General features: G+C 51.2%; 2 protein-coding genes across 8 annotated transcripts in view; one reads left to right on the top strand and one right to left on the bottom strand.

Annotated features, from left to right (window-relative positions):
• Window positions 1-3,260, bottom strand: part of LOC102170996 (olfactory receptor 2AT4-like) — a 10,038-nt gene extending 6,778 nt beyond the window's left edge. Inside the window, 1 exon segment of the mRNA XM_013969745.2 lies at window positions 2,287-3,260. Coding sequence (XP_013825199.2) covers window positions 2,287-3,260 — 974 coding nt within the window.
• Window positions 17,493-69,998, top strand: SLCO2B1 (solute carrier organic anion transporter family member 2B1). Of its 7 annotated transcripts, none has more exons than XM_013969759.2 (14): window positions 17,493-17,953; window positions 30,659-30,789; window positions 31,828-31,965; window positions 34,347-34,509; window positions 37,816-38,049; window positions 38,283-38,381; window positions 41,058-41,248; window positions 53,626-53,728; window positions 57,872-58,229; window positions 60,439-60,604; window positions 65,325-65,488; window positions 66,636-66,700; window positions 67,046-67,166; window positions 68,177-68,357. In XM_013969759.2, the coding sequence occupies exons 1-14, from the start codon at window positions 17,938-17,940 to the stop codon at window positions 68,355-68,357; spliced, it is 2,130 nt and encodes a 709-aa protein (XP_013825213.2). In that variant the 5' UTR covers window positions 17,493-17,937. The 7 variants fall into 7 exon arrangements, with proteins under 7 accessions (XP_013825213.2, XP_013825214.2, XP_013825210.2 ...); XM_013969760.2 differs by having other exon boundaries at window positions 17,619-17,953; window positions 37,819-38,049; window positions 68,177-69,993; XM_013969756.2 differs by lacking the exon at window positions 17,493-17,953 and adding an exon at window positions 18,919-19,011 and having other exon boundaries at window positions 68,177-69,998.

Here is a 70,346-nt window from a genome sequence, read left to right as displayed (position 1 = left end):
TGCCATCGGAGCTTAGACTGCTTAGTACCCAGTAGTTGGTTTGTTCTACTTATAAAGTTACTCTCTTATTCCCTTTCCCCCAAAAAGGAAAGCAATGAGGGTCAGGTTCAGCACGCCTCTATCTTAGGGTATATGTGTGTGAGTTGTTAGCAGCCAGCACTCAGCTCCAAGAGGACAGACCACTGTCTACTCCAGTCTATCCCTTGAACCTCTCAGATTCATTCACTTTTTAAAAAGTTTTTCTAACATGGACCATTTTAAAAGTCTTTATTGAGTTAGTTATAATATTGTTTCTTTTTTCTATGTTTTGGTTTTTTGCCTGTGAGCCATGTGGGATTTTAGGCTCCCCCACCAGGGATTGGAGAAGGAAATGGCCACCCACTCCAGTACTCTTGCCTGGAAAATCCCATGGACAGAGGAGCCTGGCAAGCTACAGTCCACGGGGCCGCAAAGAGTTGGACACGACTGAGCGACTTCACTTCACCAGCAATTGAACCCACATCCCCTGCACCTGAAGGCAAAGTCTTAGCAACTGGACCACCAGGAAAGTCCTAGATCCATTCACTTTTCAGAAGTTCACTCCATTTGGACATAGGGTTTCCAGAATTCTGACTGGTCGCATTTTCGAGGGAAATTTCCAAGAAAAAGATCAGTTGAATTGACGACTGCCCCTGCTGCTGCAGTCAGTCCCAAGGCTGCAAGCAGTCCTGCCTTCTGCCTCCTCTCTCGCCCATTCTAGTTCCCCTTCCCCTTTTCCTTCACACTCAATCTTTTCAGTGGCTCTAGATGGAGTCCCTTCTAGCATGATCCAGAGCCTCGTCCATGTCAGTTCTGAACTCCTGGTTGCTATGCTTCATCATGCTATGGTTGTTTTCATGGCCCGCCAAGAGTTAGAGTTGGCAGAAATAAGAAATGCTCACTTGCCTGAGTGCCGACCTCCCAGTCCTCATTATGGAAGAGCAGTTATCCTTCCTCCTGAAGATCATGGTAAATTGCCCTTGTTAGCATGGTAACTCTTTTTTTGTGACTGCTGGTCTACTCTCACAGTGAGCTTAAAATGACCAGGCAGAAGTTGTAGCTTTAAATTTAGTGAGATTTATTGTGTCTCCAGTTGAATCAGGACTGCTTAATCCACAGAGGCCAGAGTCATCAGGACTGGAGACACATATTTCCCCAGCTGGGTCACTGAGGGTAATGATGAGTGGAGCCACTCTAACTTCCACCCGCCAGTTCTTGGCAGGAAGCATCACTTTTTAATAGACAGCCAAGCTGAAAATGGATCCATTCCACTGGACAAGAACATGGACCCTGTTACTGCTCCCTGACTGGAGAGGCTAATGGTTTTCTTATGCAATCTTTTCAAGCCTCTCCCCCAACTGTATTGCTGATTCATGAATATTTGCTAACAAACAAGTGATATCAATGCCAAAAATAGAAGAACTTACAGGAAAATTTTCACATTGAATCAAATGCTAACTTCTTGGCTCCTTCAGCCCCTGTTGCTTCTCTCGGTCATATTGCCTTATAGTATTTCTTTGGGTCTAACTCTGCAGTTAAACTATAAATACCACGGGAGCAGCAAATAGGTCTGGTTTATTTCTGTGCAGATCAAGTAAAGATTTTTAATATGAATCACTGAATGATCAAATTTTATTCATCATGTTAATGACTGGGGGAAATTGTGAAAATCAATTATTCTGTAGCACCAGTGGGAAGACTTCTTGATCTGTTATTTGAGGACTAGGTTTTAGATGTCTGATCTAAAGTGAAGTCAATTTGGATTGCTATAATTCATTTAAAAATGTTTATTATGTTTATTCTGTACTGCATACTGTCATTTGTATCCAGGGAGCTGAATTAGTTGTAACTATGGTTGTGAGAGTTGGGCTGTGAAGAAAGCTGAGTGCTGAAGAATTGATGCTTTTGAACTGTGGTGTTGGAGAAGACTCTTGAGAGTCCCTTGGACTGCAAAGAGATCCAACCAGTCTGTTCTAAAGGAGATCAGTCCTGGGTATTCTTTGGAAGGAATGATGCTAAAGCTGAAACTCCAGTACTCTGGGCACCTCATGCGAAGAGTTGACTCATTAGAAGTTGACTCTGATGCTGGGAGGAATTAGGGGTAGGAGGAGAAGGTGACGACAGAGGATAAGATGGCTGGATGGCATCACAGACTCAACGGACGTGAGTCTGAGTGAACTCCGGGAGTTGGTGATGGACAGGGAGGCCTGGCATGCTGCAAATCATGGGGTTGCAAAGATTGGACATGACTGAGCGACTGAACTGAACTGAATTGAAGGATCAAGGGCCCTGGAATTCCCTAGGTTCTGGGGACATGCCATTTTGGTGATGGGTGCTTTCACATCCTTATTCCTCAGTGTGTAGATGAGAGGGTTGAAGACAGGTGTGAGAAGAGCATACACCACGTTGCCCATGATGTGGAAGTCGAGGGGCAGGTCAGCCCTGTAGGCCACATAGGCTATGGCAATGGATGAGTAGTAGGTGCCAACCACAAGGAGGTGGGAGCTGCAGGTGGAGAAGGCTTTGGAGCGTCCTTGTCAGGAGCTGATGTGAAGCACTGAGGCCAGGATGTGGGCATAGGAGAGAAGCACCAGGAGAAGGGGCAGGAAGGACACCACCATGGCGATGCAGAAGCCCATGAAGGTCTGGGGGCTGGTGTCAGAGCAGGAGGCCTGGACCACAGCTAAGTGGTCACAGAAGCAGTGATAGATGTGAGCGGTGTTTTCAAAAGCCATGTGGGAGGTCTGCACCACCGCCGGGATGGGCAGAAGGAGGGCGGTGGGCCAGGCACTGGCTGCCAGGGCAGCACTGGTCTGCGGAGTCATGAGCGCAGGGTAATGCAGTGGGCGGCAGATGGCCACATAGCGGTCATAGGCCATGACCACCAGGATGAAGGCTTCAGAGCAGGAGAAGCTGTGGAAGAGGCACATCTGCAGGAAGCAGGCAGGGGAGCTGAGGCAGCGGTCCCCACGCAAGAATAAGGACAGCATCTTGGGGACAGTGGTTGTGGTGAAGAGGATGTCCAGGGCTGAGAGTTTGATCAGGAAGAAATACATGGGCTTGTGAAGGCTGGGCTCTATCACCACGGCCACCAGGATCAGGGCGTTTCCCACCAGGATGAGCAGGTAGATTAAGAGGAAAATGACAAAGACAAGGAGGAAGAGGGATTCGGGCAGAGAGGGGATGCCCACCAAGTAGAAGACAGGTGAGGAGCCCTTTGATCCATTGCAGATGGCTTCCATTGTGAGTCAGTGCTGGATATCAGCAGACAGACTGGAAATATTAGTACATTTCTGTAAACTGGAACAAGCATGAAAATGTCAACTGAAACATGTATATTTTTCTTTCCAATCATGGATTTCAATCCTAACAGTTTCTTTGTGCCTAGAATTTCATTGCACAACTAAGATGCCCAGGATGGTGAGTTGTCTAAGGAGCATTGGTTGCAAAGCTGGTCCTGTCTGGTGGGGAAGAGAAATGGACATAAACCTCTAAAGGGCTGTCAAAGGACAGGTAGAACACACACCAAGAACTGGGGCCAGTGTGAGCAGCTCCAGGGATGCAGGGAGTCCCACATGTGAAATAAGTTTCTTACAATCAGCATTATCCCATGTGGCAAAAGACTGGCTTGAAAATGAGCAAATTTCATATAACTGCTGCTGCTACTGCTGCTAAGTCACTTCAGTCGTGTCTGACTCTGTGCAACCCCATAGACGGCAGCCCACCAGGCTCCCCTGTTCCTGGGATTCTCCAGGCAAGAACACTGGAGTGGGTTGCCATTTCCTTCCCCAATGCATGAAAGTGAAAAGTGAAAGTGAAGTCGCTCAGTTGTCTCCTACTCTTAGCAATCCCAAGGACTGCAGCCTACCAGGTTCCTCCATCCATGGGATTTTCCAGGCAAGAGTACTGGAGTGGGGTGCCGTTGCCTTCTCTGTTTCATATAACTAGAGGTATGCAAAGCTGAGGTCTTTTTGGCTAAAATGGTGCAGAGGAAGTTTAATGTTTAGATAGGAACTAGATTAAAAATCTTTAAGCAACCATCTGACCCTAGATCCATTGTTCTTTTTAAAAAGTAATATAACTGAGTGACATTAATCAGAATGTGGAGGATTCCCTTTCTATGATGTCTTATTGATAGAGACAGCTGCTTTCCTCAAGGGCCACTACAAAATGCCATCTGCTTCAGCTGAGAACAGCTCCTCTTTCCATGCAGCTGCTGCTGGGGCTCTGTCCCAATCTAGCATGAATGCCCTGGGGCCTGTCCTTGCATCCTGTCTCTTTGTCATGTCCAGGGACCAACCATCCTGTTCTGCTCAGATCTGCCTGGTTTTAGCACTGCTAGTGCCACATCCCAGGAAATCACTTAGTCCCTGGAGAACTGAGATGTTAGTCGCCCTACTAGGGTAGGAGCATTTTATATGCTGTTGGTAAAAGGAGTCATTTTCCCCAGTGAATCCAAGTGGAACATGGATTCTCCACATATTGGGAAAAAAAAGAAACAACGAGACTCCCAGGCACTTCCTGGACCACTCCATGGTCTTCCCCATGCCCGGCTGCTGTAGCTCAGCAGGTATCACTGTTTAGCCACTTCATGCCCACTGCCTGGGCCCCAGTCCAGAGTGCACCACGGGGAACTAAAACATCTCAGAAGCAGTGTCAGGAGAGACAACCAAGCCCTCTGCAGAGAGTAACTCCACTCCTGAGAGACCACTGAAGAAAGCTCCTGAGGATGCGTGGCAGCCCAAGACCCCCAGAGTGAGACTTTCCAACCCTCAGAACTGAGCCAATGGCAGTGTTGACTCACCCTTCACCTTGACTGAGAGATCCAGGGCCAGGTTACGTTGACGTTCACTGCCTCTCTGCCCCAGGAACACCTGGAGCCGGTCCACTTTATTTTCCAGAACCATCTCCAGCTTCTCTCCCTCTTCTAACAAAACCTTCTTGTGTCAAAGATTATGTAAGCATGAAAATTGCTTGCAGACAGTTGAGTCCCTAACTCTTTCTTTCACAGATGAATCTTCAGGCTGGGGTGGGAATGGCGAGCAGCCTCAGGTAAACAGCTGGTCTGTACCAGCCTCGGTCCTGGAATCTAGGCCTCTAGATCTGGTCTTATACTCTTTCCACCAAGAAAGGCCACCTGGAGAATTCAGAAGCTCTGGTTTGTACCTGGGGGAAAAAAAGGCCAAAATTTTCCTTTTCCTCTCTCTGGTTCTTAGACTGCTGTCAAAGACAGTTATGAATTTCTCTTTTGTTCTGAGGGTGTTTTCAAACAGTTTCAAGTGGACTGGTTACTAAACAGAGGCTCTGCATGGCTAGAAAAAAAAAATGCTATCCTCAAGAAGTGACTTAAGGGGACTTCCTTGGTGGTCCAGTGGTTGAGAAACTGCCTTGCAATGCAGGGGACCCAGGTTTGATCCCTGGTGGGGGAACTAGGACCCCTCATGCTTCAGGGGAACTAAGTCTGAGAGTCACAGCTACTGAGCCTGTGAGCTACAATTCGAGAGTCTGCAACTCAAGGAAGGAAAGATCCCACATTCTGTAACTAAGACCTGACGCACCCAAATAAATTTTTTAAAAAAGAAAGAAATGACTTAAAGAAGAGGTGGACTGGATGCTTCTGCATCCAAAAAAGTCATGGCAGTCAAAGCACCCATCCTGAGTAAAGCTGTTGTACACTTTGTGCCTGGTGGAACCTAGCTCATAATAAACCCTCAACAAATACTTTTTAAGTAAATGAATTAATGAATGAGACAGTTAACCCGAGTTCAGCTTAACTTTTTCCCATCATGGACTAATCAGCAGGGATTTTTACCTTCTTTTGTTTTAGCATCTAAATTAATACAAACCATATTTCCAGGGAAGTTGATACAATTCTGAGATGCTGTTCTCTCCCCACTGACTGAGCCCATGTAAGTGAGTTGTGTGAGGTTTGTGCAAGGTTTGCAGGGCTGCCACAGAATATCAGAGCCAGAAGGATCCTTAAAAGCAAGCAATGTAGCCCAGTTCCCATGGCCCTCCCCTCATTTATCCAATAAAGTTACTCAGAGAAGGGAGCGACTTGCTCAGTCAAGGTCACACAAAGAGATGAAAGTCAGATCCCCGACTCCCTGCCCAGGGCTCCCAAGAGTCCACCATGGAAGAGGCACTGAAGCGCCCCTGTCTGACAGCCAGGATCATTCACGTTTCCCTCACCAGCCTGCGGCTTTCTTGGGGCTGGAGAGTGAGCCAGCTCCTCTCCTGTAAACCCAGCATCTCTGTGGGGCCCAGCACCTCGTTTCTCAGTGTTTCCACAGAGTTGTCCTGACCACCCCCCCAGGGCTTTCCCTCCAGCATCCTGTGGAATAGACCCTTGATTCTGTGAAAGCTTCTGGCCCTGCTCTCTTACTGTTACTAAGAGGGAGGAGGAGCCTAGAGAGGGGCTGTGCCTGGCCATAGTTATACAGTCAGTGAGTCAGCAGCCAGCCTGCATGCCCAGTAGCTTCAGCCATGTCCTATTCTTTGCAACCCCATGGACTGTATGTAGCCCACCAGGCTCCTCTGTTAATGGGATTCTCCAGGCAAGAGTACTGGAGCAGGTTGCCATGCCCTCCTCCAGGGGATCTTTCCAACTCAGGGATCGAACCCACGTCTCTTACATCTCCTGCATTAGCAGGCAGGTTCTTTACCACTAGCACCAACTGGGAAGTCAGCCTGCAATGCTATAAATTGAGGCAGAAAGAGTTTAGCCCATTTCCCTTCTCTTGGAGCCCCTCTCATTGTGGGGTGAAGGTGCTTGACTGTCTGCCCCCTTAAACCATATCCTTCCAGAGCCTTGTCCCTCCTTGGGCTCTGACAGACTCTGGGCACTTCCTTGTAGCCTCCAAGTCTACATGAGGGGGGCTCAGCTCACCTGTAGCTCAGGCCACTCCAGCTGCCCCTTCCTCTCCCCAGGCCAGCATCACCTCAGTAGGGAGGACCAGGCTGGGTCTGAAACTGGATTCATTAGACCCCTAAGCCCTCATCCCTAGCCCGTTGGGGTCCTGTCCCCTGAGGCCTCCTTCTAGGAGGGCCCTGTGTATTGCTTTTCTGGGGACTCCCAAGTGGCTGGTTAGCAGATACTGCTGGGCTTTGCTGATATGAGAACAACAATATTAATAGTCCTCACTGGGGCACAGAACTCTGTGGTCTATGGAGGTTTCCCACCAACTGAACAACAATTCAGAGCCCCACGTGACAGGCGAGGAAACTGAGTGTAGAGGTGAGAGGAATTGCCCAGTTCACACAGGACAAGGCAGGATCGAGATCTCAGGTTTGCTAATTCTTAGTCTAGCCTCTGAGCCAACGAACCACACAGAGGAGAAAAAGTTTGTGAAAAAATCTCCATGTAATTGTAAACTGTGCTATTGGCCAGAGGATGGGGTGTGGGGAACTTTTGAGGGTTTTGAATGGATGGGGAAACAGTGGAAACAGTGTCAGACTTTATTTTGGGGGGCTCCAAAATCACTGCAGATAGTGATTGCAGCCATGAAATTAAAACATGCTTACTCCTTGGAAGGAAAGTTATGACCAACCTAGACATATTAAAAAGCAGAGACATTACTTTCCCAACAAAGGTCCGTCTAGTCAAGGCTATGGTTTTTCCAGTGGTCATGTATGGATGTGAGAATTGGACTATAAAGAAAACTGAGCGCCGAAGAACTGATGCTTTTGAACTGTGGTGTTGGAAAAGACTCTTGAGAGTCCCTTAGACTGCAAGAAGATCCAACCAGTCCATCCTAAAGATTAGTCCTGGGTGTTCATTGGAAGGACTGATGCTGAAGCTGAAACTCCAATACTTTGGCCACCTCATGCGAAGAGTTGACTCATTGGAAAAGACTCTGATGCTGGGAAGGATTGGGGGCAGGAGGAGAAGGGGATGACAGAAGATGGCTGGATGGCATCATGAGTTTGAGTAAACTCCAGGAGTTGGTGATGGACAGGGAGGCCTGGTGTGCTGTGATTCATGGGGTCGCAAAGAGTCGGACACGACTGAGCGACTGAACTGAACTTAATCTAGAGGAACAGGTGTTACTGAGCAGAGAGCTACTCAGTTTCCCAAATGTTCACTCTCTCTCCTTGGCTTCTCTTACTCTGTCTTTCTTAGATGGAGTATGTTCTCCCTCGAATGAGTCTGGGAGGCCATAGAGTGGATATGTGCTCAGGCCCTGGTGGCAGACCACTTTGGGTTCAAGCCTGGCTTGGAGCTCTCTGAGGTTCTATTTCCTCTTCTGTTGAACAGGAGTCTGTTCTGTGCAAGCTCTGTACTGGTGAGGTGCAGGGTGAGAAGAGGCGAAGGGGGCCAGCAGTTGTCAGAAGCATCTCCCACCCAGGTTACATGACCTTGTCTCTCCCGGGACTGTGGGAAGGCCCGTAACATTCCCAGTCCAGGTCTCGTCCATCTGAGAAAGTGGATGGGGTGGTCCAGAAATGTCTCCAGGAGGAGTCCATGTATCTCAGCAACATTTTTAAAAATTTATAGGTTCCTTTACTTTTTATTAAAAAATTATTTTATTTGTTTCTGTGGCCACACTGTGTGGCATATAAGATCTCATTTCCCTTACCAAGGACTGAACCTGTGCTCCCTACAGTAGAAGGGTGGAGTCTTAACCACTGGGCCACCAAGGATGTCCTATCTCAGGAATATTTTTGAGCTCCGAACAGAAGACAGGCTGGCCCTCTAAATTCCTCCCCACCCTGCTCCCACACCCAGTGGAGGCCAGCTGCTTAAGCCACTCTGCCCTGGAAAGTCGTCAGTGACGCTCATGTGTCTCCATCTCGCCCCTACTGCTCCTCACCTTCCCTGGCGTCAGGCTTCGACAGATCCAAGAGGCTGGAAAAAGAAGGTGCCAAGGGGGAAAGGGAAGTTATAAATACATTGGGGGAGAGACTGGGCTGCCTCCTGGTGTGGGCAGGAGGCTCCTGGAGTGCTGGGGAGGAGAGTCCAGAATCCAGGGCCATTACTGGGGCCTCCAGCACACTCATCACTGTCACCATCGTTTCTTCCACCAGGAGGCAGTGTGCCATTGGCTTTGGGGGCCACACACTTGAGTTCAAATCCCAGCTCCTCCATTTGGGCAGTGATGTCACTTCCCTCTTTGTCTCCCCCTCATGAACAGTAGGTAACAGCGGCTATACTGGCTGGAGTGAAGGTTTAGTGAGACACTCTAGGCGAGAGTTCTTTGCAAGCTGTGAAGTGCTGTGAAGAAGTTTTCTATATTATCACCACCACAGTCACTGAGAGGCCACCCCCTAGATGTCTTCCCCTCTGCAGGGGGACAGCTTCCTCTGGTGAAGCGGCTTGTGCTGTTGGCCACAAGTGAGGTACAAGTACTGTGACAGCTGGTCATGCAAGGGGATATGTGCCTGGTGGTCAGGTCTTAGGTAGAAGTGCATCACTGTCACTGTCTCCTCAGGTAACGGGACCTGTGGTGACCAGTCACCCCTGAGGTACCCTAGAACTGCTGTGACAGCCTCCACCGGTGAGGAGGGGGTGGTATCAGCCACGTCTGCTGTGACAGCCTCCACCGGTGAGGAGGGGGTGGTATCAGCCACGTCTGCTGTGACAGCCTCCACCGGTGAGGAGGGGGTGGTATCAGCCACGTCTGCTGTGACAGCCTCCACTGGTGAGCAGGGGGGTGGTATCAGCCACGTCTGCTGTGACAGCCTCTATTGGTGAGGAGGGGGTGGTATCAGCCACGTCTGCTGTGACAGCCTCTATTGGTGAGGAGGGGGTGGTATCAGCCACGTCTGCTGTGACAGCCTCCACTGGTGAGCAGGGGGTGGTATCAGCCACGTCTGCTGTGACAGCCTCCACTGGTGAGCAGGGGGTGGTATCAGCCACGTCTGCTGTGACAGCCTCCACTGGTGAGCAGGGGGTGGTATCAGCCACGTCTGAGGGGCACATGCACTGCTGTCACAGTCCCCTCAGGTAGAGAATTTACGGTTAGTGGTCATGTCAGGGGCACCCCTGCACCGCTCTCACAGCCTCCTCAGGTGAGGGGGCTCTGGTATCTGTCACATCAGAAGTAAGTGTGAAATGCTGTGAAAGCCTCCTCAGGTGAGGGGAAGTGTGGTGAAGGTTCATGTCTCACCACACGCTCCTGGCCTGTGGGACTGGGACATCACTTGCACGTGTCCCTCAAATCTCATTGCACAACACTAACCTGTATAAGGTAGGACATGTAGCATTATCCCTGGTTAACCAATGTTAACGGGAACCAATGTTCCCAACCAACCAATGGTATTCCTGTCTCTTTAAGGATTTTCCACAGTTTGCTGTGACCAAACACAGTCAGAGGTTTTGATGTAGTCAATAAAGCAGAAGTAGATGTTTTTCTGAAATTCTCTTGCTTTTTTGATGATCCAACGGATGTTGGTAATTTGATCTCAGGTTCCTCCTCTGCCTTCTCTAAATCCAGTTTGAACATCTGGAAGTTCATGGTTCACATACTGTTGAAGCCTCACTTAGACAATTTTGAGCATTACTTTGCTACTACTGTGACTGCTAAGTTGCTTCAGTTGTGTCCGACTCTGTGCGACCCCATAGACAGCAGCCCACCAGGCTCTCCCATCCCTGGGATTCTCCAGGCATGAACATTGGAGTGGGTTGCCATTTCCTTCTCCAATGCATGAAAGTGAAAAGTGAAAGTGAAGTCGCTCAGTCGTGTCCGACTCAGCGACATCATGGACTGCAGCCTACCAGGCTCCTCTGTCCATGGGATATTACTTTGCTAGATGAGTGCAATTGTGCAGTAGTTTAAACATTTTTTGTCATTGCCTTTCTTTGGGATTGAAAGGAAAACTGACCTTTTCCAGCCCTGTGGCCACTGCTGAGTTTTCCAAATTTGCTGGCTTATTGAGTGCAGCACTTTCACAGCATCATCTTTTAGGATTTGAAATAACTCAACTGGAATTCCATCACCACCGCTAGCTTTGTTTGCAGTGATGCTTCCTAAGGCCCACTTGACTTCACGTTCCAGGATGTCTGGCTCTAGGTGAATGATCACACAATCGTGATTATCTGGATCATGAAGATCTTTTTTGTATAGTTCTTCTGTGTATTCTTGCCACCTCTTCTTAATATCTTCTGCTTCTGTTAGGTCCATACCATTTCTGTCCTTTATTGTGCCCACATTTGCATGAAATGTTCCCTTGTTATCTCTAATTTTCTTGAAGAGATCTGTAGTCTTTCCCATTCTATTGTTTTCCTCTTTTTCTTTGCATTGATCAGTGAGGAAGGCTTTCTTATCTCTCCTTGCTTTTCTTTGGAACTCTGCATTCAAATGGGTAGAACTTTCCTTTTCTCCTTTACCTTTAGCTTCTGTTTTTCAGCTATTTGTAAGGCCTTGTTAGACACCGTTTTGCCTTTTTGCATTTCTTTTTCTTGGGGATGGTCTTGATCACCGCCTCCTGTATGATGTCACGAATCTCCATCCATAGTTCTTCAGGTAATCTGTCTATCAGATCTAATCCCTTGAATCTATTTGTCACTTCCACTGTATAATCGTAAGGGATTTGATTTAGGTCATAGTGACTTTCCCTACTTTCTTCAATTTAAATCTGAATTTTGCAAGAAGGAGTTCATGATCTGAGCCATAGTCAGTCTTATTTTCACTGACTGTATAGAGCTTTTCCATCTTTCGCTGCAAAGAATATAATCAATCTGATTTTGATATTGACCATCTGGTGATGTCCATGTGTAGAGTCCTCTCTTGTGTTGTTGGAAGAGGGTTGAAGAAGTTCTGGAGATGGATGGTGGTGGTTCTACCACAATGCAACTGTACTTAATGTCACTGAACCACTTAAAATGTTTAATATAGTAAATTTAATGTTTTAGATATGTAACCACACACACCGAAGGCTATTCTTTTTCCAGTTAGTCACATATGGATGTGAGAGTTGGACCAAGCGGCAAAGAATTGATGCTTTCGAATTGTGGTATTGGAGAAGACCCTTGAGAGTCCCTTGGACTGCAAGGAGATCAACCAGTCAATCCTAAAGGAAATCAACCCTGAATATTCATTGGAAAGACTGGTGCTGAAGCTGAAGTTCCAATACTTTGGCCACCTTATGCAAAGAACTGACTCGTTGGAAAAGACCCTGATCCTGGGAAAGATTGAAGGCAGGAGGAGAAGGGGACAACAGAGGAGAGGGGACAAGCGATGGTTTGTTGGCATCACCGACTCAATGGACATGAGTTTGACCAAGCTCTGGGAGATGGTGAAGGACAGGGAAGCCTGGCATGCTGCAAAAGAGTCAGACATGACTGAGCGACTGAAAACAACAACCACACCCCTCCCCCGCAAAAAAATTAAGTGACACAGCTACCAAGTGGAAAAAACCAGTACTCCTGCCCTAGAGCCTTGTTCTTGTCCACCCACAATTTCTTCTCATTACAAGTGGAACTTCTGATCTGGCAGAAGACAGAGAAGGAGTAAGCATCCACATCAGGCTCAGAGAGAGGTTGATCCTGAGGGCCCCAGGGTGTGGGCCAGGGCAGAGTTTGAAGCAGGGAGAGGCATGGTCAGATTTAAGGGCTGGAAAGTTCCCTCTGGCTCACAGCAAGATGGAGACTGGAGACAGGGAAGAGGCTGGGACACTGCCCAGGCCGGAGCTGCTAGTGGCCGGCACCAGGGCAGTGACAGCAGAATGGGAAGAAGTAGGCTGGTTTGAGAGACGAGTGTGGAGGAGAGGGAGAGAGGGGAACAGGTAGTGACTGCACACACTGGGCTCCCCTGGCCTGTCCACTTCAGCCTCCTCTGACAGTCTCCTTTCCAGCCCCCTCCTCCCCACACCCCGCACCCCCCGACTGGAGTCTTAAAGGAAGAGCCAGGGGCGCAGATCTCCTCTCTGGCCTCCAGGGGGCAGTGTTACAAAGTCTGCAGGGCACTGGGGCGCTTGCAGCCAGGGGCAATGGCTTGCTCCCCTCCGTCTCCGCTGCACCCCCACACTTGTGTCCTCTCTCCCGGAAGTCAAATTATTAATAACTGTAATCTCTCATGTCCCACACTTGACACCTTACAAAAGCAGTGGTACATTGATTAGCTCACATGTTCCTTCCCCAAAGACGGGGCAGAGCAGGAAGAGACCCAGGACTACCAGTTTATAATAAGGAAACCTAGAGCCAGGCAGGAAATAGGACCTAACCAAATCCAGGGTGTTAGTTAGAGCCAGGGTTGGGAGCAACAAGCCAGCCAGTGCCCAGTCTGGACCCTGTGCACCCACAGAACAACAGGCCACCCCACCGGCCTGGGAGCCCCAAATTCGCCCTTGAACTCCCTCCCACCTCAGAGGTAACTGAGTCCCATGGGGTTGTCGGTGAGGTCGGACTGCCCTGGCACGCACCTGATTTACTTCTTCCTCATCCTCCGCCTCCAGAATTACAAGAGTCATTGCCATTACCATCATCACCATATTAATAATGGCTTGTGTCTGCTCAGCTCTCAGACTTAGTGAGCACTAATCCATCAACTCATCTGAGCCCTTGGACAGCCCTGGGAAGGTATTTCACAGACAAGGGCACCGAGAATCAGAGACGGCAAGAGACCAACCTCAGATCACCCAGCTAGGTCTCTGGAGAGTTCAGTTTCCTGGGAGAGCTGCGCACATAGAGTTGAAGACAGTGAGATGGTTGGGTTTAGTGCAGCCCTGCTGGTAGGTTTCCCATCATCTCTACAGATGAGGAAGCAGCCTCAGAGATCTTACTGGGTCAGGATGAAACCATCTGTTGCCACACACATGCTCTGTCTGGGCACAGCGCATGCAGAGTTTCTAGCAGAGTGCATATTCTCTCCAGGCTGGAGGGAGAGGCTGGTGAGAGGTAGCAGCAGTTGGCCACAGGGGAAGGCTGCTGTTAGGGTAAATGGGCTTCTCCAGGAAGAAACTCCAGGCCAGGTTTAAGCTGCAGAAAGCACAGTCAGGGCTGGGCTGCACAGGGCTGGGTGGGCTGGAGGAGCTAGTGGCTGTGCTCAGCCAAGGTGGGTAGGGCTAAGTGGCCAGGCTGGACGCTTACCTGCCTGCAGACCTGTCTTCTCACCCAGCTGGGAAATTTGCTATGTTCAGATCCAGGAGCCATGCCAACAAAGGTGGGAAAGTCCTGAACCCTTGGCAGGAGGGGTTTCTGTTTCTCTTCTACCAGAGGGAGATACCAAAGCCCAGGGAGAGACTGTGACTTCCCCGTGGTCACAACGCAGCAGAACCTGCTGGTCTCCTGGCCTCAGTCTCCCAGTCTGAAAAAGTGAGGGATTGAATTAAATGAGCTCCAAGTTCCTGCTGGGCTCTCACCTTCTGAGTACCATCCTTGCTGTCCTTGGCTCAGACCCCAGCCTGAACGTATCCTCAACATGTAGCCCTGGGCAAGCCACATGGCCTCTCTGAGTGTCAGAGTCCTCGTGGCTGAAGTCAGTATGATACTGCCTCCCTTGGGCAGATCTAATAAGCTATGCAAGGTATCATGTGGACACATCTTGGGCTCTGACTCCCGCACAGCATCTGGGGGTAAGGATGACTGAGGCTTTGACAGAGGCCATTGCTCGTCTGCCTGGCCAAGGGCTCATTTATAGACATCCGCTCCCTGGCTGCCAGGCCAGAGGGAAGTGGGAACAGCAGTGCTGATGTGGCAGTTTAGGGCCTTTTTTAGGAAGGAGCCTCTGTCACTCTTCCCCTTCCCCCAGTGCCCTGCCCTGACCTCCATCTTCTGGACACTTTCCCAGTGATCCTCAGAACAGTCCTGAGGTTGGGCCATTTGATATCAGCATCTCCATTTAACAGATGAGAAGACTGAGGCCCAGGGAAGAGAAAGGGCTTGCTCCAAGTCCCACAGCAATGTTGTTACAGAGCTGGGACCAGAGGTCTTAAGGCTGAAGCCTGGGGCTCTCCCCTTGTCTCCAAATTCAGATAGTTCTACAAAATGAAGAGTCCCCTATCTTGCCTGGTTTGCAAAAGAGCTTGGGTTCTGCAAATGGCTTGGAGTTTCACAAGCAGCATCAGACTCTATACAAGATGCAGGACTGTGCAAACATCATGGGGCCCTGGAAGCTGCAGAGTTCTGTAAACTGTGCCAGGCTTTGCCACCAACATGGGACTCTAGAAGGGCATCAAGCTTTGCAAACTGTGTGTATCCACAGATGGTGTTGCAATCCACACACATCCTAGGGCCCTGTGAAATGTACAGGGCTTAGTAAACACCACGATAGTAAGTGGCAATGGTGGGGTGCAAACCAGGTTGGTTGAACCTTAAGCCTGGGCCACCCAAAATGGAAACCTCACTGCTGGATTAGTCCAAGAGTTATCTGAAGGCCTGTTAGCCTATCTCCCAGAAGGTCCTAGAGATTGGACTCATCCTCTAATTCCACAGCTGAATTCAGGAATATTCTTGGACCTAGGTCAGCCTGGGGAGGCTGAAGTGATAAATGAAGGCTGCTCATGCCTGAGGTTACTGTATATTCTGTGCCCTGTGGGGTGCTGTGAATGCTTAGACTCAGAGATTGGTGAAATGAACTTAGCCAGCCAAGCCAGTCCCAACATCATTCCATGTGCAGAGCTTCCGCAGCCTCTGGAGCCACTGTGGGGGTAGTGAGCTTCCAGAAAGTTAAAAGGGACCTTTCCTCTCTCAACCACGTGCCTGCAATTTGGAGTCTGGGAGGCTGCACCTCTGCCAATCTCTGTGAGGACTCACAGTGCCTGTCTGAAGGATTTAGAGAGGGAAAGCCAGTTCGGCTTTCTCAAACAGAATTGGGGTCTGGTTTCAAGAATTGGTGCTTTTGAACTGTGGTGTTGGAGAAGACTCTTGAGAGTCCCTTGGACTGCAAGGAGATCCAACCAGTCCATTCTAAATGAGATCAGCCCTGGGTGTTCTTTGGAAGGAATGATGCTAAAGCTGAAACTCCAGTACTTTGGCCACCTCATGTGAAGAGTTGAATCATTGGAAAAGACTCTGATGCTGGGAGGGATTAGGGGCGGGAGGAGAAGGGGATGACAGAGGATGAGATGGCTGGATGGCATCAAAGACTCGATGGATGTGAGTTTGAGTAAACTCTGGGAGTTGGTGATGGACAGGGAGGCCTGACGTGCTGCGATTCATGGGGTCGCAAAGAGTCAGACACGACTGAGCGACTGAACTGAACTGAACTTCCTATCAACTGTGCCAGTTGTTGACCTCTCCCTGGGTGGTGGTCCTGCATTCCCATTTCTGATCTCTCAGAGACTCACTCACACTACGAGTATCTGTCAAGGGTCTACTGTGTGCCAGGCTGCTGTGATTGTTTCAGATACTCCCCACTTCCTTCTAGCATCCCTTATGCCACTAGGAACCAAGTGGGGCTCATGTGCATCTCTCTGTTGTTGCACTCCAAAAGCTGGACTCCAATCCACATCCTTGTAACATGCAAAGACTCTATTCTTGGAACTGGGTCGGGTTCACTTCTGTATCTTGTATTTGGGGGTCTCACAGAGTCAGACACGACTGAAGCAACTTAGCAGCAGCAGCAGCAGCAGCAGCAGCAGCAGCAGCAGCCGCAGCAGAGGTCTTTCTCAGAAAATGCAGCTTGGACGGAGGAAAAAGCCTGGTTCCTAGTATCAGAGGTTCAAGGCAAGACCCCACCACCTCCTAGCCAGGTGACCTCTGGGTGGTTACTGAGACTCAATGCCTCATCTGTAAAATGGGGGAATATGTTCCTGGCCCGAAAGGTCATTAGGAGGGGCCGGGGGGCCTCACATGTGAAAGTGCTGAGCAAGGCAGGAGAGGCCAACCAGGTTCACTTTCCCTTTCCCTGCCCTGTTCTGAGTCCCGCCTCTGCCACTCCCTTCTCTGAGCTCCGGGCCTCAGGCTTCGGTTCTTTCCTGCACTGACTTTGCACAGTGGCCCTGTGAGTGAGGACTATCAGTCCCTCTTTATAGAGGAGGCAGCTGACTCTCAGAGAGGTGCAGGGACTTGCCTAGAGTCACTTGACCGTGGAATGACAAAGCTGAGATAGGACTCAGTCTGTCTGGCTCCAAGGCCTCCATCTTCAGTCTTCAATGCAAAAAACTCTGGGGATCTCTTATGTGCTCTTCTGCTCTCCAACCCCACCCTCCACTGAGAGGGCCATACTTTATGGAGCTGCTGCCATGATTCCCCATCTCCCAAGGGCTGGCCACTGTGATTCCCAGTGGATGGGGTTCCTCCTTGCTCTGGATCTGTGGAGCTCAGAGAAGAGATAGGGGTTCAGTGAGAGGGGAAGAGAGCTTGAGGGAGACAGTTCAGTGAAGGAGGACGGTGGGAGAAACGGGCTTATATGGGGCTCGCGAAGGGTGAAAAAAGTTCTGTAACTGAGACAAGAGTTTGATGAGGGAGGAGGCTCAGAGTGAGTGCTGAGAGCAAACTGGAAAATCAGGACTGAATGACCCCAAGGCTGGGAGGGGCCGTCCACATTCCCTCCACCCCCTAATCTCTCCACCAGTAGTAGGAGAAAATATCCTAGGGAAATGCCACACCAAGAAGCTGGGAAGGAACAGGCTGAGGGAAGGCTGTCAGCAGCCTCCTCCCACCAGCGGGGCTGTATCTAAACAAACCCAGCCTCCTCCACAACTCTGGTCCTGGGCTGCCCCAGCCAGAAATCACAGGGATTCAGAGAAAGAGACAGAGAGTAAGAACAAGTGACTAAAGGAGATAGGCCCTTGGGGGGCAGGGTCAAGTCTGAGCAGGACTTCCTTACCCACCTGGAAGAGGGGGCTGCTGTCCAGTGTGGCCCAAGAAGCATCGGTCGACCCAGTGGCTGGAATCCGCACACTGGCGTGTCCCCACTGTGGCTCCCCAGCTGCTGTCTCCGGGAGCTCCCCTAAGCTCTCACTGCCTCTCTCCTGCTAAAATCCAGTCCTGTGATTGGAATAGGGGCTGACACTCACCGCCCCACTCCAGAAGTCATGGCACCCAGGATAGGTAAGTCTGGACAAAGCAAGAAAGGGGCACTGGTAGGGAGTCTGGGGGCCACATTCCCGTGGTGAAGGGGGAGGCTGTTGAGCTAACATGTGTGCGCTGGGGTCAGGGGAGTAGGGGCTCCCAGTTCCCTACATAGAGCCAGGCATATGGCCAGATCTAGTGAGGGTGTGTTGAATGAATGAGTGAAGGACCAGAGAGGTAAGAAGGGTTGCTGTTTACTCAGCTGGAGACCGGGCAGCCAGCTTAACCTCCCTGCTGAGACAGAGAGACCGAAAGAGCAATGGAAGGCAGGCCTCCTGTTCCTCTCCACGTCCTGTTCCCTCTCTGAAGCAGGCAAAGCTAGAGACAGACAAAGCAGACAAAAATAGAGGCAGAAGTATACAGTCAGAGAGCCGGCAAGTCGAGAGACACTCAGAGTCGGACAAAGGCAGAGACAGAGGCCAGAGACGGCAGAAGACAAAGATCGACAGGTGTCAGCTGCAGCGTGTGGAAGACAGGGACTCCGGAGGAGACCGGAGAAGTAAAGAGAGGCAGAGACAGAGAGAGGGAAAACTGACAGCAGAGATCAGGAGACAGCAGACCGCGTCGGAAAGCCGAGAAGTGGAATCAGAGAGAGACCTGCAGAGACCTTGAGCGTTGGGGTGTGGAGGAGGCAGGTGGGAAGGTGTCTTGAAACCTTGAGAAGAGAAGCTGAGACCAGAGGGTGACGGAAGCACTGTTTGGAGAGGGCAGTGGTTCTGGGAACAGGAGCGCCCAGTTTCTGGGGCAGGAAGAGGGAGGTGGAAGAAACAAAGGACCTTCAGACAGGGTTGCTCTTGGGCTGGACACCATGTGGTGATCACCTCTGGCCTCCCTGCAGCTGTCTGTGTGCCTCTCACCCACTCAGACAAGGCCTGACTTGCGTCCAGAGGGAGGAGACGTGCGGGCTTCCTGGGTCAAGCGGGCAGATGCGGCTGTGTTGCAGCCCCGACTTGGGGACTGTGGTGTGGAAGGAAGGGTGGGGATGGATGCTTCCTCTGAGGGCCTCACAGGAGAAATGACAACGAGGTCAGATTCAGGTGAGTTGGTTTGGAGATGGGCCACCAACAAACCAAATTCCCAGTCAGCCTTGGCAAGCTGTGGGATCCTGGTGATCCTATGGAAACGGGAAAAAACTAGAGACTTTGGTTGTACTGCACCTGTCCCTCAATTGTTATTCTGATGCCAGCAGGGCTTGGTTCTGGAATGTTCTCTAGCTGGTCCTCCACTTCCCACACATACAGCTGGAGGGAGGCTGACCCCAGCATCTGCCCACTGAGCCACCAGAAGCCATCTCTGGCCTCCCTTCCTGAGCCCTAATCTGAGCTGAGGCCAGGCTTCCCCCATGCGCTCTTTCTGGTCTGAGGGTTGCGGGCAGGACAAAAAGCCTGGGAAAAGACCCACACCCAGCTCGCCCGAGGGAGAGGAGCCAGCAGTCCCTGCCAGGGGCAGACAGCAGAGAGAGGAACCTGGGTCAGAACTGGGCCTCAGTGAAGCCTCACCACCAATTCACCATGTGCTTTTAGATAACAGGCAGAGCGTCCCAGTCTGCGGGAGAGGTGCTTGAGAAAAATTATCTCCCCAGGCCATTCCTATTTTCGTGATTCAGAGAAGCCACTTTCCCTTCTCTGCACCTTTGCTCAGCTTTCCCTCTACCCAAAGGAAGGCACGTGCCCACATTCCATTCTGGTGAAATCTGCCTTGTTTTCTAATTCTTCCAAATGCCACCTCTTCCAGGAAGCCTTCCTGACTGATCCTCCCAGTTGAAAGTAACCTCTCTCCCATATGCTGTTTGACCTTCCCTTTGCAGGGAGGTTCCTGGTGGTGTTTCTGTTGTTCTCTTCAGTCCTAGGTTCACATGTGGGCCAGGGTAGGAGGTAGGGCAAGGGAAGGAACCAGGTTCACACGGCAGCTCTGCATCACTGACCTGATGAGAATGCACATTCTCACCCTTTTTTTAATATGTGAGGAAACACATGTTCACAGAGGGTAAGTGACATGGCCAAGGTCACCCAGCAAGCAAGCAGCAGAGAGGGGGCCCAGAACCAGATCAGCCGGACGCCAAAGCCCTTTCCCTTCTGCCTCCTTGCCTTTGGGGTTTCCTCTTCCCTCCACATACCCCACACTGCCGAGTCTCCACCCACCTTGGGCACTTCTCCACTGGCTCCAGACAAAGCAAGCTCTTGTCTGGGAGCTAGTGACTGCAGAGGGGGCAGGAGAGTTATTCCTCCCAGGCTGGGCTGTGTCTTCTGGGCCAGATCTCAGGCAGCTGGGAAACACATGGCGAGCTTGCTTAGACCCCACAATTGGGTGCCAGGTATCTACTCCCCAGTCTGTGTCTGTCTCTCTCTGGGATTCACTTTCTCCGTCTGTGCAGTTGATGGTAGGGGTTGGCTGAGGTGGTCACTTGGTCCCTTCCACTGCTGAGACGCTCAGCTTTCTGTCTCTGGAGGGAAGAGGCCTCTTATATGGGGCAGGGGCTTGGCTATCTCCAGGGTGCAAGTCTGGGCCCATCCATACCCTGGGGGTAGAGAGGAGATAAACTTGGCTCCTGCTACCCCTTCTGGGCTACAGTCCAGAACCCTAAGTGCTAATGTTTGGAGTGATGGAGAACAAGGCCCACCTCCCCAGCCTGGGAGCTCCCTGGGAATGGGGTCTGACTTGATCCATTCCTGAAGCCCCAGAACTCTGCACAGGCTGGGCAGAGGTCAGGTATTGGGGAAGATGCAGCCTCCTGGAAGCTTCCTCATGCTTCCACCCCCACCCCCATGACATTCCTTCCCTCCTCCAACCTGCTTTGAAAGCCTACTCTTGTTGAGGACTGGAGATTCATGATAGGGAGTGAGATGGGGCTACAGTGAGGTGCTGGAGAGTAAACGTAAACACAGAGAGAGATGAACCAGAACTTGTGGTTGGTGGACAGGGTGTGGCCTGAGCCAATGCCCATGTGTCTCTGAGCCTCAGGCTCTGTATTTTAGGTTTAAGGAGGCCGGCCTGGATTCCCTGCAGGCTCAGGGCTCACCCTCCCTTCTCTGTGCCTTCATCTCTATTTTTTAGGGTCATCTTGGGTCTAGATGGGGTAGTCGGGGTCAGAATCGGGAATAGAAAGTCCCAGCGCAGGGTCTGTGACCCAGCTTGGAAACCACCAGAAAAAAGCAACAGCTGGAGGCCTGCAGCATGTTATTGTCTTTCCAATAGACCACCCAAGGGTCCTGCTAGGAGGAATTTCCCAAAGAGGAAAGCCAAGGCCAAAGCCTGAGACCTGACCCTGCTTCCTGTCTTTGATTATAACCTCCCCCCGCCCCCACTGTGCAGAAGCCCCATGGGGTCACATGGGGCACTGAAGCCCCTTGGAGCCCCAAGCTCCTCGACCCTACCCCCTGCCTGCCGCAGCCCCTGCTGCCCCAGACCCCCCACACTCCAGCTTTCTCTTCTCCCTCCTCCAGTTTAGCTCAATTCAACAATCATGTTTTTAAACTGAGCCCTTGCAAGATGAGAAGTGGTTTTCTGAGAAGGTAGGACACCTTGGGAAGTCAGGCTGAGGGTATAACTTATGCGAAGGCAGAGAGGTGGAAAAGAACAGGATGAATTTGGGGAATGGCCGGCATCTACTGGAGTTACAGAAGAATGTTCACTAGGGTGGCTTTGATCTCCTGGATGCTGAGGCATCTGGACTCACGTGCTGCCGATGGGGTGGAAGGGTGGTTAACCATTGTTGAGGACCACCGTGTACCAGGCAGGATGGTCTTCTTTAATCCTATCAAAAATGCTGTGTGCCCAGAGAGGGTAGCTGAAGCTTAGAGAGGCTAAATAAACTGCCCAAGGTCATACAATGTAGCAAACAAATATTTGAACTCAAAGGTTCTGACCCAGAGGGTTTTAACAGGGGTCTGCTATACCCAGGAAAGGAGAGCCTCTGCCTGCGGGTAGTCCACTGGCGTATCACGCAGATAGGAGGGGGACGTAAATGATGCAGGTGGGTGACTAGCCTGGTATCCCAGAGAAAGGGCTGAGGGAACTGAACCAGGAGGGGGAGGGGAGGGGGAGGGAGAAGGAGCTGGCATGGGCTGCAGGAGCTAGGCGGTGGAGCCAGCAGGCTGAGGGAGCCCAGGGAAATCTAGGAGGTAGGAAGGGCTGGAGGTGGGGTTGTCCATGAGGCTGGCCTCCTCCTATCCCAACACTTCCGGAGGGAGGTACCTGCCATCACTGTGACAGATACATCGCCCAGTGTCTGCTGCTGTGAATATTTGCCTCCCCAGGCTCAGGCTGTGGGTGTGTGAGTGCTGGAGGTTGGTAGGTTTTCCAGAAACATCCAGACTTCTTTGTGACACTGCTCTATCACCTTAACCTTGGCATCTGAACATGGTTCCAGGATGGGTTCCTCCTTTTGCTCTGTAGGGCATATATGCAATGGATCTTCTCACTTTACAAGCCAAGTTTGCCCACGTGTGGCTTTTCTTTCCTGCTCTCCACATGTGCCTTACAGACGGAGAGCCAGAGGACTGGCTTTGGCCCGTGTCCTCTCATGGGCTCTCCTGGAGCCCATGGCCCCCTAGGCCTCTTCCTCTGGGAGCTCCCCTACCAGCCCAGACTCACACATGGCTGAGCTCACCATTACCCTACAATCCCAACTTCCATGGCAATACTCCCAGACCAAAAGCTGTATCTCTCCCCACTCCCCACTCCCCTGCCCCCAGGGTTCCTCGGCTTCCTGCACTCCCCACCCACCTGCTTTTCCAGCAAATTCTGTCCATTCCACCTCCCATCTGTGGTTCATCAGCTCATTACTCAGCATCCCTACAGCCCCTACCTGGCCCAGGCCCCACGACCATCTGCTCCACTTCTCCTTACTCCTGCCTTCTTCTCCCTGGTCCCAGCCCACAGCCTGACTTCTCCACTCTCATCCAAACGGCACAGAGGTCTTCATAGGAAACCAAATTAGACCTCATGCCTGAGCCCAGGATGAAGCCCAGCCCTCCAGCCTGGCATTCAAGGGCAGTCAGAGACTGGCCACTCTAGCCTCACCTCCCCACCTTGACCCCAGAGCTCCTGTCTTCCTGGACTATTTGCTTGCTTCCTGAGCAGTCTTTGCACTTTCATACTTCTTCCCTTTACTCTGATGTTTCTTCCCTGAGGAAGCCTTCCAGAACCTTCCAACGTAGGTTAGAGCTTCTTCACTATGTTTCTAAAGTCTTGGAACTCCTTATGTCACACAGTGAGCACTTGCTGTGGTTCTGTGTTAGATGTTTGCCCTGTCACCACACACACACATACACACACACACATAGCTCATAGCTCCCTGAGAGCAGGGACCTAGGTTGCTTGCTTCCAAAACCCCGGCCACCTGTCTTGTGGAGCTGTTAGCACGTGTGAAATCTTCATTCTTACTCCTAGAAGCAGCAGAGACCAGCTGTGTCCCCTACCGTGGTGACCCTGGGCAAGTCCTGGCCTTTTCTGGTCTTGTTGCCTCACCCTTCAAAGGGTTCACCCAGCCCTGGCTTCCTGTCCTGCAGCACTCCGCAGTTCCCAGGGGTGCTGTGGGTCACAGACAGGGAAACCCATAGGCAAGTGTAAAGGGTCCTGGAGCAAGCCAGATGAGCTCAAAGAGGCTCTCACAGGGCAAATTGCCACATGAAAGGCCAACATCTTAGACCAGCTGTTTCCATATGGGAAAGTAGGCCCAATGTGGCCAGATCTGCTAATCTTTCAAGAAAAAACAAAAAGTGGGAGTTTTGTGTGAAATTTCCTGGCTTTTAAATGCTGGCAACTAGCTTAAAAACACTCAGTGAGCCAGCATTGTTGCATTGTTCAAGCCAAATGAAAAAGGCTAGGAGTCTGATGCGGCTCCAGGCAGGACTGCCATCCACTGCACAACTCCAGAGGGCACCCTTCACCTCACGGAGCACAGCTCACGCAGCTGCACAGAGGGCCTTTGTCCAGGGCCTCCGTGTTGTAACCATTGCCCTGTATTATCTCTCTGCCAGTTCCTCTGACGGCCCAGGCAAAGTGTGTGTGGTGGCAGGTTTCCAGGAGAGGCCTTACCTTCTCTCTTTTTGGAATTTAAGATATTTATTTTCTTGGCTGTGCTGGATCTTAGTTGCGGCACGTGGGAAATCTCTGATCTTCATTGTAGTGTGCGAGATCTTTAGTTGCAGCTTACAAACCTTTAGCTGGAGGCGGGCGGGATTTAGCTTCCCTGAGGTCATGGAATGGAATGCAGCAGGTGATTATGGAGCACTGAGGGAAGACCAGGAGACAGCAGAGGGAGGCTTCCTGAGGGGTCTGTGTCCCTTCAGGGGCCAGTGGGAGGTGAGAGAATAATACCGAGGATGGGTGCCCCCCTGGAGGACAGTAAGTTCTGAGGCCTGGTGACCAGGCCTAGAGATAGCTCCCAGGTGAGAGCTCCCAGGTGAGTTTGGGGCAAACGCGGACAAAACTGACACTGTGTGTCATCCTGTAGTTGACAAAGGATGCTACCTCTGGGACCCTCATACAGGCTTAAGAGGCAAGGCTCATTATTTCTATTTTGCAGAGGCTCACAGAGCTGCTGGCCCAAGGCCACACTGGGTCTGAGTGACCCTAGGTCGTGGTCTCTCTGCTGAGGGACAGGCTGGAATATTCTGGAGAGAAAGTGCCCTTTTCTTGTCCTTCCTTAGTCCAAGCCCTCCTGCTCCATCCTCAGGATGTGAGAAGCCTCCCAGCTCTCTCGGCATTCCTCAGCTCGTCCCTCCTCAAAGTTCAAATCTGGGCCTTTTTGCAAGTCCCGAGCTTTCACCACACGCAGATCCCCTAGACTAGGAGGTGTGTCCTTCTCACCACATTTCTCTGTCCAGCCTTGAACTGACCAATGAACTGACTAAGTGACTGATAAGCTAAAAAATCAGCTGGTAGAACTGTCCCCATTGCAACCACCTTTGGCAATTCACTGGAGGGAAGCCAGGCCAGAATCAGAAATGGCTACAGGGGGAGTATTTTTCATAGGTTCTAAGGCCACCATTGGTAGCCACCATTTCATGGCTGCTATTAGGGGCCCAAGAGTCAAACAGGTCTGAGCTCCAGTCTAGGCTTTGCTGTTTACCAGCCCCAGGACCTGGACAGGCCCCCTCCCCTCTCTGTGCTTCAGTTTCCTCATTCATGGAGTCACAGCATCTGCCTCAATGGTTTGCCAGGCAGATGGGTGAGTGTGCCCAGCGCAGCACACAGGATAGCCTCAAGGGGAGACAGTGAGCCTCTCCCATCAGCGGGTGGTGGTGAGCCAGAGAGCTGGGTCTCCAGCCCCCATCTCTGTGGCCCTCCTGGGTGGACGTTTCTCCTGGTTCCCAGGTTCTAGAGGCAGCAATGCTCTTGCTGTCCCAAAGCAGTTATGGAGGCAGGCAGGGTGTTTGTACCTGACAGCGAAGAAAACAATGCTAACTGAGCGTCTGCTCTGTGTCGTGTCCGTGCTGGCTCTCCTACCTTAGTGACACAACTTGTTGATAAGACAAAGTCCGCTTTTTACCAACATAAGGGCCAACACACCTCTTGAAGTTTTGGCAGTGTCTCAGAATAGGGAGGAAAGATCAATAGCATTGAGCAAGAATCATGATACAACAGTCCAGGGTTTGTTGGCAGAAACATCAGGGTGAGGATTTCGCGGGTAGAGATTCAAAGAATCAGAGGTGCTGACAGTTTTTCTTGAACAGTTGCTCCGTCTTTCTGGAAGTTTCTGTAATGAAAAACCAAGCAATTTGCTGGAAAAGTAAGAAAAGTAAGAAGAAAATTGCTAATGAAGACAGTAGAGTAGCAAAGTCAAGTTAATGTCATTGGTAAGGTGTGGTTTGGGGCTTTAAGGGTCCTCGCTGAATGTGGAGGGAAGGTTCAGGTTCTCAGTGGGCGCTCTCGGCAGTGGGAAGTAGGGGTTGCTGTCCCTGCGTTGAGGATGAGGATCCCAGCCGGAGGATTGAAACCTGTACAACTGCCTGCGAGGCTATGAGTGTGCACAACGGGAAGGAACCTAGGTCCTCTGGTCTTGTGGTTGACTGGGGCTTGGACAGGAGGGAGAGAGAGAATCCAGAGATGGATGATGGGACTGTCAGAGGAAGAGGTTCACGTGGAGGAGCCAGCTGTGTATGGAAGGGTTCAGCTGGGCCTGTAGCCTCAGAGGTGCTTGAAGATTTCAGGGGAGGGGAAGATTGGCCCTAGGGGGCCTATGGTGTGCCAGGTCTGAGCCAGGCGCCCGAGATGCCTTACCTCCCTGAGTAGAGGCTATATCCTCACTTTACAGAGGAGACAAGCTAATCAAGGGCACATCCATGCTCCACAGAGGACCAGTGACTGGGCTGGGGTTCAGACCCCGGTCTGGGGACTTTGCAACCTTTGTGTATGTGCGTGCTAGGTCACTTCATTCGAGTCCAGTGCTTTGTGACCCCCATGGACTGTAGCCCATCAGGTTCCTCTGTCCATGGGGTTCTCCAGGCAAGAATACTGGAGGGGATTTGCCATGCCCTTCTCCAGGGGATCTTCCCAACCCGGGGATTGAACGGGCGTCTCTTACATCTCCTGCACTGACAGGCGAGTTCTTTACCACTAGCACCACTTGGGAAGCCCCTTGAAACATATACTCAGTCCCATATCTGCCTTAGATTTGCTGTTTATAGCTGGGAGGTGGCTGGAGGAGGCAGATCCTTGAGTCTTTAAGGAAAACAGAACAGGCAGAGAAAAGCAGCCCTTCCTGTCAGGCTGCTCTCTGAATCTCAGCCCTCATCTCCCAGACTCAAATTCCTGGCCCTGGAGGGGGTTTGGCCGTGGCCGGTACACTCTGGAGCGTCTGAACTGAAGGTCTCTGGTTGACAGAATTTCAGGGCAACTGAAACTGCCCTGAATTTCTGAGGGCAATTTCTGAGTCAATCTCTGAACTGACTGACTTTCTGAGCAATTGCAGAACAGTAGGTTCTGCAGTTGTAGGTTCTGTTCGAGAATTAACAAACCTGAACAGACGAGTCTCCTAAAGGACAGTGGACTGGTAGCCCAGTGACTCACCAGCCGACAGACGTGAGTGTGCCTGTGCGCATGGCCAGCCATGTGACCCACCGACAGGCACACAGACCCCTTGCCTGCCAGCTCTGGGGCTGTAGGAGCTAGGCCTTGGAACCACCTGTCCTACCTGGGGCCCCCAAACCTGGCTGCCCAACTGGGAGAGAAAGGGGCTGTCGTTTTCTCCTGGGGCCTGGCTCCCTGCCTCTCCCCTCATTCCTATAGGGCCCCCAGGCTCAGCTCAGGGGCACTCCCTCAGCTGCCCTCTCTCCTGCAGAGCTGGCCCTTGAAAAAGCCTTCACAGGATGGTAAGGACCTCCGAGTCAGCAGGTGAGGTGGATCTACAGCCCTGGACTCAGGACTTTGCTTCCAGGGGAAGCTCTACCCCTTATCGGGGCGTCGGACTCTCTGCTGCCAGCCCCTCTATAGAGGACTCCAGCCCACAGGAAGGGCTCAAAGGGGACTGACAACCAGTCTGACCAGCCCTGTTTAGAGACCAACTGGCCATCTACACACTGACTGGCGGCTGCTCTCAGAACCCAGTGGAACGGGGCCAGAGCTTCCCCTTCTCCCCCCAGAGGCTCATACTATAGGCTGAGTCACAGGAGGGTGGAAAGTTCTGATCGGGTCCGTTGACCTTTAGTTCCCTGTCTCACCCATGCCCTGGGCTTCTCTCAGAGCTGGGGATCCACGTTAGTGACTCTGCCCTCCCAACCTCAGCTCCCACTCCATCATCTGGTTGGCCTGCCCCTCGGGAGGCAGGCGCTGCTGCCTTTCAGGTGGCCTGGCTAGGACTGGCTGGGCCAAGACAGAGAAGAATGTTGTGCTTCTACCCCTCATTAAATCTGTGCAAGTAGTGCAGAGCAGCATGAGGTTAGCACCTGGGCTTGAGTTCCTGTACTAGTGTGAGCTAGCAGAGCTAGTTACCTGTGAACCTCGGTGTCCCCATCAGAAGCACAGAGCTCATGACTGCACCGAAGGCATGGAGCTGTGGAGAGGCTTCCCAAGCACTTACCGTTTGGCCAAAAAGTCCATTCGGACTTGTCCATAAGTGGATGGACCCGAGCGAACTTTTTGGCCAGCTCACAGATTGTGCTCGCAAGCCTTTACATACATGGAAAGCACGTAGCACAGTATTTATGTTATTACGGGTGACTGGGCTCTGCTTGTGAGAGGAGCTGGAGTTCGGAAACTGTCCTGTCAATCTCCTTAATTGATGCTTTTGAACTGTGGTGTTGGAGAAGACTCTTGAGAGTCCCTTGGACTGCAAGGAGATCCAACCAGTCCATTCTGAAGGAGATCAGCCCTGGGATTTCTTTGGAAGGAATGATGCTAAAGCTGAAGCTCCAGTACTTTGGCCATCTCATGCAAAGAGTTGACTCATTGGAAAAGACTCTGATGCTGGGAGGGATTTGGGGGCAGGAGGAGAAGGGGACGACCGAGAGTGAGATGTCTGGATGGTATCACAGACTCGATGGACGTGAGTCGGAGTGAACTCCGGGAGATGGTGATGGACAGGGAGGCCTGGCGTGCTGTGATTCATGGGGTCGCAAAAAGTCGGACACGACTGAGTGACTGAACTGAACTGAACTGAGTTTGCTGGGAACCCCCTTACTTTCTCTTCTTCAAAGTGATATCCGTGGAGCATTACCTCCACTTCCCCCACCTAGGCCAATCCCTCACCTCCTCCCTGTCAGGTGTCACTTTTACTTCAGCATCTCCTTGTTTCCTCTGAGTGTTCGTACCCATTAGAGGGACTCCTCCCCAGCCACACACGCTTCCATTTCCTCAGCCAAATTACTCAAGCTATTTGAATAGATACTTTTCCAATGATATGGCCAATAGGCAATGAAAAGATGCTCAACAGCATTAGTCATTAGGGAAATGCAAATCAAAACCACATGAGATATCATTTCACACCCATGAGAATGGTTGTAATCAAAGAGACAGACAATAAATATTAGTGAAAATGTGGAGAAATTGGAACCATGACCCACTGCTAGCAAGAGTGGGTGTTAGATGGTGTTAGAAAACAGTCTGACAGTTCCTTCAGAAGTGAAACAGAGTTACCCTATGGATCAGGAATTCAACTCCTGGCTGTATACTCAAGAGAACTGAGCATGTGTATCTACACGAAAGTTGGTATATGAATGTTCACCGGACCTGAAACAACCCAAATGTCCATCAGCAGATAAATGGATAAACTAAATGTAATTGTATGTATTTGTGTATATACACATACACTGGAGTATTATTTCAGTCATTAAAAGGAATGGAGCACAGATACAAGCTACAATATGGACAAGCCTTGAGATATTAGGCTAAGTAAAAGAAGCCAGTCACAAAATACCAAGTGTATGATTTCCTTTATGTGAACGCATTTGAAGTATCCACAATAAGCAAACTCAGAGAGTCAGAAAATAGATCATTCGTTGCCAGGAGCTGGAGGGATAGAAGAATGGGAAATGACTGCTCATGGGTATGGGATTTCTTACTGGGGTGGTGAAAGTATTCTGGAATTAGAGAGTGGTGATACTATATTACTAATTAGATAATATATAACTAATTAGATAGTCATGACTTTTTGAATATACTAAAACCATTGAATTATATACTCTGAAAGGATAGATTTTATGGTATATGAATTATATCTCAATTTTTAAAGATTCCTTAGGCTCCCAGGTACTTTGTGTGAGGAGCAGAAAACCCTCGCTGGTGGCGGCTGCAGGCTTCCTTATCCCTCTGGCTGAGCTGGTCTTCTAGGTCCAGAGATGTCCTGAGAGGGCCCACACCCCTTCCCTCGGACAGGAGTGTCCTCAGGGCATCTTTCAGGCTCCATAAGGAGCTTGTTGAATGAGGGGAAATTCCTGCCAGGTTGAGAGACATTTGAGACAATGGAGAGGCTTCCGTGGGAAGCAGGGCCCCAGGAGAGGAGGAAAGTCCTAGAAGCCTGGGCTGCCTGAGGTTTTCCTCTAATGGAGAGGTGGAGTCTCCCAAGGCTGGGCTTCCAGGCTCCTCACTGAGATTAAACCTCAAGAAACCCTGAAAGATGCCTCTGAAAGGGCTGCAGTGAGTAGGAGACTGACAAGGTTACTATGGTTGCCGTGGGTCATGAGACCATGATTTGGGCATTGGACTGGTGAGTTCTGTGATTATATGCTGTGTAGTGCCCTGTGGAAGTATTGCTATCTATTCCAAACTACCCCTAGGAAAAACCTTTATGCCCTGACTTTGGACCAAGCCTTGACCATACACGGGGCCCTAGACCTCTGATCTTAGAATAAGCCAGACAAACCCTGACCCAGAGTTAGCCTCCAGGAACACTGGATGTCTCACAGATACAGGCCCCAGGAGGGTAGGGCTATGCATTTCTACACTAGCACCACAGCTCAAAGGATGTGTGGCGGCATCTGCAGCTTCTCACTGGAAGGAAGCTTTATGGTAGGAATGGAATGAAGAGGTGGATAGGTGTTCTCAGTGGGATCTGGCATCTTAGGCACATGGAGCACACACATACCCTCTGAGGAAGGGCTCTTTCAGCTCCTGAGATGCAGGAAAGCTGTCAGTGTTTTGACTCAGATTCTCACCAACCCAAGAAACACCTCGGGTTGCCTGGTCAGGGTCATCCTCTGAGATTCCATCTCCGCTCTCACTCCCTGGCTTTCTGTCCCACAGGGCCGATGGGTGAGGAGCTCCAGATGCCAGACAAGGATGCCAAGGCCATGATGGGCACAGAAGACACACCTGGAGGCAAAGCCAGCCCAAATCCTCAAAATTTGCGACCAAGTGTGTTCCACAGCATCAAGGTACCTCTCGGGACCTGGCAGGAGAAGGGTCATCTGAGCCTGACAGAGCAGGCTATGCCACTTACAGGCTGTTAAATGCCAAGCAAGGTGCTGCCTTTCCCTGAGCCTCAGTTTCCTCATCTGTAGGATGGGTGATCGTGATCTCTAGAAGCACTTAGCTTGATTTCAGGCACACGTTCTCTCCTTCCAGAGAGGCTCTTCTGTGGGCACTGGGGGACCAGTCTTCTTGGCGCCAGTTTTTCTAGGGGGAAAGAGAAGGATCCTGAACCGGTGTGAATCCTGGGAGTGCTGGCTCAACCAAGGGCAGCCCTAAACAACCAAATCTATACCAGCACCTGCACGGTGCCAGGCCCTGTGCCAGGGGCCACTCCACACAGTCTTATTTAGCTCTCACAGTAACCTGGCGAAGCAGGGGTGTCATCCTTGTTACACAGATGAGGAAACCAAAACTCAGAACAAACATTCTATTTTTTAAGCTCCAGCATAAACACCCTATTTTTAATTCTGTGAGACACGTTTTTCTCTTAGGAATTCGACCAGGTTTTCAGGAGGGCTACAGGCAGGCAGGGTGTTTGCATGGGGCTGAGTGAGGTGAGAGTGTAGCTGGGGGTTCGCTGTGTGCAGGTGGTCGCCCAGGGAAGTTCAGGCGAGGACTGGATGGGGTGGGGCGAGGTGAGATCTGGGGAGCTTCCTGGGGACAGGAGGGGGTTCTAGTCCAGCCTGGGAGACCTCTGAGGACAGAGGGGCTCCCACCATCCTTGGCCCCATGAAGACCCTACTCTCAGTCCTGTGGATTTCAAGTCTCCCCCAGACCCCCGGGGTACCCAGGACAGCTTTCCTATTTTTCAGGCCTGTGAGAATCCATGCACTACCCCGATAACACTTTCTCTCCTCTTGCCCTGGACTCTCCCTCCCTTCCTCTCCCTCCTTCTGCTCCTCCTGTATGTCTGTCCCCTCTGACTCTCTTCCTCCCTTTCTCTGTCTCTGTCTCTCTGCATCCTCCTCCACAACCGTCTCCACCTGCGGCCCCTCCACCAGTTCTTCGTCCTGTGCCACAGCCTGCTGCAGCTGGCACAGCTCATGATCTCCGGCTACCTCAAGAGCTCCATCTCCACGGTGGAGAAGCGCTTCGGCCTCTCCAGTCAGACCTCGGGGCTGCTGGCCGCCTTCAATGAGGTACTGGCCCCGGCAGCATAGCCACGGGGCAGGGGAGGTGGTGGGGAATTGAGGGAGATTCTCACCTCCACTCCCCCTCCCTCACGGCCCTAATGTAAACCCTTCCCCCAGTGCCACGTGCAACCCCATCACAGCTCCTTCCAATCGCACCCTTGGGGAGGGCCTTCTGCTGGGGTTCACAGAGGATTTTAGAGCTAGGCAGTGTCCCCATTACCCGCACCTCCCCACCATTCTCCTTTTGGTTCCTTCACCTTTTCAGGCACCCGACAATTGTCTGGCCCAGGAAGGAATCAGAGGAAGCCAACTCAACAGTAGGGAGAGGCTTAAATGAGATCAAAGGCAAAACTTTCGGACCTTAGGGCAGAGAAGGGAGCAGATGATACTAGGGCGTGGAGTTGCCGCAGGATCCACAGGCGTCTGCCTCTGGGCTGACAGCCCAGCCATGAGGCCTGGACAAGCTCCTCTGGGTGGATTTGGAGATCAGAGTCCAGCTGTGCCCAGCCCCTCCCTCACCAGATGTTTTCCGCCTGGGAGGAGGCTGTTGTCCAGAGAACACTCTCTCCCCAGCCCTCAAGATTTCTGTGAAATTGTCTCTCCCTTGGGTGATATGACACATTCCTCCCAACCCAAGGCCCATGGTCTCCACTCAGTCCCCAGACTCTCCTTATCACCCCACTCCCAGATGTCAGAGATGGGGAGAGAATGTCATTACCGTCATTATGCAGTTGTGGGACCTCGGACAAGTCACTCCCTGACTCTAGGTCTCAGTGTCCCGTCTAAAAAATGGAGAGTGGCTGTCCCTCACAGGATCAGTCCTCCCAAGGCCCCTCTGCTGATACTGCCCCACTCCATCAGCAAAGAACTGGGGTTCACAGGTGAGTACCCCACCCACAGTCACAACCAAGAAGCAGTGGAGTGCAGCGCACACACCCCAGCTTCTGACAGCAGAGCCCGCCCCGCCCTGGCAGCTCTCCAGGCGCCTCCAGCACCCACATCCAAAGATTTTAATTCTAAGGCTTGAAACACCAGCCTTAGTCCTGTGGCTTTAGACTTTTTTTGTGCTTAGTTGCTCAGTCGTGTCTGACTCTTTGTGACCACATAGACTATAGCCCGCCAGGCTCCTCTATCCATGGGGATTCTCCGGGCAAGAATACTGGAGTGGGTTGCCATGCCCACCTCCAGGGGATCTTCCCAACCCGGGGATCAAACCAAGGTCTCCCGCACTGCAGGCGGATTCTTTACCATCTGAGCCACCAGGGAAGCACTAAACAAGACGGAAGTTCTGATTCTGGGTTTAGACACACGGGCAGATCTACTCTGTGCTGTGTTCAGTCGTGTCCAGCTCTTTGGACTGTAGCCCGCCCGGCAACTCTGTCCATGGAACTTTCCAGGCAAGAATACTGGAGTGGGTTGCCATTTGCTATTTTAAGGGATCTTCTTGACCTTGGGAATCGAACCAGGGTCTCCCATGTCTCCTGCGTTGGTAGGCAGATTCTCTTCCACAGTGCCACTTGGGAGACCCAGACTTTGTTTATTTCCCATTCATGACATCCCAGAAGCTCAAATCCCTGTCCTTGACTGTCCTACTACCCGTGTTTTAACATGGGACCCAACCCACATTCTAGAATGAAATTGAACTTCTGGCCCTGTCCACGCTGCTCTTATTTCCCTCTTCTATTGGAGCAGTAAATAGAACACATCCTAGGAGGACCCAGAATCTGTGTTTTTAACAGGGACCCGAATGATTCTAATTCAACCATTCTGCAGAAGGGCTCTACTTTCATGGGTCCTCTTGAGAGAGTCATTTCCTAGGCAGGTTGATAAGAAGTCTAGGGGTCCCCAAGGAGAGAGGGGTCTGGAATTCTCAAGGAGGAAGAAAGGACAAACTTTTTCCTTCTCTCCATTCCTTAGGATTATATAACAACAATGTATTCTGCCTGAGGACAGTCTCTGGATTAAACCTTCTGGCTAATTGTGTAAATTATGGGAGTAAATCTGCTCTTTACTAGGATTATATACCAACAATGTATTCTGCCTTAGGACAGTCTCTGGATTAAACATTCTGGCTAATTCCATTATCTTAAAATGTAAATTATGGGAGTAGGTCTGATGAGGTCTTTACAACCTCCAGACATTCTTTTGATTTACTGGAGAGTATATAACTCCATTGTTAACACTAGCAAGGGCGTACTCTTTCTACCCCCTTCTGATGCCTATGTCAGAGGCTTTCTCTATCTCCTTTATACTTTAATAAAACTTTATTACACAAAAGCTCTGTGCGATCAAGCCTCGTCTCTGGCCCCAGATTGAATTCTTCTCCTCCGGGGGCCAAGAATCCCGGCGTCGTGATTCAACAACCTTTCACTCTCATGCCTTTGCAGGTGGGGAACACAGCCCTGATCGTGTTTGTGAGCTATTTCGGCAGCCGGGTACACCGGCCCCGCCTGATCGGGTGTGGAGCCATCCTTGTGACCCTGGCAGGCATACTCATGACTGTCCCGCACTTCATCTCAGAGCCATACCGCTATGACCACACCAGCCCCGGTAAGAACAGGAGGGGCTGGGCTGAGGGTGGATATGAGTTGCCACACTCATACGCAGGGTCCACCCCCAGGCTTCCAGCGGTCAGGATGGGCCCAGCTTCCCAGAACACATACTAGTCCCCCACACCCCACCCCACTGCCTCCTTCAGCTTCAGCCCAGATGAGTCCTTCTGGCAGCCCTGGGCAGTGGTGATGGGGGGCGGGGGGGTAGTCCTGGGGCAGAAAGCTGAGGCCCTCTGGGTTTCTCTTGGTGAGGGCCTGCTTGTATGGTGCTGCTTTTTTTTTTTTTTTTTTTTTTTGAGGTGGAGGTGGATTTAGGCAGGCCCTGGCCTGTGTGGGTCCTCAATAAATATCTGTGGAATAATAATTCCAGTATCACACACCACCTAGTAGGTACCACTGTTCTAAGCACTTGATGTGTACTGATGCATTTCATTTACACAAGAAGTCAAAGCATGATGAAAGAATGGATGAATGAAAGAATAAACACAAACATGAAAGAATTTTAGACAGAATAGTGAAGCCCCTGTTTAGCCCAGTGGGATTTTGTTGAGAGTCAACTTGACAGATGGATGCCTGTGTCTTGGAGAAGGACTCAAGCAACCCTCCCTGTCCCATCCATCTCTCCACCCATTCACTCATCTACCCATCCATCCACCTACCCATCCTATCCATCTACCCATCCACGTACATACCCATCCATTCATCAGTTCATCCATCTACCTACCCACCTACCCATCCATCCGCCTGCCCATCCACCTACATATCTACCCATCTATTCATCCACCCATCTACCTATCCATCCACCTACTTATCCTCCCCTCCGTTACCCCTCCTACCCTCTCCGCCCATCTGTCCATCTGGTGGTCCACCCCAGAAAACATTCTTGCTTCCTACTTTGTGCTGGACCCTCTTGAGGGACTCAGTCCTTGCCCTCTGGGAGCTCTCAGTCTGGGAGAGAAAACAGAAACAAACGATACCTCCCCTGACCCCCACCCAGTGTATCAACTGTGTGAGGAAGAGCTGGGCAGAAGAAGCCCAGGGAAGGAGCCCACAGCCCAGCCGGGCATCATGGAAGGCTTCCCAGGGGAGGAGAGCTGTCAGAAAGCATCCTTTCTCCCTTGTCCTCCCATCAGCTCGGACCCCAGAGCTCCTACTCTGTGCCAGGCCGAGCGATGGAAAGATGGAGCAGATACCACCAGCCCTAAGCAGCTCTGAGGGAGCGTAGGTTGGTGTGAGCATGGGCAGCTCTGCTGCAGACCAGCGAGTCCAGCACAGGACAGCCAGGGGGAGTAGGTAGAGACCCGAGTAGAGGGTGGACCCTGGAGGCTGGAGGGAGCTGGAGGAGGTGGCATCTGAATTATACTTACTCCTATTTCCCCATCCAGAATTTTCACTTTAACAGAGCTTTTCCTGTGCAGGGTCACACACATTCTCCATCCTCACCACCATACCACACCCTTCTCCTCCTTATGGAACCCCAGGCAAACTGCTTCTCCTGTCTGGGCCTCAGTCTCCACATCTGTCCAATGGGTGAACTGGACTTGGTGACCTCTAAGTACCCACCCTATTTCATTCACTCATTCCTCATCATTAATTAATTAATTATCATTAAGGTGGCTCAGATGGTAAAGAAACTGCCTGCAATGCAGGAGACCCAGGTTTGATTCCTGGGTTGGGAAGATCCCCTAGAGAAGGAAATGGCAACCCATTCCAGTATTCTTGCCTGGAGAATTCCATGGACAGAGGAGCCTGGCAGCCGACAGTCCATGGGGTCACAAAGAGTCGGACACGACTAAGGGACTAACACACACAAAAAAAACCTTCAAAAGATATCCTTGGGCTTCCCAGGTGGCGCTAGTTGGTAAGAATCCACTTGCCAATACAGGAGACTTAAGAGACACGGGTACGATCCCTGGGTCGGGAAGATCCCCTGGAGGAGGAAATGGCAACCCACTCCAATATTCTTGCCTGGAGAATCCCCATGGACAGAGGAGCCTGGTGGGCTATAGTCCATGGGGTTGCGAAGAGTCAGACATGACTGAAGCAACTTAGCATCCAGCACATTAATATTTATGTGCCAGGCCCTCTGCTGGGGACTCAGGGGTGGAAAAAAAGACAGATCCCTATGATCACTTTCACATCTAAGCACTGTCACAGGCATCACTCACCACTCCTAACGCTTACAACCCTTAGAGCAGGTGTTATCATTATCCTATTTTATGAATGAGGAAACTGACTCTCAGAGAGGGAGGTACTTCCTCAAGGCCCACAACTAGTAGACATCCCCTGCTAGCCTGGCCCTAGAGCCTCTGCTCTGACCACTGAATCCTTCTGCGTGTAAGTTTCATATTTCTGTAGAACTTTCATTCTACAAGGCTTGTTCGACAGATGAGGAAACCGAGGCCAGAGGGGCTGAGGTCCTCTGCCAAAGTCTCACCGTCTTCAACCCAGGCAATCTGGTTGAGGGTCCAAGTCCTTGAACTTGGTTCACATGGCTTTTTCCAGCCCTAGAGAGTGTCTCACTGGGCTGGGTGGACATGGCTCAGAGACCCAGCTCCCAGAAAGGACTTGGCCAGCCGCAGAGAGGAGGCCACTTCTCTACCCACATTTGAGGTAATAATAGTAGGAGGGTCTTCTTAAGTTTGCTCACCAAATATTGGTGAGCTACAGGAAACAAATGTCTGGCACTAAATTAAGAAATTTCCCTTTATTGCACTCTACCCCTGCGTCCCGAGCTGACAGGAGCCCTTCCCAGAATGAAGGCCTAAGTGAACCATTGCTTCCACAGCCCAGACGCAGCGCCCCTCCCTTGTTGGGCCCTGCCTTCAGCCCTGGCCTTGACCCTTACACTCTGTGAGCCAGCCATGCTGAACTTCTCAAGACCTTGGTTTTACATGTGCTGCGGCCTCTTTCTGGACCCCACCCCTGACCACCACCTTCCCGTTCTGGAAAATCCTGTTCGTTCTTTTCCACCCAGTTCAAACCACGTCTTTCAGCTGTCCTACCCCACCCTCACTCAAGACCCGCCGTTGCCATGGCACTTCCACGTACCTCTGCTCAGAGATGTGGCATAGGGCGGGTTAAGAGCACAGACTTAGAACCGGACTGCCTGGGTTCCAGTCCTGGCTCCACCCCTTGTTAGTTTCTGCCTGAGCATCAATTTTCTCATCTGCAAAATGGAAGTAATGAGAGTACCCATCCCCTGGGTTTGTTGTGGGGGTCAGAGGGATTCAGAAGAGCACCTCCCATCAGTAAGTGCTGTAGGAGTCTTAGCTATTGTCCTAATACTTTTATCATCTCTCAGCAGACATGTCACAAGACTTTGAGGCTTCCCTGTGCCTGCCAAGCAACAAGGCCCTATCTTCAGCCTCATCCAACAGCAGCTGCTCTAGCTACACAGAGGCTCGGCACCTGGCTGTGGTGGGGATCATGTTCACAGCCCAGACTCTGCTCGGCGTGGGTGGGGTGCCCATTCAGCCCTTTGGCATCTCCTACATCGATGACTTTTCCCACAACAGCAACTCGCCCCTCTACCTTGGTGAGGATCTGTCCCACACTTTGGGCTCTGAGGGAGGGCCAGGCTCAGGTCGGGCTAAGTACGAATCCCTGCCCTCTGCCCTCTGTGGCCACTAGAGGCCCAGAGGAGCCCTGGAGAGCTTCCCAGGCCTGAGTCGGGGAGATGGGCTGCTCCTGCCCAGTGGAGGCTGAGCAGGCCCTGACCTGTGAAAGGAAGCTGGGCCAGAGGGCACTAACCCAGGCTTCCTATCGCAGGTATCCTGTTTGCAGTGACCATGATGGGGCCAGGCATGGCCTATGGGCTGGGCAGCCTCATGTTGCGCCTTTACGTGGACATTGATCGAATGCCAGAAGGTGAGCTTCAGAGCACACAGTTGTCCCCAGGGGCACACAGACACAGTTGATCAACTGCTGGTCTCATAGAAGCCGCTGAACCAGAGGACCCAGCAACCCCACTGAGCTGGGACATGCCTCTTAACCTCTCTGAGCCTCAGCTTCCCCATCTTTGAGATACTCTCTGCCCTGTCCACCTCCCAAAGCTGCAATCAGAATGCAGTGAGAATGTGGAGATAAGCCAGAAGTTGCCATCAGATGGAGAGCTGTAATTGTTGCTACTGTTGTTATGAGTCTTCACTTAGTTCCACCCTGACTTCCCCCGACCCCAGGCCTTCAGCCCTCTGCTCAGATACACTACAGGACAGACAGGGCCATGTATTCTCTTGGTGTCTGGGGTGCTCCCACCTTTATGGGGGACAGACTTCAGGACCCAGAGAAGACACTGGCATGATGGAGAGAATTTTGGAGCAGGACTCAGCAACTTGGGCCATTTCAGAGGGGAAATTCAGGGTGACCTCTAAGGACCCTTCAAGTTCTGACCACCTCAAAGCTTGGCCATCTAAGCTGAAGGCACCATTTGGGGAAAAGGGGTCTCTGATCCAGGTGGTGGTCAGGGTGGGCCAAGGTGTAGAACTGAAATTGGTTCAAAGACAGTCAGGAAGGGGGAGTGTTGGGGGTCTCAGAGCTCTGGCGTTCTGTGGGGAGTGGGAGGGGATTGTTTCTAGAACAGGTCACTGTGGCATCCCAGCTGCCTGCTGGTCACACCAAGCAGCTGCAAGCCCCCAGCTCTGCCTGCTGCATCCTGCTGCTCAGATGTCCCATCCCTCACTTGGAGATTTTCCAGCAACCCTGGAAGCCTCAGGGGGCACATGTACAAGAATATGGACAGGCAGATTCTGCTTCTCATTATCTGGCTTTTGCCCAAGAGTGCCTCTAGTCAGGATAGGTCTGGGCAGTTCTGAACAGGAGTCACTAGGGGTGGCCCTGCCCCAACCCCCTTCCTTCTAGAAATCTGGGCCCAGGAGCCCAGCATGGTCTCTGGTTGTAATTCCATTCTCCCTTGATGAAACAGTCCTAAAAGTCAGGGCTCAGTTTCCCAGACACACCCCAGTTCAGGAGAAGGGAGTATGTTTCTGGCTCTCTTGACATCATCCTGGTGGTGCTGACACCTTCACAGGCAGACATGGCATTCCTGTGGACTGTGAACCAAGGTGCTGTCTCTCTATTCCGTCTTTCTCTCTGGGGGATTTCACTGGTTGGGTGGGTCACATCCACTGCAAGCCCAGACCAGCATGTGAGAAGCGGAAGATCTGAGATGGGTGTGCGTGAATTCCCACCAGCCTGGAACAGAAGATGGGGGAACAATAAGCGGAGGAGGAAACTGCACAAAGCCAACCCCACCCCCACTTTTCCAGATGCTTTTGCTGAGCGCTGACTGTGTCCTCTGGGCCCGCTTCCAGAGGCGCTCAGGACAAAGCATCTGGGAGCCAGCCCCACTCAGGGGGTTGATGTCGACATGCATCCGTACTGTTAGAAAGTGTTTACAGGTGCTGTGGCAGTTGAAGAAAGAGGTACCTAACTCAGCCTTGGGGTCAAGAGGTCTGATGGCAGAGATGGGCACTCCAGTAGGGAGGCGCATCTGGGACTGTTGTTGTTTACTCGTTAGGTTGTGCCCAATTCTTTTTCAATCCCATGGATTGTTGCCCGCCAGGCTCGCCTGTCCATGGGATTTCCCAGGCAAGAATACTGGAGTTGGTTGCCATTTCCTTCTCCAAGGGGATCTTCCTGACCCAGGGATCGAGCCTGCATCTCCTGTGCCTCCTGCATTGGCAGGCAGATTCTTCACCCCTGAGCCACCAGGGAAGCCCATATCTGAGTTAATCTTGTCCTGATTATACCTAGATGGGGCTCAAAATCACCTAGGGAACTTGTTAAAGTTATAGATTCCTTGGCCACCTTTCCACCCCATCCGGTGGCAGTTCTAAGTTGATCTTGGAAAAGGCTGAGTAGTTTTGATACACACCCCTTGTGATTTTAACCATCATGCAGGTCTGAGAACCCCAAGAATCATTCTAGCCATCAGTTTAATAACAATCACAAAAGTAACAGTAAGCAAAGAGCAAACGCTGTCGACATTCTATGTGCCAACACTATTCTGGTCTACACGTATTAGTTTCTATGATTCTCACATCAGCCTTATGATGTAGGTACTACTAGCATCTACGCTTTACAGGGGAAGAAACCAAGGCACAAAGAGGTTAAGTAACTTGCCCAAGGTCACGCCATTTCCAAAGTCCATGACATTAACCACGACACACACTGCCATAAAGCTGAGAAAGTCAAGGCCCAGGAAGTATCAGGGACGTGCCCAAGGTCACACAAGACACACCTGGCAGAGCCACAGCTGATACCCAGATCTCCCGACCCCGGCCCAGGTCACGTCCTACCTCAGAGGCTGGTCCGAGAGTGGTGGCCAAGAAGCTACAGCCCATTCTGTAGATTAGTAGATTGTGAAATGCTACAGCAGTGCTGAGAACTGGAAGGAGGTGGAGAGCTTACAGGAGGGTCTAGGAAGACTTCTCTGAGGAGAGGGGTATTCCACTGGACTTTGAAGCCTGTGTGGAAGCGTGGCAAGGATGGAGAGGGCCATTCTAGGTGGGAAACAGCCTCTCTTCCTAACACCCTCTCTTCCAGGTGGCATCAACCTGACCTCAAAGGACCCCCGATGGGTGGGTGCCTGGTGGCTGGGCTTCCTCATCTCGGCTGGCGCAGTGGCCCTGGCCGCCATCCCCTACTTCTTCTTCCCCAAGGAGATGCCCAAGGAGAAGCAAGAGCTTCGCTTCCGGCGAAAGGGCTTGGAAGTTTCAGACCTACCTGTCAGCAAGGTAAGCCCCCTCCCTGCCCCACCCTAACCCAAGCTCCAGCCCCCACACGCTTGTCCTCCAGTATAACCTTCAACTCCATTCTCCTGGGCACAGCACGTCACAGCTTCCAAAGCCATCTCCATGCTGTTGCATTCCCCAGCATTCCTGCATGGTGCGTCTCCCCAGCCCCTTCCACAGCTGAGGGGATCGAGGGCCAGAGCCACAAGTGACCCACCCAAGGAGATCTGGGTATCAGCTGTGGCTCTGCCAGGTGTGTCTTGTGTGACCTTGGGCATGTCCCTGACCCTTCCTGGGCCTTGACTTTCTCAACTTTATGGCAGTGTGTGTCTTGGTTAAGTACCGCTGGGAGCAGAACCCAAAGCCTGTCTGAGCCCATGCCCTTCGCTCTAACCACTACCCTACTGCCTCTGCTTGTCGCTGAACGTGCTTAGTAGATTGTGAAATGCTACAGCAGTGCTGAGAACTGGAAGGAGGTGGAGAGCTTACAGGAGGGTCTAGGAAGACTTCTCTGAGGAGAGGGGTATTCCACTGGACTTTGAAGCCTGTGTGGAAGCGTGGCAAGGACGGGGAGGGCCATTCTAGGTGGGAAACAGCCTGGACAAAGGACTTGGCTGTAGAAATTGCCAGGGCCTTTTCAGGGACAGTGAGGGGACAAACAGTTATTGAGTGCCTCGCTGGGGACCAGGCATCAGGCTGGACCCCGGGGCTCAGCATGTGAGCCGCACCCTTAAAACAGGCATAGCCTAGTGAGGACAGAGGCTCTTGGATAAGTAACAACTGGCTGGGTGCTGCAAGGGGATTCGCTGAACCATTCTGCTCAGCTCCTGGGGCAGGTCGTCTCTCCTCAGAGGACCGTCCTAAGACCCAGAAGGTGCAGGGATGTGCTCAAGGTCACATGTGACAGGAGAAGGCAGGACTGTGTAAGGCCACTGGACAGGAGAGAGGATTCTGGCCTAGGGTTCTCTACGTTTCCCAGGGGCCCACAAAAACACGAGGCCCGAGAAATAATACATTGGCTCTAAAATACAAAAGAAAAATGACAAAATGGAAGAGTCTTATAAAAGCTCAATTATACGTCATTATAGTCAGCTTCATTCATTTTTCTTTAATGCTCATACACATTTCATTATATTCACCACTTATTATATTCTGAAAATTTGTGCGTTAGATTTTCTCTTTTCCCAAGTCTGGGTGTATAAAGACAAATACTATTTCACCTTTACACCTCACCTCCCACGCCCCCCACACAAGCACATAAACAATACTTCAGTGACCAGATGTATGGGGCTGTTCCCACACTGATCAATTCTCTGCAACATCCACTGGGTGTCCTACAACCTAACTCCATCCTGCCTCTGTCTACAGTATCAGATGTCACAGGGTAAGGCTCACTTCCACAAGACTGCCCCTGTTGCAGACAAGTAGGAGGCCCCCAAGTCACCTTCAACTTCTGTCTGACTTGGCTACAAGTCAGAGTTTCCCACAATGCCCTCCTTGGATTTGGTTATTTGCTGGAACGGCTAACAGAGCTCAGAGAAACACTTGTTTACCAGTTTATTACATAATAAAGTGAAAAAGTGAAGTCCCTCAGTTGTGTCCAACCCTTTGCGACCCCATGGACTGTAGCCTACCAGGCTCCTCCATCCATGGGATTTTCCAGGCAAGAGTACTGGAGTAGGTTGCCATTTCCTTCTCCAGGGGATCTTCCTGACCCAGGGATTGAACCCAGGTCTCCCGCATTGCAGGCAGACGCTTTACCCTCTGAGCCACCAGGGAAGGTCTCCATTACATAATAAAGGATATGATAGATGATACAGATAAACAGCCAGATAAAGAGATGCCTAGGGCGAGGTCTAGGAGGGTGCTGAGCACAGGAGCGCTGTCCCTGTGGAGTTTGGGTGCTTCGCCTACCTGGCACGTGGCTGTGTTCATCAACCTGGAAACTCCCTGAACCCTATACTATTGGGATTTTTATAGAGGCTTCATCATGTCGGCGTGATTGATTATTAAGTCTATTTTTAGCTTCTCTCCTTTCTCTGCAGAATTAGGTTGCAGTGGTGGGCTGAAAGTTCCAAGCTTCCAATCATGGCTTGGTCTTTCTGGTGACCAGCCCTAACCTGGAGCCCAGTTGAGTCACCTCATTAAAACAAACGATGTTCTTATCACCAGGAAATGCCAAGGGATTTAGGGGCTCGGTGTCAGATGCTCTTACCACTCAGGAAATTACAAAGCTCTTAGGAGCTCTGGGTCAGGAACCAGGATCAAAGGCTAAATATTAGAACAAAAGATTTTCTTAGCACCCTTGTTTACAGGAGTTTTAGGATCTCTGTGCCAGAATTTTGGGAAACCACAAACAATCATAAATTAAGGAAGTTAGTTGTTGCTAAGTAATTCTAATTTCAAAGGGAAAATTTATAAAAAATCCTGTCAAATATTTTGCAGCAAGAATAATTCAATTTAATGTTGCAGGTTGGTGCATTTGAATACATTTGCCATAATGTGAGATAGTGTCTCCTTCTTAGAACAAGAAAGTCTGGGCTTAAGACGAAGGGCTGAAAATGCCTCTGCTGGAAAAGCTGAGATTCAACCCCCAAATCAGTCTGATACGGCACCCACACCACTCTGTTGTCCACCCCCTGCTGCAGCAAAGGGTGTATACATGGGGCTGGGGGACTAAAGAAAATTGATGTCAGGATAGCCAACAGGGGCCAGAATAATTAAAGCCTTGCCTGCCAGCTTCAAGAGCAGCGGATAGCCCTGGAGGGAGTCCTGCGGCTTTATCACCAGGTGCTAGCACAGAAAGGATTGGAAGGCAAGGGAAGATGTGCAGAGAGCAGCTGGGGACAGGAAGACTGATGTGACAGCTATGGCGTCGGTCCAGGCAGGAACTGGTGCATTTGCAGTAAGGCAGGGTGTGGGGATGAGTTCAAAGCACCACGCAGGAGGGGAAACACACAGACCTGTATCCTGCTCTGCTATGGGTCAGTCATCCCAGAGACTGCGAAGGGCTGATGCTGGCTCAGAAGCAGGGGGAGGCAGGCGTTGGAGAGAGATCAGTTTCAGGGAAAGGAAGAAGACAGCTTGGAACCACAGATGGTCCTTCCCGCTTCTGCCTAGCTCAGGCCAAAATATGAATGAGATGAAATTCCTGGAACTTGCAGAAGAGTTCTTAGAAGCAGGGATGATCACAGAAGAAGGGAAGAGACTGGTTACCAGTTATGGGTAATCTCCAAGTTGGGTACTAAATCTGAACAGAGAAGTGCTACTTGGGCCATGGGGTGGAATAGGTGGAAGAAACAAGGGTGAGACTAGGCTAGGCTGGGCTCAGTCATATGTCCTTGTTCGGTCATGTGACCTTGAGCAAGTCACTTCCCCATTCTGTTCTATTGTGTAAGACACTGGGTTTAGATTCCTGAAGCAATGTCTTGTGTGCCTTGGATTCTGAGAACACATGATTTCTTGAGTCAAAGCTGCTGTGATGCAGAGATCCTCATTTTGAGAGCTGTGTCTCTGTGATGCCTTGAAACCCTGGCTCCTAGGCTGTGAACCTGTCTGACTGTCTAGATTCATTCGTCAGCACATGGGGGATGGGGAGTGGGGAGGGAAGGGGGTGAGAGGTTCTGAAAAAAGAACCGAGGGCCGAGAACATGATGATCTGCTTCCAGCAGCTCTCAGGTAATAAATATTGAAGTGGGAGGAACTGTTCCCCCGCCTGCTGAGGCTGCCTCGGCTTGCAGTTGCTTGGGCTTGCCCAGTGTGCTCAGGCCACTGATGAGGTAGATGGACCAGGAGGAAGGACCCAATTAGGTGAAAGTCCAAGTGTTTCGACATGGTCATGTATCTTTTGCAGAGAGTAGAAACAGGCACGAGAAAATGAAGGGTCAAGGGGGAGGCTATTTCTGAAGTCCCTTCAAGCACCCCCTCACAGGGGTTCTCTAAATACCTTCCTAGAAGTAAGTGCAGCTTTTACTGGTGTCCAGGAAATGGTGGTATGTAATAGAAAGGATTGTATGACCCAGAGAAGGTCTCTGGCCTCAATCTGTCTGTCCATGCAATAGGCAGAAGACTGAACAAAGTTTGCTAGCTCTGGGAGGTTTGATAGTAACATGACCACTTTCACAGGGGAACAGTGGGGTGCATCCCACAGCCCCTGCCCCAGGGAGCTCTCAGGTCATGAAAGAAGGCCAGGTGCAGAGAGATGGAACATGACTGAAACACAGCTGAGGTTTGAATGACAGAGTTCTCTGCCAGGGGGCAGGGGATTAACAGTCTCCACAGAGAAGACTATGAGGTGGGGGGTGGGGGAGGCCATGGCCGTATAGAAACGTCAGGAGCTCAGCTTCCCTCCCTTTGACTCTGCCCATGTGTCTGTGACCTCGAGCTCGGGTGGCTACGCAGACATCTTCCTAGAAGGGAACCAGGGTAGACCTCACCTCTCTTAGGCCTCTGTTTCCCTGTCTTCAATTAGCCAGTTTCTAAGGTCCTGTCAAAGGCTCAGGGCTCCTGGCAGACGGCTCTGCAGGGCCCATGTAGTAAAGAGGTCTCCTAAGTGCACCTAGCAGGTCATCTGGCCCCATATGGGCAGTGGCTATAGGACCCATTCAACTAGCAGCCCTCTTTGCTCTCCAGGCCCTTTGGCCCTTTGGCCCTTCTGAGCTGCCCTTGGTCCTGGGCCTGGGACTGAAATCAGATCCCCTGGGGACTGCAGGTCCGCACCCACCCTCTGAGCACCACTGGCCTCTGTTATATTTCCCAGGAGCCTCCATGTCTATTATTTTAGAGTATCTCCCAGAGTCTGGGATTCTAATATTATCTGGTTTTAAAGTTCTAAATTTATACTAGTTGTAGGTTCTCAAGTATTTGTGTTCCATTACTTTAAGGTTCTGTGCCTCAAATGCTATGTGACTCCCAAAATTCACTTTTCCAAGTAGCTATGGTTTTGGCCTAAGCCTCTGTGCTCCGTCTTGCAGCGCCTGCTGGGTGCCGGGTGACGTGGTCTTCTCTGTGCCCAATGTCTCTCCTTAGCTGGCACTGCCTCCAGATCCCTCCCAGTTGGTTTAGGAGTCCTTCTCCTTCCCAAGTGACCCCGCTCTTGTGATCCTCACCCCACCTCATCCAGCTCAACCGTCACTGCATCTTACAGACAGAGGGACTGGGTCAAGATTGTGTCCAGAGCTTGGCCAGCGGCACTTCCCGCTGCACCAGTCTGTAAAAGGGCAGAGCTTGGCCCCAAAGGGCTGAAGAGAGGCTTCTTCTGCCCGGCCTGATACAGATCCAAGCTTCCTCAGTCACTGGGTATGGAAAGTCCTTTGGGGTGATCTGCTCTGTGGCTTTTCAACTGCACCCCATAGGACCCCAAGACTGCCACCACAGGGAGACTGAGAGAGGGGCTCCCCAGCAGGGCCAGGGACCTTCCTCCCTTATACTCACACATACACACACACTTTAATCAGACAAGTTCTACTTTTTGATGTTTTTATACCAGTCTTTTGGGTGAGATATAAATTGAGAAGGGGGTTCTATTGCAAAAACCAGTTTTAAAAACACTGGTGTAGTCCAACACTGCCAAATGATAGAGGAGGAAACTGAGGCTAAAGAAGAGAGCTGACTCCAGCTGATCTGGCCCAGGATGCACCATGTAAGCATTTCCATGGTGCCTGAGTCTAAGACCTCCCTCTGTGGCAGGGAGGAAGGCCAGCAGCAGCTTTGTCTGCACCATCCCAGCCTGCATGTGAATTCTAACTCTGTCACTTACTAATCTGAAATCTGTAAAATGGGAATAACCAGACCATCTACATCCATGTGGCGGGGCTTGTAAAAGGAAATGAGGCGAGGTTGTGAGATGGGTTGTTCAATACCTAGCCTGCAGTCTCAGTAACCAGGAGTGTTTGTTCTTAGCATGGATCAGGCCAGCTCTTAAAAGGAAAAATGACTTTTTTTCTGATATTCTTCTTAGATGCTTTTCTATATCCTACTTCCACTATATTCCATAAAAGGTTTAAAGGCGACTCACACCAAATACATGTACAGTACTAGTAAGAGAGTGGAAAATAGGCCAATTTGTATTGCCTACTCTGTTCTACGCCCTTTGTATTAATTAGCCCATTTATTCCCTGTAACTTACCTATGAAATAGGTTCAGTTTTTACCCCTGTTTTGCACCCGAGGGTCTGAATTACAGAGAGATAAAATAACCTAGTAGAATTGCTAGTAAAAGGTGGAGCTGGGATTCAGGCTCAGAAAAGCTGTCGCAGGGCCTGTGCTGAGTCACTCAATCAAGACCAAGACACAGAAAGATAGAAATAACAGCAAAAGGTTATCAGAATGAAAGAGAAAGAGAGACGAATTTAGATGCTATTATGGAAACACTCACTTGGTCCTGAGCTTTCTGGTAGCCACAGGGAAAAGAGACACGGTCAGTTGCAAGAAACCCATGGATGTAAGAGAGCTGGGAGCACACCACCCTCCTCCCCCACCCCCCGCCTCATAGAATCTCAGATGCCCAGGAACTCTGCTAGAAAACACCATCTTCCTCCTGTGGGAGATAAGAAGTTGAATAGAAAACCCTGGAGGAGCCTCAGTATCCTCCTCTAAAACTTGGTGGTATTGGACTGTACCAGTGTTTTTAAATACTGTTTTTTTGCAGTAGAACCCCTTTCTCAATTTATATCTCACTCAAAAGACTGGTATAAAAACATGGAAAAGTAGAATTTGTCTGATTAAAGCATGTGTGTATGTGCGTGTATGTGTGCGTGCATGTGTGTGTGTTTGTGTGTGTGTACAAGTTGAGCAGCCATCCTGTGGCTGCTTCCTATGACCACGTGTGATGGAAGCTGAGGGCTGGCAGAGAGTTCCACATCACCCACTAGGGTCAGCACTGGCTCCATGGGGCTGGGGTCCCAGTCCTGCCCCAGCGCCTTCGAGGAACCCAGCTTCCTCCAAGGACAGCTCCTGGCCTCTGCAGGCCCTGCAAGCAGTGGGCTCTCCCATGGGCTGGACCACACACAGCTCCCCGACTCCTGCGGGCTGCAGCAGTCAGCACACAGCCCAAGAGGGGAAGTTCAGACCAGATCCCAGACCTGCTGACCTGGGCAAACCACAGCCCAGATGTGTCATTCTCTGAAGCCCACTCTGGAGTCCTCAGAAACAGATGTGGGGAGGGAGAAGGAACTTCTGAAGGCCTCAGAGACAGGGACTGGAGGTCAGTGTTCCCAGTACCCACAGAAGAAAGCCCAAATCCCTCAGCCTGGCCTTCTGAACCGCCCCACTCTTGCCCTGAGAGGTTCATTTCCCCCCCCCCCAAAGTTAACAGTGACTGTTTATTCATAAGCTTGACAAGTGAACCCATCTGCTGTTACATTCTTTTCTTGAGAGGAGCAAGGTGTTAGAAAGAAAAGTGAGTTTTAAAGAGTATAAAGAATACTGAGACAATTTCTGATTGGCAAGCATTCTATTAAAATTGTTTCTTTGGAAGTGGGGGAGAATCTCTAATTGGTTTCCAGATATATTTGACAACCTATGGAGGGGAAAAGAGAGTAGTTTGTGAGTATTTCAAAGGAGAAATGGTTGTTCAGTGTTAACCCCGGCAGGTTTTGGGGTCTGGCCATTTCTTGTAACAAGTAGAGGTTGATGGGGTGCTTTTCTGCGGTGGTTCTCTTGCCATGGTCCTGAGAGGCTCTTAGCCGCCGTCAGGGTGGTTCCCCCCACCTCCTACACCCCGCTCTTCCCGCCACCACCCTTCTGCTAGTACTAGGCCTCTGCTTCAAATAACCTCTCCCTTCCTGTGGATCCAATCTCAGACTCACCTTTCCCTGGATGCCCTCCGGACCCCCCAGCCCCTGAAGGACTGTCCCTCCCCTCCTGTCTCCAAACCCCAGAGGGCAAGATGGTGCTGGGGGTGGTAACGGAGACTGCTCTGCCAATTACTCCCCGATGACACGTGCCCTTTTGGGGGAGGCCCTCTGTTTCCTCTTCTGTGAAGTAGGTGCAATAACAATCCCTCCATCAGACTGTTGTGGGAATTAAATGACAGGGTGGATGTGAAAGTGCAGTGTAGACCACAGAGGGTTTGCACATGTCGCAGCAGATGACACTGTGGCTTTTACTGTTTACTCGGGGACAAGGAACCCCAGGCAAGGAACTCACAAGATGCTGCGTGTCTGAAGGATGGGCCTGCCCCACCCCCAATAGGAAGATGGGGAAGAAATCAATCTATCCCCACCCTTCTTACTCCCATTCCTGGGGCAGCACCCTCTCCCTCTGGGACCCAGGAACTTCCCATATGCTCTTCTATAGCTAGGCTAGGCCTGAGAATGGAGTAAGGAGAGTTTCTAATTCTCCTTAAGACAGCATGTCCAAAAGAAATATCAACATAAGTCACAAACATCATTCTAAATGGTCTAGTTGTTATTTATTTGCTAAGTCATGTCCCACTCTTTGTGACTCTATGGACTGTCACTTGCCAGGCTCCTATGTCCATGGGATTTCCCAGGCAAGAATACTGGAGTGGGTTGCCTTTTCCTTCTCCAAGGGATCTTCCTGACCCAGAGATCAAACCCTGCGTTGGCAGGTGGATTCTTTACTGCTGAGCCATCTGGGAAGCCCAAATGGCATTCAAACATAAAAGAAATTAATTTTAATAAAATATTTTCTTTAATCTCCTATATTTAAAATATTTCCATTTTACCATATCATAAGTATAAAAGACTAATTGTGAGATATTTTCCATTCCTTTTCTTCATACTGAGTCTTTGAAATGCAGTGTGTACTTTACAGTCTGGCCCATCTCAGTTTGGACTAGTCACAGTTCCAGCGGTGCGTCAGACAGCACAGCTCTGAGACAAAAATGCATAACAGATCCACAGTGCCTCATCCAGAAAAATAAGACTCAGATTTCAGGCCCCTTCACATCCTCCCACAATGGTGCTTCCTAATTTTGCCAGCCCTGCACCAGATCTCTGATTCACAGGCTTGGTGGATCAGATGTGTGTTTTTAACTCAGGCAAGCTTAAGCTAAATCTTAGTTCTGTCCCGTGCTAGTTGGATGATGTTGCGCAAGTTACTGTTGACTGGAAAAAAAAAAAAAAAGCATAACACAAGAGTTGTGAGTTAAGTTTTATTTGGAGCAAAAGGAGGACTCTAGCCTGGGAGATAGCATCTCAGATAGCTACAAGCTTCCTGCCAACACAATAGCATCTCCTGTTGATGTTCTCACATTTCTTCCAAGAGCCTGGTGCTGCCTCTACCAACAGCCTGTTGAAGCCATCTCCTACACTCCTTCTTTCCATAGATGTTCCTCAGACAGCCACCATTTCGCTCCAGGCCTCGTGCTAGGCACCAGGGTTTCAACAGGGAATGAGGTAAACGCGGTCCGTGCTCTTGCAGAGCTCAGAGTTCAGCAGGAGAGAGGTCGAACAAGGTTTGACTCAGACTCTAAGTGTCTATAAGGTAGATTATTCCTGGTTTCCTCTGAAAATCAGCTTCTACTCTGAATGCCCACTGTGCTGGCTCAGCAGGAAAGTCAACCTCAGCCTTTCTCGGGGCTCTCGCACCAAGGTAAAGCAAATGTCCTGAGGTCTTACAGGATATCCAGGCACCAGGGAGGTCCCATTCTCACCACCACCGCACCCCCAGCAGGCATCAGCCTCAATTCCCCACGGTCCATGTGGTCCCCATTAACTTGTTTGGGATTGAGGAGCTCCATGTGGGTGGCAACATGGAAACTCAGCCTTTCAGTCAGTCTGCAGCCTGCCCTTTTGAAGTGAACTGCTTCCTTGGACACTGTCACAGAGGCTATGCAGCTTCCTGCTGCTCAGGGAATCCACAGACTGCTCAGGGGCCTCCCTCTCACCTCACACTCCCCACAACTCTCAGTGTAATCTCTTCGATGGAGTCAGGCTTTGGAAACAAAAGCCAGAAGGGAGAAAATCTTGCAGCCATGACTTTTTGCCCTGCCACAAACCTCCCCTGAGGCCAGGGAATCCAGAGCCCAGTACCTGCTGGGATAGAAGTAGAGAGGAGGAAGGGAGAAGCCTACAGGGGAACAAACACACTTGAACTGATTTTGGAATAAATTTCCTTACGGGGGCGAGGCTAGGCTTAAGCCAGTCAACACCTGGAAGCAAGGTGGAGGAGGCTTGGAACAGGGAGCCCTCATGGAGGTTCTAAAATGTGGGGAAATCCCACATTTGCTCCTTAGCAAAAAAGATGGGCAACAAAAGAGAAGGTGTCATATACCAGCCAGAGGGTGAAGCTTGTGGGGGCCTCACAGAGGCTCTACGGGGAGAAAAGAGGCAGAACTGAGACCCCAGATGGACTCTCCAGCCCAACCCACACTTCCCCAGGGTGGACAGCACTCCAGACCAGGGGAAGCCAGCTTGTGCTAGCATGCTCCTAGTTATGGGATTTCAGGCCCCTTCACATCCTCCCACAATGGTGCTTCCTAATTTTGCCAGCCCTGCACCAGATCTCTGATTCACAGGCTTGGTGGATCAGATGCGTGTTTTTAACTCAGGCAGGCTTAACCTAAATCTTAGTTCTGTCCCGTGCTAGTTGGATGATGTTTTGCAAGGAAGTACTCACTTCCTCCCAGGACAGCCTTGTCCAAACTGCTTGTCACACTGGGCTTCAGTCTTCTTCCATGGAACTTGTTGCTTCTAATCCTCGTCTTGGACTGCACATAAAAACAGTAAAATCAGGATTTCCCTGGTGGTACAGTGGATAAGAATCCACCTGCCAATGAAGGGACACGGGTTCCATCCAAGGTCCGGGAAGATTCCAAGTGCCACGGAGCAGCTAAGCCTGTGTGCCACAACTACTCAGCCCGTGAGCTGCAACTGCTGCAGTTCATGCTCCTAGAGCCTGTGCTCTACAACAAGAGAAGCCGCTGCAATGAAAAACCCAGGCACTGCAATGAAGAATGGGCCCTGTTCTCCACAACTCAAGAAAGCTGGAGCACAACAACGAAGACTCAGTGCAACCAAAAAAATAAATTAAAAAAAATTTTTTTTAATGTAGTAAAATCAGACTTCACTAGATCACTTATATTTGAGTGACCCAGTAGCAACTTCTCTAAGACTTAGTTACTCATATAAAAATGTGCAGAGTGATAGTAGCTGTATGAAAGCATTGTCGTATTGGAGCAGGGCGGGTAGATTACGCAGCACTCCGTGCTGGGTCACTCAGAGCATTGGTTCCCTCCTGCTTTTAGGGTAAACTGACCAAATGCACACAGGCCCTGGAGTCAAGCCATCTGGATTCAGGTTCTAGCCAGACCACTTATTAGTTGTGTGACCAGGCAAATTACTTCATCTCTCTGTGTCCCAGTTTTATTCCCCTGAAAAACAGGGATTATACTGTTCTTAAGAAAGCTGCTGTGGGGTTTCAGTGAGTTAACGGACTTGTCATTGGAACAGCACTGGGGTGGTAGTAAGTGCTTAATAACCATGAACTGTTATTTATCATTTTATCCTTCCCTCCTTGGTGCAGTCAGAAGACTGTAATTGTATCACCTCTGATCTCTTTTCTGGGATTGAAGACCTTTTTCTCAGGAGTTGCACAAAAGCCATCCTCTCCCGCGTGGAAGAGCACACCCCAGGGTAGCTGTGGGGTTCCTTGCAATGTGGTCCAGGGGCTGAGCAATCCCCTCTGACTGTGGTCCGACTCCTCCAAGAGGAGAAGGGGGCTGTTGCCTCTTGCCTCCCCCAACCCAGACCCCTTCCTGTTGCTGCAGACAGGATGGAACAGGACAGGCCCTGGAGGTACCTGCTCGTGGTGACTCTCCATGTGATGACAGCCGTGAGCGATATAAAACTGAAGGTAGCGTGGTGATAACCTTGTATAGCAGCTGGCGATGCTGCTGGTTGTGGTGAAGACAGTGGTAGGGATAACAATGACGGGAGAGACAGCGATGATGACAGTGATTCTGATCATGACGTTGTTGCTGGTGACGTAAAGGGTCAGGTGACCGTGATGATGACAATGATTGTGAGATTGTGCAGGTGGTTGGTGACCTTCCCAGAGACAACAACAATAGTAAGGCCAACCTTGGTTGTTTATTGGTGGTGAAATTGGTGATATGAACGGGGGTGATATTTAAGATGATGAGAATAATGATGATGGCGGTTGTGGGAATTTTCATGGTCATGTTGGTTATTATGATGTTAATGATGGTGATGACAAAGTTCAACCGTTGGAATTTCATCCGCTTGTCAAAAACCACTTGCTAAGTATCTGCGGGGCCAAGAACAAATGGGACGCTGCTGGCAGTGACAGACCCCTTGTCCTCTCCTCCCCCAGAGCTCCCTTCCCTCACCCACAGCACTTCTGAGCAGAATGTTGGGCATCTAACTGACTGCCCTCGGCCGTGTGTCTTCCCAGGGTGAGGATTCCTCTTCTGAGCAGAGCCCTGCAGACTCCCCAGAGAAGAAAGACAACCTAGCTCAGATTGCCCCAGACCTGACTGTGATCCAGTTTATCAAAGGTAAGTGAGCTGAGGCCAGAGGTGGGGCCAGAGAGGCAGGTGAGACTGTACAGAATCCAGCCCCCCGTCTGCCTTTGTTGATCCATCTCCCATACCTACAGGCCCCTCATAAGCACCATACATTTCTTGTAAGACTTTGCCCGTGGGATCCCTTTTGCCTAGAACATCATTTTTTGTCACTATCTGTTAAAAGCTTCCTTTTACCTCTAAGTCAAGCCATTCTCTCCTTCCCCCAGCCTGGTTCTCCCTGCTGTCAGCTCTCTGAACTCTCAGGGCTCCTGAATCAGCTCAGATCTGTGCTGTCCAACCCTTCCACCAAGCAGTGAGCTCCTGAGCGTCTGGCTTGTGACGGCTCATCTGTGACCCTTTTTCTCCTCCCACTATAAAGCCTGCAAACGGGAGGCTCTCAGTAAATTTTTTTTTAAATTAAATTCTTTGGCTGTAGCATTGGTGAAAGGAGCTCTGGGCTGAAGTCCAGAAATCTAGACTTTCATCTTGGGTCCTTGCTCCTCCTCTCTGGGCCTCACTTTCTCCATCTGTACGGTGAGGGGTGAAATCTATTTCACTCTGACCCTGAGACTTTGAGCTAAATTGATCAGTAACCAGGGTCCATGCTGTGGCCCCATCATCCTAGCTAAAGAGTCTGATCCTGCAAACACAGTGCCTGCTGTGCATCGGGATCTTGTAGGGCACAGGATGGCAAGTCAGAAGAAGGGGTGGTTTAGAGGCCCACCCCTGGCACTGCCCAGTGTACAATCTTTTAGAAGTTGCTTTCGTCCCCTAACCAGAGTTTCCTCATCTAAAAGACTGGGTCAGTAATCTTTGCTCTGCCTCTCTCAAGGACTGTTAGGAGACTCAAATGGGATGATGAATGAAAGGTCCTTTACATACTATTAAAAAACTATGCTTATATAAGGTACAATTATTTTTTTCAATTATTGTTTCTGCCCTGCTGTTATTATTCTGACTATATCTCAGGACAGTAAATTGAGTTGCCTGTGGTTTAAGAGGGTGATAACCACAGGGTTTGCTTAAACCACCCCCCAATCCCCAAGGACTTTTGCATTAGGAAGGTAATTAGCAGAGAGTTTCTTAGGGAAAGTTTCCTAGGATTTGATATTGGGGCACTAGTAATCTAGCCCCTGGTGTCCTCAGATTTGATATTAGGATATCAGTCACTTATCCCCTGGTGTCCTAGGATTTGATGTTAGGGTACCAGTAGCCTGGTTGTCCTCTATTCCTAGGGAAAGAAAGGCCTGGAACCTATAAGGCTGGACCTAGAGGCAGGGGCTTAGATTCCCTAACCTGAGGTCACCCCCAGCTGCTGGAAGGCCCCAGTGCTCTGCTCCATGGAAGAGCTTATTAATCACTGCTTTGGCTTTAGCCCAGAAGAAAGCTGGGGCCAGTCGCAGAAATTGGATCTTAGAGTGGGTGTCCTGGGCCAGATTATCTCTGATGGTTTCAAGCTCCTACATGATCCTAGGAGAGACCAAGACAGGGCTGGCACAGGCCAGCTTCTCGCCTTCCTGCTGAGCTCCAGGGAGGCCAGTCTAATCCTAAGGTTTGGCCTTGACAACCTGGGACTGGGAGAGGGAGCAGCAGAGAGAAGAAGCAACATAGTCCTTCAGCTTCTGGAATCCTTAATTCTTAGAAGAAGACAGTCTCTGAGCTAATCTGATGGGGGAGACATAGTCCCTGAGCTGGGAGAGGCACTGTTTGATGGGGAGACATAAGTCCCTGTCTGATAGAAGATCCCTAGTCCCTGAATGGGGGGAGAACTTGCCTTGGCTAATGGAGGAGACCTGGCTTCTGTGCTGGAGGAGATAAGGGAGACAGTCTCTAAGCGGTGAGAGGCCCTGGCTTGTCCAAGGGGAGGAGATATTGTGATGAGCCAAGGGGAGCACCTGTCTAGCTAAAGTCTCTGAGCTAGAGACAGCCTTGGAATTCCCCTTCAGGTATCCCTTATCTAAGCTATAGGCATAGCCCTGCCCTCCAGGAATTTTCCATCTGCCCTAGGGACAATTGAAGATGATGAAGGGGTTTAGAGAATAGGAGCGAGCTGCATTGTAGTGATCAGCCCAGGAGAATGGGGTGGAAGCAGGGATGGAAGCAGTCCGTGAGATGGAGCCCTCCCTCTGAAGTCAGGCAGCCAGAGGCCTAGGAATGTAGGCTGGGGTGGGGGTTGGGGCACAGAAGGGGAAATGACCCTGACACCAGGAGTCAGGAAACCCCCAGCAACTCCTGGCCTGATTCAGACCTTCCTAGATGAACTTGGGCCAGTCCCTGCCCCACTCCCGGCCCTACCTGTACCATGAGGTCACCTGTATGGCTTGGACCAAGCCCAGGCTACTCCTGGCCAGAGCAGTTCAAGGAGGGAGGAAAGTGGAGCAGCTGGCTGGGGTGAAGGCCTGGTGTCACGCCTTCCCCACCCCAAGTGCCCGCTGGATGTGCTGCGTGTGTGGCCAGGGACTCGGACAGGAGGAGGCCTGGGACACGAAGGAAGGGGAATTCCACAGCCCCAGCTCTCCCCGCTACACCCTGCCTAGACTCTGTTTTGATTCTCTGGCGCCCAAGGAGAAGTGTTCTTGGCCAGGCCAGGGTGCTAGGGAACCAGCTGGCTTGGCTCTCCCCACGCTCTGAGGACAAACAGAAACTTCCCATGACAGGGACGCTGGCCCTGCTGCTGCAGGAACAAAAGGGACCCCCCAGACTCAGCCCAGAGGATCCCATGTCCATGTCTCCCCCCAGCCCAGCCTGGCAAGTAGTTTGCTCCTCTGATGCCTCTTTTCTTTTTCCTTTTTTGATAAATACTGTTTATTGTTTTAGATATAATCCTATAGAATGACCTGTTGGTATGAATCAGGATTTTTTTTCCCTTTTTTTGGCCACTATGCGGCATGCAGGATCTTAGTTCCCTGTCCAGGGATTAAATACATGCCCCCTGCAATGGAAACATGATGTGTTAACCACTGAACCTCCAGGGAAGTCCCCGATACCTAAATGCCTCTTCTTAGAAAGGCCTTTTCTCCTGTCTCCTTCATGCCTTATGTCTCTAACTTCATCTTGCCTTCTGAGGGCAGAAGCATGTATTTCTCATCTGTTGTCAGTGGAAAGAGGTCACACAAAGCCTTCTTGGGCATCACCTTGGGTGGCCCTGCTGATGAAGGCCCCGAAGCCCAGACTACGGGACTGACTCAATGTGTTGACTTGCAGCGAGGAGACCTGTACATAGGCATTGGTTTAGGAGGTGGCAGGAGAGGGGAGAGCCATCCCTTCTATTCTTGTCTACGAGCTTTTGCCCTGGCTTCTCCCCTGTAGGACTGCCCCACTCCAAATCCTCCCCTTCTTCAGGCCCTGCCCCTGTCCTACCTCCAGGAAGCTGCCTAGCACCAGGCCTGCTCAGTTTTAACCTTCTCTGAAGATTTTAGTTTCCACCCTAACATTTTGCTGTTTGATCACCTTGAGTCTGTATGTGCATTTGCTCATTTTCTCATTCATTCCATAAATATTTATTGAGTGCCTACTATACCCTGGGCTCTGGAGATCCAGCAATTGACATAATAGATAAAAACCCCTGCTCTGATGATGCTTACATTCTGATTGGGTGACAATAAAATGGCTAAATGAGTGAAATGTGTAGTATGTTAGGTAAAGTGCTATGGTGAAACATAAACTAGGAACGGGGAAATCAAGGCAGTGGGTGCTGTCCCATGTTGGAGACACAGAAGGGAAGACAGAGGCCTGGGTTACCTTGGAAAGAGCTATTGCAGGACAGGTTGGAAAGGACTGAGTGGGGGGAATGAGATGGATAATAGAACAGAAGAAATGAGATGGGATGAGCTGAATGAGAATCAAACAGGATAATATAGAAGCAAACTACATGGAATTGCATCTTGAGTAGAATTGAGTTGGCAAGAAATGTAGTTGATTAAAATGCAGTCTAACTCAATGGAATGAAATGCAACCGAACTTCAAAGATAAAACAGAAGTAGATGGAATGTCATGGGATGAAACTCAATGCAATAGAATTAAATGGAATGAGACAGGATGGAAGACACAGAACAAGCTGAACAGAGCAGGATGGGACGGAAACGTGTGGCACGGCCAGCCCGCCCTGACCGTCCCCCCACTCACCCCCAACAGTCTTCCCCAGGGTGCTGCTGAGGACCCTGCGCCACCCCATCTTTCTGCTGGTGGTCCTGTCCCAGGTGTGCATGTCGTCCATGGTGGCGGGCATGGCCACCTTCCTGCCCAAGTTCCTGGAACGCCAGTTCTCCATCACAGCATCCTACGCCAACCTGCTCATAGGCTGCCTCACCATCCCGCTGGCCATCGTGGGCATCGTGGTGGGGGGCATCCTGGTCAAGCGCCTCCGCCTGGGCCCCCTGCACTGCGGCACCCTTTGCCTGCTGGGGGCGCTGTGCTGCCTGATCCTCAGCACGCCCCTCTTCTTCATGGGCTGCTCTTCCCATCAGGTTGCAGGCATCAGCCACCAGCCTGGGTGAGTATGTTTCAGAGCCGGTGAGCATAAGCTGGAGGAGGGTGCCAGGGGCATAGGAGGGGTGGCCCAGAAAAGGCCAGGTCAGTGGAGTAGCCCCCACCTCACATCTCCCCACCTCTCCCCACTTAGCTCGCTGTGAGCAGTGGGACTTCTCCCTCGAAGGCTCAGTGAAGGTGTCAGTTACCACCAGGGAGGGGTGGAACTTGTGTGCAGGACAGCTCAGGTCTGGGACGGGCTGGAGACTGAGGCAGGGCAAGGCCACTTGTGTGGATGGCACGTGTAAGAAAGCCCTTCTCAGGAACGCTGCCCAGGGGACATATGCCCTGGGAGGGAGCTGGACTGGAGACCTTGGAGATTCTTGGTCCTTACAGGCTGGGAGCTAAAATCCTGTTGTCCTGTGACCCTAAAGTACCAGTCTTTTTCCCCAGATGTGAGGGGCAGGATCTCTACCCTCCAGGAGGAAAGCCTCTCTCCCTTCCGCTTCTGCCCCCTAAACCCTCATAGACACAGACTCTTTCCCCTAGGGAACCATCTTGGAGAGGATGTTGGAAGTTCCATTGATGCCTCTTCTCCAGAATGATTGCATTTTTCCTGGGAAGCCACTCCAGGCTCAGGCTGGCGCAACACCCAGCTAACAGCCCCCAACGTGCTCTGTTCACTCCTCTCCCTTGGCATCTCCTCCCTCCATCCACGTGCCAACTTTCCACACCAGGGGCTCTTTCTGTGTAACTGTTGGGGAGGCTCAGTCCAGATATACTCAGCTCTTGCCCACCCTGTCCCAGGTCCCACCTCGTTGACCTCTCCCCTCTTTCCTTGTCTCTTCTCTTCTCGAAGGTCTGCAGAGGTTCCTTCTGGGCATGAAGGAGGGGCTTCAACCAGGCCTTCAGGAAGCCTCTGGTCAGAGGAGGGAGCCAGGGCCTTTTAATTATTTTTAGACTAAAAAGTAAATGAATATTTTACTACAGTTTTTTTTTTTTAAAGCAAATGGGGAAAAGTCAGCCTACCTCACATGCCCCATTTGTCTCTTCTTCTGACGTCTCTCACCTTGACCCGACATTTCATCTCACCCAGATTCTCATCTATATTCTTGCCATTTACTCACTGAGCTTTGGGTTCTAATTCATTGAAGAAGCTTTTGGGGACCAACTTAACAAACTGAGAATATCTCATACTCCATCATGGGCTTCCCTTGTGGCTCAGCTGGTAAAGAATCAGCCTGCAATGCAGGACCCATGGGTTAGGAACATCCCCTGGAGAAGGGAAAGTCTATCCACTCCAGTATTCTGGCCTGGAGAATTCCTTGGACAGTATCGTCCATGGGATCACAAAAAGTCAGACACGACTGAGTGACTTTCACTTTCACTTTCATACTCCATCATAACTAATGGTATCTGCAGCTGCCAAGAACTGAGGGTCTTCCATGCGCTCAGATGCTCCCATATTCCATCTCACTGAACCCTGGTGGGATCTCCAGGAGAGGTCCTACCGTTATCCCCATTTCACAGATGAGGATAGCAAGCCCCTCCCTTCTGATCTCCTGTCCCCATGTGCCGAGCCTGGCCAGACTAGAGCAGGGGATCTCCTGAGACTTGGGAACAGACCCTCAAAGGGAGTCAGATGGGACTGATACATGCCCTGGGCAGTGAACAGGGGAGTGACAGTGAGAGGGAGGTCGTGAGACTGCAGGATGGCAATAGGGAGAGGGAATCCGCAGAGGTGGCAGAGAAACTGAGGCCAGAGAGAGGCAGGAACAGGTCGGAGACCTCACAGCTACTCAGGTACCCTGACGGACCCCACATGTATAGTTCTAACTATCAGAAAAGGAAGCAATCCAGCTCATTGAGATAAAGGTACTTTTCATCTGAGACTAAATTCTGGGAAGAATTTATCATATGTCCCCTAAAAAGAGGGTCACTGAAGAACAGAGATGGTCACAGAAGCAGCTCAAAGACTTGTAGGATCTTGGGGCTGGAAGGGGTCTCAGACCCTCTGGCCCATACCCTGCTTCCCACTTCTCCCATTGGAGGCCTCTTGCAGTTTCCTTGGCGAGGGGCTCACCACTGCGTGTCATGGAACAGCTCTGATGGTAAAAAACTCTGTGCAGAGCTGAGATCTGACCGTGGCTCTCAGGGGAGATTGCAGGGGCAAGGTAGCCCTGGCCTGAGGGAGGGAGAACCAGACCAACCATGCCGGCCTTCTCTCCCACCAGCGCCCAGCCTGGCCTGGAGCTATTTCCAGGCTGCATGGAGTCCTGTTCCTGCCCCTCAGACGACTTTAACCCTGTCTGCGACTCCAGCACTCGTGTGGAGTACATCACGCCTTGCCACGCAGGCTGCACAAGCCGGGTAGTCCAGGAGGTGCCAGACAAAAGCCAGGTGGGTCAGGCCTCCGGCTGCCCCTCTGCCTCTCACGGACTCCGATCTCTCTGTCTCTGTGTGCCTGTCACACCCTCCACCTCTGAATGTCCTCCTTCTCTGGCTCGTCTCTCTTCTTTCTGTTCATCACCTGTCTTCTCCTTCTGTTGGCAGATATAGAATGTTATTCTTTCAGTAAAACTTCATTGCCAGTCTTGGGCCAGGGCCCCGAGTGCAGACGTGAATCCAATCTGGTCCCAGCTATCCAGGCAGGGGAGGTGCAGAAGGAAGTAACTCAGGAATTCCAGGGGTTGTGACAGAGAGAGTGGTCCCCACAAGGACAATCAATGATGGAAGGAGATGTAGCCCACCTGGGAGGGTCCCAGAAGGCTTCATGGGACATGGCATTTGTGCTGGATCTTCAAGGGTGAGCAGGCAAGCTAGGGAAGGGCTTTCCCGGCAGGGAGGGCCCGGCACATGGCATGCAGGCACACATCCACACACTTGCACATACAACTGGGGCAGAAGCCTGAGAGTTCATGGAGGGAAAGCAAGGCCCAGACAAGGAAGGGCCTCGAATAAGGAAGGGCCATGAGTAGAGACTTTATCTGGAGAGCAGTGGGGAGACTTGGATGGGTTTTGAGCCGGGGAGGTCAGACCTGTGTTTGATCACATTTGAGGCCATAGTGTGGAGGAAGGTGAGTAGAATGCAGACCAGGAGGCAGGGAGGTGAGGGGGAGGCTGGAGCAATGAGCCCATTCAGTTAGTCAATCACTCAGTCAACAAACCTTTGTGGAGCCCCACCTTTGTGCCAGGTCCTGTGCTGGGGGCTAAGGACAGACCCAGAGCCAAGGGGCCCTGCTCTCAAGGAGCTCCCAGGGGTGGGGTGTTGGGGAGAGAAGGGGAGGAGTGGACAGCATAACTAACTGCAGTGCATTCTATGGGAGCCTTAGAAAGACCACCGGGACCAGCTGGCTCCTCCCCTTCTCTCTCCTCATTGCCCCTGAAGGGCAAATGGGGACGATACTCACCTTCCTCAGGTCCCCAGGCTGGAATATAGTGTGTGTGTGTGTGTGTGTGTGTGTGGTTGGGTGGGTAGTGTCAGGCTGGTTGTTATGACAATACTTCCCTCTCTCCAGAGCCCCACCCACATCATGCAGAACCCCTGCCTTTGTGTCCTGCTGGGCAGCAGCCTCTAAGCCCAAGACCCCTTTGGGGAGGGACCTGGGCCGCACAGGCTGGCATGGAGAGAAGCACCTGGTTGATGGTACTTCAGAAGCCAGCCAGGCGCCTCCCGAGCTATGTATACTGTTTGCATTTGGAATAATCGCAATCAAAGCCTTTTCAAGTGTCCTAGCACTCACTGTCCTGACCTTGTTTGATCTCCGCGAGACTCTTTCTAGAGGTCTCCAGCCCTGAGGGCTGGGGCAGGATCCTCCACGTGACTGTGAACTCCTGCAGATGTGGGGCTATGAGCATGGAGGCCAGGCTATCTGGTTCAGATCCCTGTTCTGCTTCCAGCTGGCTCTGTTACCTTCAGCAAATGGTTTAATCTGTGCCTCAGTTTCCTGCTCTGCAAAGTGGGGGTGAGAGTATTGAGTGCCTGCTAAACACCAGGCACTGTGCAGAATTCTTCATCTAGATACATTTATTAAGTGAAGAGCCACATGACATGATCCATGAAAAGCACTCAGCCTGAGAAATTTTAAGGATGCAGTGATACACACTTCTGTTATGCCCATTATACAGATGGGAAATGGAGGCCCAGGAAAGGACAAGGCATTGCCCAAGGTTTTAATGCTAGAGCTGGGACTAGACCCAAGGGCTCTGGCCTCTGAGCCCGGCTCCCTCTCCAGAGCACCCTCAGAGGTAATGTAAGGTATGGCATTTGGGGGAGGGTACAGCTGAGTCCTGGTTGACACTCAGAAACTGTCACGCTGGCCTGGAATTGTTTCTCTTTTTAAAATTAATTGATTTATTTTTGGTTGTGCCAGGTCTTCGGTGCTGCGCACGGGCTTTCTCTAGTTGCAACGTGCAGCTTTCTCATTACAGTGGCTTCTCTTGTTGCAAAGCACAGGCTCTAGAGTGCATGGGCCTCCGTAGCTGTGGCACACAGGTCCAGCCACACCGTGGCATGTGGAATCCTCCTGGACCAGGGATCACTCTGGACTGCCAGGGCAGTCCTGGAATTGTCTCTTGATAAGCCTGCCTCCTCAGGCCGACTTGAGCTCCTCCGCCCAGGGATGAGTCAGTCAGTGTCCATCACAGCTGCACTCAGTAACCATTTATGAATGAGTGAAGGCCCAGAGGAAAAACAGGGAGATGTGGCTGGCTGGCAGCATCTAGGGCTCAGGGGGTGGGGCCCTAGGGAGTGAGACTCAGAAGCAGCTGGAGAGATTGAAGCCATTCACAAGAACAACTTCCTGCCGTGGAATTAGATGAATATGAAAAAAGGGCTGGGAAAACCCCAAGAGAAAGGCCTGTAGCTTTTTCACCCCTCCCAGCAACGTTCTGCCTCTCAGAACAGGATGCACGTTCACGTCCAGTAACCTGGCCTTGGTATATTTCTCCACTTACCTGTCCCTCTATTGTATCTCCAACCCAGTGGGTTGCTCAGTGTAGTGAAGGTCCAAGTGGTGTGTGCTCAGGGGGAACCCATACATGGCCAGCATAGCCTTGTCATGCAATGGATGGAACACCCAGTCACCCAAGCTGGAATCCTAGGTCTCCAATCTCTCCTCTGTTTCTGTGTGTGTGTGTCTCATCTTGCCCTAATTCCACCTCCTAAATATAGGGTTGGCCAAAAGGTTCGTTCAGGTTTTCCCATATGATGTATGTTTGGAAAAAACCTGAATAAACATTCTGGCCAAAGCAGTATCTCTCAAATCAAAACCCATTTCTCCATCCCACTCTCCCTCCCTCCTGCCTCTTCAACTCCTGGATCAGGTCCACCCTCTTGAATCAGCAGAGCAGCTTGCGTGCTATCAGGTCTTGTCTCTCCCATGCTTAAAATCTCCCTGTGGCTCTGGGCATCCACGTGAGGGCTTCCCAGCCCTTTCCACACTAGGAAGAGTCTATAGCTGCCACAGCTGGAGGTGAAAGGCCCAGAGAGTTCTCTCTGCCCGGAGCTCACCAGGTCATCCTGAGGGCCGCTGGCATCCCTGCTCACCTGTCTCTTGGCTGAGGCCGAGGGCCTCTGGACACACTGGTTGGGAAACTGATCTACAGGGAAGAGGAGCAAAGCCAGGTCTTATTGGGTCAGCTTTGCTCCCTTCAGGCGCCTGAGGTGGTATAGACCAATTCTGAAAGAACTGGGGGTCTTCCAGGCCACCTGGGGGTGGGGATAAAGGATGGAATCAAATGTACCCCACACCAGCCTCAGGACACTTCCTTGCACTTTAGAAAGTGGTCTGCTTTTTCTCATTCTTCAGCCTTTGGTGGGATCCCCGTTTTCCGGGTGTCTCCTATTAGGCTTTTCACCTGGCTAGAGGGAGGGCCAGGGCTCATCCTCTGGCCCTGCAGCCCCCAAACCCCAGAAAGCTGTGTTCCATCGTACAGGGTTCTGCAAACACCCTGGCAGCCAAAACCTGTGTCAGGACTCTGCTCGGCTCCCTGGGTTCGCCTCCCTTAGTTCTAAACCTGAGGACTTTTTCCTTTTTTCCAGCCTATGGATGCTTTCGGAACATTGCTTTCATGTTTCATCCAGTGTTTTAAATCGCTGTCAGCAGGATGGCTGACAGGGCACCTGGCCCAGCTGCTTCTGGAGACAGCAGTCGGTTCCCTTTTGTGTCCAAGGCTCTTCACAGTGTGGCCCCAGCACGCAGTGTCCCGCATGCAGGGGCCTCCCCTCTGCCCTCGCATACACGCAAGGAAAGGTTTTCTGGCTTCTTTCCTGCCGCTGTAATTTTGCATTTGGCACTCCTTCTACTCACTCCAGTTTTCCTCTTGGCGAACTCCTATTCATTCCTCAAGACCCAAACCCAACACCTCTCTTTGGTGAAGCCTTCCTTGGTCCTCCCTTGCCTGCTGATCCAAGACTCCCCTGTGATGTCTGTCTCTCCATCCTGTACTTGAATCTCTCCTTGAGAATCCACTCGAGCCTCCAGTGTCCGGGAAGACCTCAGGAAGGCAGAAAGGGGGACACTGAACTGGAAAATCTGAGTTCCTTCCCCCCAGATACTCTTTGCTGCTTTAGTATTTGCACAGACCGTCAGGAATTTCAAACATTCTGACATTGCCAGGTGAAAAAAATGAGCGAGCGTATGTGGTGTGTGTGTGTGTGTGTGTGTGTAAGTGCACGAGCATGTATGTGGGGTGTGAGTTGTCAGCATGTGTGAAGGTATGTGTGTGTACAGGTGTGAGTGTGTGATTAAATGTATGTGTGTGGGAGTGTGTGAGCACATACACGAGCATGTGTAGCGAACGTGCATGTGTGTGTCTGTGCTGTGTGGGGGGTGACTCTCTTCTGGTTCTTTCTCCCTTTTCTCTTCTCCCTGCCCCCCTCTCCCCACAGCTTCAGCCCACCTGTGTGCAGACAGCCTGTGTCCAGATACTTCCTGGAGCTCAAGCAATCCTGACTCAGCCAATGGGTCAGAAGTCCCAGCATCCAGCCAGCTCTGCCCCAGTTCGCTGCCGCTGGTGTCCGTGGCTCTCTCACACGCCTCCTGGAGCCTTGTGCCCTTGGCCAGCTGCTTGTCCTTAGAGGTTCCTGAAGGCTCTTCTTCCCCTCTCCCCACCCTAGGTCCTCTACACTAACTGCAGCTGCGTGGCGGGGGGCGGCCCCGTGCCAGCCGGCTCCTGTGACTCGGCCTGCAGCCACCTGGTGCTTCCCTTCATGATCCTGGTCAGCCTGGGTGCCGCGCTGGCGAGTGTCACCCACACACCCTCCTTCATGCTCATCCTAAGGTGAATGCAGGGGCGTGCCAGAACAGGGGGAGACCAACAGGTCCTTAACCACAGGCAGGACAGGGAATCCGGAGGGAGGGGTTTGAAGAAGCCGGTGTCCTGGGCCCCTGCAGCAGATCAGGCTGTCGTATCATCATCCTCATGGCAACTGCTGAGATGAAGTTTTCTCCCCATCTTATAGATAGGAGAACTGAGGCTCAGAGAAAGTCAGGAGCAAGTGTTGAGGGGATTAAGTGCCCACTGTGGACCTAGCCTGTGCTGTGCACTCCCTCTTGGTCCAAGATCTTCCTAGCCATTGTCCTAAGGATACCTGCTGGGACCGACAAATTGTCACTTGAGGCCAGAGTCAGCACCTCCTGAGGTGGAGGCTGGAATAAGAGGACCTCAGAGCAGGATATTTCCAAATTTTCCTTATGCTGGGATTATGTTATTTCCCTATTTCTTTTCTAGAAAATTAGAAGAGGCATCCTTACAATATTAGAAGGCATGGAGATCCATAAGTCAGGCTTGCTGCAAGAGCGAAAGTAAAGGAATCAGATGCCCCAGCAGGCAGCCTAAGAGGAGTTAATACAGTCAGTCTGCTGCGCAAATTCTGACTCCTGACACCCATCAGCTGTGGGACCTTGGCCAAGTCACTCAACCTGTCTAAATATCTTTCAGTCTCTTTATCTGTAAAATGGGCATAATGCTATACCTACTATATGGCGGTGACATGGTGGGGGCGCACACTAGAGAATAACTGAGCCATAGCGAGCACTCTGGGGTTACTAAGAAGAGGAGCCAGTGGTCACCAGGGCCACCCAGGCTGAGGTATCATAGTGATCAGGGAAGTTAAACCATGTGTCTGACTGCCCAACTCAAGTTTTGCCAAGTGTAGAAGGAAGGGGAGAATTTGGTGGGACCAGGGGGTGGGAAGAGAGGGGTGCTGTGACGCACAGGTAGGTCAGCACAGGGCCCTGATGGTCAATGGATATACCTAGGAACAGGCTCTGTAGGTTGAAGGGAGTGTGGAGCCTGTGCCCTACCCACCAAGGACCTCAGACTGGGGGCAGGCTGATGTTGGGTAGTGGGGGAGAGGGGGATGGTGAGAACCCCTTGAAGGCTGGAGCCCTCTCAATCCTCATGTCATTCTTTCCCTGCTTGTTAGGGGAGTGAAGAAAGAAGACAAGACTCTGGCTGTGGGGATCCAGTTCATGCTCATGAGAGTTTTGGGTAAAGAAAGTGCTGGGGACCACTGGTCCAGATACCTGCTGTGTGCCAGGCCTGGGGGGGCACAGGGATGAGTGGGAACCAGTCCCCGACCTTAGGCTTCACCAGTCCACGGGGCTCCAAATCTGACCTAGGTACCCTGGACATGGGTGCGCAAGCAGCTAAACAGCCCATCAGGGAAACAGCATCCAATACTAGGGTGAGGGGTAGGCTTGAAGGCTGAGGACTTAATGGGCTAAGAGGCTCCCAGTGGCTCAGAGCCCCAGTGGTTCAGTGCCAGGGACGGGGCGGGGTGAGGGGTACAGGGATGCCAAGGTTCCACTGTCCCCTGAGCACCTCCTCCTTCAGCCTGGATGCCCAGCCCAGTGATCCACGGCAGTGCCATCGATACCACCTGTGTGTACTGGGCCCAGAGCTGCGGGCGTCGGGCCGTCTGCCGCTACTATGACCATGACCTCCTCCGAAACCGGTGAGACCTGGGAGTCAATTGCCAGGGGGCTATAGGGAAACTGCTGAAAATATTCTTGGGGTCCCATCAAGGAGGGGAGGTCCACTGACACCCACCTGCAAGGTGACACAGGCTCTCTCCAGTGCTAATCCCCAGACCTGTTAGCTAGATATTGTCTCCCCTTTGGATGGATGAAGATAGTGAGATTCAAGTAAGTGGCCCAAAGTCACACAGCTGATAACTAGCAAAGCTGGGCTGAGTGAGGAGAGACTAAGGGAAGCCAAGCAGTGGTGAGAAAGACAGGAAGTTGGCATGGGGTAGGAAGATGGCTCTGTCTAGGACACAGGAGGCCTAGGATCCAGGCCCAAGCTCTGTCTCCCTCATTGTGAGACCTACCTTTTTGGGGACTTAGTCTTCCCATCTGTATAATGGGGAGTCCAAAGGACCCTGAAGGCAGAGAGGCTACTGGCCCTGGGATCAATGGACAGTTGAGGAGAGGGACTTACTAGTAGATCTGGAAGCAGGGAGCTGTTTACTTCCAGCTCAGGAGTGCATGGTTCCAGGAGGGCTTCCTAGAGGAGGAAAACTCAAAGAAGAGGGATAAATTAGAGGAGCAGGAATCCTTCTCTTGTGGCAGGGGAGGTGATCCAGAGTTGCAACTAACAGGCCCCTTGAGCCCTTAGAAAGACCTAGACAGAGGCAGGGCCAGCCCAGGCCATGAGGCAGTCAGGACAGGGCAGGGGAGATGCCCAGGCTTCTCCCCCAACCCAGGGCTCCCTTTTCAGAGCCTTTCCCACCTTCCAAGGAAGGACTCCCAGGGGGGTCAACTTCAGGGGCTCCCCTGCCTCCCCAGCCAAAGCCATGGTGACAGGGTTCACTGCCCTGAGGCTGGAGGCCTCTCCCTGACAAGGCCTCAGTGTCTCCACTGCATAATGGGTGATGACTGCTGACCTGACTCTGCTCCCAGCCCCAGCACATCCAGGCTTTGAATGGGGAGGTCCTGAGTTCAAGGGTTCCTTACTCTTTCCCAGGTTCATCGGCCTCCAGTTCTTCTTCAAGACAGGCTCCCTGGCCTGCTTTGCCTTGATTTTGGCCATCTTAAGGCAGCAGGACAAAGAGGAGAGGACCAAGGCGACCAAACCCAACCCTGGCCTGCAGCAGCAGCTGTTAGCATCAGAGGCAAAGAAGGAGCCTGAGGAATCCAGAGTGTGAGCTGTCCCAGGGCCCCAGCCTAGCCAAGAGTGGCAGCCACAGCGAGTACCTCCTCAGGGCCCTTTGCCTGAAATTGGGTATTGGGAACCCTGTTTTCCAATTGTGAGTCTTCCACTAACTTGTGTGGCTTCGAGCAAGCCACTGACCCTCTCTGGGCCTGTGTTTGTTCATCTGAATCAAAGAGTTCCTTGGGGGTTTGTTGTGTTGACCCCTCCTGGAGCATGAGGGTCTTCCGCTTTTCTCCCTCAGCCACACAGGCTGGCCTGAAAACAGGCTTTCCTGGGTGGAAGGACCGCATATCTTCCCCCCAGGGCCCTGGGATGGAGAAGTGGACAATCGTAAGCCAGGTTCCCCCACACCCTGGGTCCTGGCCCCTCTCTGCTGCTCACCTGGAGCCTCAGCCTCCATCTGAGCCTCAGCCTCCATCTCGGTCAGGTGGAAATGAACTTGTCAGCTTTCAGGCCTCTTCCATCTGGGACCATCTATGTGGCCTGGACATCCAACTCTGGTCTCCTCCCCAGCCCCACTCAGCCTGAATGTGGGGCCAGCACAGCCTCTATTGAGATGTGTCTATTTGGCGCCCCCTGGAGGCAGAGTCCTGAGCAGTGGGAGACAGGACGTCCAGGTATGCAGGGCCTTCAAGAAACCTGTTGAAGGCCCCAGGGGCCTTGGCTGAGCAGGGAGCCGCCTCTCTGGACTCAGGAAACCCCAGCCCTCGCCCTCAAGGTGTCAGAGTCTGGGTGAGGCCTATTCTCTGCCTGGTGGTGAGGGGGATCCAGGCCCCACTCTTGGGCATTTTCTAATTTCAAAGACCAAACCCACTCATCATAGACTCACTGGCATCCATGTATTGCCAAGAATTCACGTTTAACGTGGGCCCACTACCGTGACTTCTGTGACGAGAATCTTAATTTCACCATTTCCTCCCCAGTGCCTGATCCTGTGTCAGCTGGGATTGTGTAGACAATGTCTCCTGTGACACCCACATATTGGGATAACATCTTCTCTGTGACGCCTGGGTTGGCATGAGAGCCTGTTCTTTGTGATGCCCAGCCCTGTGACCCAGGAGTAGTAATGCCTGATTCTGTGTAATAAGTGGGTCTGTGGGCTGCTTGGGCCTGAACAGACAGGCGCTTGTCTGTGTCAGACCTTGTCTGGTTTTTGGCCAGGTCTTATCTGGCTGGATTATCTTCCTGGGAAGCGGAGAGAGTTTCCCAACCTGCTCCCAGCCCATTCTGTCGCCACCCATACCCATCCTTGGGAGACAGGAGACAGGGAGTCATCAGCAGGAGCTTCCCTAGCCCAGGTGCAGCCCTGTGCTGGGGGCCAGGGGAGAAGCTGGGGGTTTAGCCAGAAGCTCTGGCCTTCTGTGCAGCTCTCAGTGCTATTCTGTATGAAAGAAGAGGGAGATACAAACGTTCTAATCCCCATTTTTATTCTACTGGTTGATACCTTTAGACGTTTAACAAATATCTGAGCCTGTACTTATCAATGCCAGAAATTTCAAAGTCTCATCCAACGAGATGAGGCTGTTTCTATGTGCGTATTCCTCCTCCTTCCCTCTTGTTTCCCATGTTTTGCAGAAATAATCTGGAATCATACATAAATATAGCTTATCAATAAATTTGTTCTTGCACAGTGTCTCTTCTATTACAGAAATCTTTCTCACAAACTGCCTTACAGTTTGCAGCCACATTATTTCCAGTCATTTAGATTTAAGTTTTACTGGATTCATTGCTTACCATTATTTCTTGTATATTACATCTTCCCTTCCCTGTATAGTCTGGTCTCATTTTCCTTTGGCTGGGCTACTTCCTCTAGTAACATTTTCAGAAGTGGAATAAGGTCACAAGGCTTTCCAAGTCCTTACCTGCCCAAATTGTCATTCACGTTTTACAGAAGAGGAAATGGTTCAGAAAGGATAAGCAACTTGACCAAGATAACACAAAGTAAATGCTGGAGCCAGGATTAGACTTCAATTTTGTGAGA

This window comes from Capra hircus, chromosome 15 (assembly GCF_001704415.2).
Source record: "Capra hircus breed San Clemente chromosome 15, ASM170441v1, whole genome shotgun sequence".
NCBI lineage: Eukaryota > Metazoa > Chordata > Mammalia > Artiodactyla > Bovidae > Capra > Capra hircus.
The sequence above is the reverse complement of the archived record's forward strand: the minus strand, read 5'-3'. Positions and strand labels throughout refer to the sequence as shown.

Bases quoted from the DNA above. Each gene is read 5' to 3' on its own strand.
- SLCO2B1 (XM_013969756.2), top strand. From the start codon at position 18,957: ATGGATGCTTCCTCTGAGGGCCTCACAGGAGAAATGACAACGAGGTCA. The intron at 38,382-41,057 runs GTGAGCTTCAGA...CCTCTCTTCCAG, and splicing joins CATTGATCGAATGCCAGAAG to GTGGCATCAACCTGACCTCA. The intron at 67,167-68,176 runs GTGAGACCTGGG...ACTCTTTCCCAG, and splicing joins CATGACCTCCTCCGAAACCG to GTTCATCGGCCTCCAGTTCT.